This window comes from Tupaia chinensis, unplaced genomic scaffold, assembly GCF_000334495.1.
Source record: "Tupaia chinensis unplaced genomic scaffold, TupChi_1.0 Scaffold141517_1, whole genome shotgun sequence".
Taxonomy (NCBI): Eukaryota; Metazoa; Chordata; class Mammalia; order Scandentia; family Tupaiidae; genus Tupaia; species Tupaia belangeri.
Window position 1 is genome coordinate 951,778 of NW_006201378.1, and position 72,089 is coordinate 1,023,866.

The following is a 72,089-nucleotide window of genomic DNA, read 5'->3' on the forward strand; positions in this document are numbered from 1 at the left end:
ATCCAAATATATTAATGATTTTTTTTTTTACAAAGGGCAAGATATAATAAAACACTAAATACCAATCCCTCCCACTCAACTTCTGGAAGTTGTAGTTTATGTATTCTATTGTAATTTCCTCCAGGCAGCTTGCCTCTTAAGAGAAAATCATCAAAGACAGAATGTCTTTGTAGGATGGAAGGCAAAGAAACTATTATGAGGAAACTCTTTTGGAGAATACTCTGTACTATTGCCTAAAAGTTATGCTCCACCCACATCGGTTAAACATCTGAATATACTTCTTGTGCATTTTCTATTCAGACATATTCCAGCAAATTTTCTTTTTATCATTGCTTCTTCGAGTTCCTTGGAGGCAGCATCCACCTTCAATGTGGCTGGCTTGGATCTTCATTTCTGCAAGATGCCTGCTTCCCTTTTTGACCAGCTTTTGTGAGACTGACGATAACAATGAAGATGACGGTTTGGAATAGATTCTTAGGAGGCTTTTTATACATTCTTGACTTACAATCTCTTTGGGTTAAATTGGATACAGTTATCTTCTACCCTGTCCTGACATTTGTCCCTTTTTTCATGGTGTCTTTTTTATGAAAATATCATTAATTTGAATGTTATTGGATAGTCGTCTCCTTCAGGATACAGTATAGCACACTCATTAATAACTAAACTGAGGGCATCTGCTGCCCGATGTTGAGGGTTCCAGGATAAGATCATGAATTAATGGTGCCTGAGGGAAGCCAGAGTCTGATTCCCATTCAAAGTGCTGGCAGAGGAAGAGTGGACACTCCAGCCGGAGGGTTGGCTGGTGCCCTGCAGGGATTAGAAGATCAGAAAAGAGGCTGTGACTGGACTATCTGGAACCAAGCCTGAAGTCAGAGCAAAATACACGATAGTCAAGCTTCATAGTCACCATAGAAAGGAAAAATATCATCAGCCATACAGAGATAGAGCTACAATTCCCAGTATTACAGCAAATTGTTATTGAGAATTGAGTGTTTAATAAACCTATCCAAGTCTCTACTTGGTTGTTTAGAAAATATGAATGATGAAAAATAAAATCATTGATTTTTGTCAATTCCTAACACATATTAAGAGTCTTCTGAAGATTTGCATAATATACATGGATATAATATTACAAAAGAAGCATGAATTTCAAATATTTTTGCACCAAAATAAATCAGACTTTAATTCTATCTTTGATGAACCTTTAGAAGTCCCTTTCTTGTAAATAGTCCCGTTGTACCTAGAGAGGATGGGAGGGAATGTGCATAAACAAAACGGATGAAAAAATATTAAATATTAAGAAGACAAAGGAATATGAAATGGAAATTGAAATAAAGTGGATGTGCTATTGAAGTATTCCTTCAGGTTAAAAAAAATACTTCCTTGAGCTCTTAAATTACGACATAACATTAATTTATAGCATAAACATTGTGCTAGTGTCATGCAAATAAATTTTCCCAATAGTTCTGTGGGATGTTAACATTTATTTCACTGTGGGGAATCTGAGACATATAGAGACATAGAGATGCCTCAGTATATGAGATCAGGGCCTGATTTTGCTGACTTTAAATTCTGTATGTTGGGGACCAGCAGAAGGAGTAATGGTTAAGTCATTGGATTCCGTAGTTGGCTGTAGTTTGAGTCTCAGACTCAGCAGCTTAAAACTCACGCCAGGTACATGTGCGTGCTTGCCCAAGATCCTGAGAGGAGAATGGGGGAGAAAGGATTACAGGATGGCCATCACCCGTGGGGGGGGGGGATTTCTTGCTTTCTTACTTTTTTCTATGTCTCTGTCTTTCCAGTGAGTGTGCACGACCTATGCCAAAAATGTCTCTAAAAATAATAATGAAATTCTGTGTCTTCTTTTATTTTCCTTAATTTTTATTAGTTTTATTTTTTAGCTAATATATAGTAGATGTACGTATTTATGGGGCATAGTGTGATTTTTCAATTCATGAGCATAATGTGTCATGATCAAATCAGGGCAATAAACATATATATTTTGAACATTTACCATTACTTCATGCTATGAACATTCCAAATCCTCTTTTCCATTTTTTTTTTTTTTTGAGAGGTTTTCGCTATAGGGTGTGTGCGCTCGCCAGACAGACGGAGAGAGACATTAGAGACAGAAAGTGAGAAATCACCGCCCAGGGGGGATGGTCACACCGCAATCCCTTCTCCTCCATTCTCCTCTCGGGATCTTGGGCATGCACGCACACGCGCCCGGCGTGAGTTCTAAGCCACCGGGTCTGGGACGTGAACCGCAGTCGACTACGTGGGAATCCAGCAACATAGCCATTACGCTAACTGCTGGTTCCCTTCCATTTATTTTGAAATATACATTGAATAGTAATTCTACAGTACTCTAGAACTCATTTCTCTTATCTACCTGTGATTTTTAAAATTTTTATTTTAATTTTTTTATACATTGAATCACTATACATCACTTAGCTTATAAATTGAAATTCTATGCCTTCTAATATTAAAAAACAGATAATGAAAAAATCCCACGATGAGACATATTTTCCATTGAAATAGAAAGATTAATCTACATAATATACATGATATAGAAATGACCTAAATGTCCATTGAAGAATATATTTAAACATGTGATGTATACATAAACACATATACACAATAGATATTATTCAGCCTCAATTTAAATCATTTACAACTATATGAAGGAAATTGGAGGACACCATATTAAGTGAAATAAGCCAGAAAGACAAATACTGCACAATATCACTTTTATATGGAATCTAAAATTAAAAAAAAATAAATTAATGGAAAAATGATATAGAAACATCAAATTAGGTCAAGTAAACATGTGAACAGTTAACCACTGAGAGGATGGTAAAGACCTTTGCATATGATTTCCAAAATAGGGAAGTATAAAATATTTAAGCCGAATACAATACACAGTGTGGTTAGAAGAAACCTATTCTTTCTATATCAAACATCTTTTAATGAAGATCCAGTAAAAAGTTCCTACGTCAAGATGTCCCAATTGAAATTATGCCAACGAATACAAGTAAATAAGGAGAACATTGACATTTATGATTATAAATTTAAACAATAGCATGTTTTCCATATAAATATTGAAATCACATAAAAGTAAGTAGCAGGTCTTTTTTCATGTTAGGTAAGGTACTCAGCTAAGATATCAATAATAGCTATTCAGTTCCTTCAAGAGACTTATTTAGAAAATAGATAGTTATTCAGCTAATGACAGACCAAAAGCACTTTTGAAAATAGAAGTTAATTGTTGTAGTCATATTAATATGGCTATGTAAGTATGGATGTGTGTTTGTGTGTTTTCATTTTTTTTCAGATTATTATTTTTTTATTCCTCCTTTTCTTTTCTTTTTTTTTTTTATTAACATTCAATTGCTATACATCATTTGGCTTGTAAAGAGAATTTATCTAACATGAAATACTTTTCTGGTCAATCCAGTTGAGAATACTATACACAATTATCATCGACAGGTAATAAACCATTTCTGTGTCCCACAAATGTCATGCCTATGTTTTGGATGTGTGTTTTAAGCAATAATACTTTATTAGAATTTATTTGACATGTTTCTTATATATGTCTTTTGAAGTACATTTCAAAAGTGAAGTTAAGGCCTTGCCCTCCATGGCACAGTGTGTAACATGTTGGTCTTCGGTGCTGGATATATTACGTGGATATTTCTATAGTGAAACTTCTTTTAATCTCTTACAGGTTGAATGGTGCCCCTGAAGACATCATCTTTGTCTAAAATGGAAACTGTCAATGGGTCTTGCTGATGTAATTAAGAATCCTGAAATAAGGTCATCCCATATTATCTGGAGGGGCCTTAAAGTGACCTCAGAAACATACAGGGGAGGAACAGAGGAGGAAGAGAAGAAGATGACATAAATGAGGAGGCAGAGGTTGCATGATATGGCTGTTAGCTGAAAACTGCAGAAGGACTTCAGAAGACAGGGGAGATAAAAAGGGTCATCCCTTTGAACCTTTGGAGGAAGCATGATCCTTTCAACAGGCACCTTGAGTTTGGACTTCTGATGCCGCTAGCTGTAAAAGAGTAAGTTTCTATTGTTTTAAACCACTCAGCTTGTGGTACTTAGTTACAGCAGTCACAGGAAGCTAATGCAATATCATGTTGTTAAATTGAGCTTTCACTTATATAGGAAAACCATGGTAAATGTTTGATTTCTCTTTATTTGATATTTTTCTAAATAATAGGTCAGATTTTTTTAATATCATCCAAAAGCAATGACTTGGGATTTACCTTTCTTTTCCTTGTTGTGCGAATAAATTTAAACTCATGATTTGATTTAATGTTTTTCAATTGTTTGTTTTAATCCTTCTTGGTTCTCAAATTGCCTTATATTGGCTACTGAGAGTCCCGTGAAGTTTCTTCCAAATCCTTTTGACAAGATCCTGGTATGTTTGGCAGGATATTTATTTTTCAGTAAGAAAAAGCACATCTTAGATATTTCATAGTCCAGGTCAGAAATCAGCTATTTATTCTTTAATAAACCTGGGCATTAAACAAATCATAATAATTTGCCTAAACTTATTCTGACTCTAGTAATAATTTTACTAATATCTACTTAATGAAAATGAAACAAATTTTTAAAATTTAAGTTTACTTTTAAGTTTTTCAGCTTTATTGGGCTATAATTAACAATAAAACACTATATAAAAATTGTATATATGTAAATCATGTTTTTTATAAATAAATTTTATTAGCATGAATTCATGTATACTTAATTTATTCTTGGGGTTTTAGTCTCTTCTTATGTTATTGATCTTATTCTTATAATTCTTCCTAGTTTTTGCCACTGGGACATCTTTTGGGTTGGCCCTGGGTCCATTTGATATGCACCCCCCTCCTTTTGTGTTTTGAGCACTTTATTACTTTCTGGTACAAGATGCTTCATGCTTTTAATTTTCTTGCCCAGCCCATTTCTCAAAGGGGGCCTGGTTTCCATTTGGGGGAAATAGTAGTTAGAAACTAGGATCTGAGAGCTGAGGGTGGTCATCACTACTGGGGTGTCACTATCTCTGGACCCCTTTTTCTTTTGGGGCCAGGTATGTAGTGTTCCTACAGTTAATACATATTCTCATCCACGTATACCCACTCACTCCCATAGCTGTTTCTGCATCGTTCCTCTGTGTGTATGATCTGATAAACTGTATTTCCCATTTCCCTGTTGACTGGCATCTGAAGATAATCTAGTCTCTTCCAAGTAGCTCACCTTCTTCCTTCACTGGGCCCTTCCACATTCAAACCCAAGGAAATATTGAGTCTTTTCCACAACTCAATTCCTTTTTATTTCCTTTTTCTTCCACCAGTGGAAGAAAACACTCCATTTATAAATGGCTCACCTCACTAGAATAGGCACCTGAGTAATCACCACCTCTTAGGGCCAATTGACTCAGGACTTTAGTTGTGTATGCTAAATTCCTTCACATCTGTATTTGGTCTAGTATTTGGATAACTAGAGGACAGCATCCTCGTGTGTGTGTGTGTGTGTGTGTGTGTGTGTGTGTGTGTGTGTATGTGTGTGTGTGTCCAGGGACAGGGTGTGTTTCTACCTCTCTCTATATGTGTATGTATATGAAACAACACTTAACACATTTACACACATACACACACACAAACAAGGTTTCCATGTTTCAAAACTCTAGCATGAAAAGTAAGAGAGAAAGCGTCTCAAAAAATATTTTTAGGTAATTGTAACCTTGATACCAAAATTGGACAAGCAAAGAACAAGTGAAGGTGATTATAGGCAATTTTTGTTATGATTGTATTCTTAAATAGAATACAAGTGACATGAATTGAATAGTGCTATAAGAATATACCATGAACAAGTAGAGAAGGTAGGAATTATTCAACCTCAAAGTACTTGTCAACATAATTCACCACATAATTTATTAAATGATAATAGCCTTATAATCATTTCTCTAAAAGCAAAATAGCATTCAATAATATCTAGCAGACATGCTGATAAGAAAAAAAATTTAGACTATGAATATGAGGGAGTTTTTCCAACATAATCAAGGAAATCAACAAAGTCATTACATTTAAGAAGAAATCAGACAGGTCACTAATACATCTGCTCAGCGTGGTGTGGGTGTTCCTTATTAAAAGGAAGTGCGGAAAAAGACTTAAAGTTGGAAAGGAAAAGACAAAGCTATTATTATTTACAAAAAATATGACAGCATACACAAAAATACAATAAAATGTACATTTCAAAATATTTGAGGGTTGGGATCAGCAGTTAGCGTAATGACTATGTCGCTGGACTCCCATGTAGTTGACCGTGGTTCGAGTCCCAGACCCGGTGGCTTAAACTCACGCCGGGTGCGTGTGCGTGCATGCCCAAGATCCCGAGAGGAGAATGGAGGAGAAGGGATTGCGGTGTGTCCATGCTCCCGGGGAGTGATTTCTCACTTTCTGTCTCTCTGTCTCTGTCTGTCTGTCTGGCGAGCACACGCACCCTATAGAAAAACCTCTCCAAAAAAAAGGAAAGAAAGAAAGAAAGAAAAATATTTGAGTGTTCTTGTTCTATTAGCCTATTGAGCTATTTATGAGTGTAAGCATATATTTCTTTGTAGATATTTATGTTTATAATTTTCTTTTATATAGTACAGATTCATCTCAATTTTTTAATTAAGAAAAAGACATAAGTTTTATTAGGAAAAGGTGAATTCAGGGGACTGTAAGTGTTACTGATAGTTGTGGGAAATGGGAAATAGTACTTAAACTGAAAATGAGTAATAGTTCTAAAAACTAGCACTGTAATCATATGCAGTAGGGGCTTGTTGCATGGTGGTTAAGGTGCTGGACTCCCATATGGCCCACTATGGTTTGAGTCTCAGACCTGGCAGCTTGCTTGCTCACTCCCTCTCTCTCTTGCACATACCTTCAGCAAATTTTAAAAAAAGGTATTAATAATAAATGAAAAGTTAAGTAAATAATTCATATGTAATGGCAATATTAAAAAGACATCCCAAACTATCCAACTAAATATAATCATTTATGAGACTACAAAGTCATTAAAGGGTCCTACAAATTAAACTGAGATGCAGTTAAAAGATTAATAAAACAATTCATTCTGAGGAATGGCGTTTGATGGACATGGGGAATCTTAACAGACCTAGAATTAAGAATTTGGAATTAGGATTTAGAATTAAGATTTAAGATTTGGATTTAAGAAAAGATGGAGTAAGTAGGAGTGTGTATCAATCCCATATAGGAAACAGATTTCTCATAAAGCCATGGTTTCTCAGGTTCTAGCTGGATATGGTAAGACCTCACCAGAGTAGGCACAATGAAAATAACATCTGGTCCCTTTCCAATGATTTTTTGCTGGGAAATATGCTTGGCAATATTTAGGATGACAAGGAAAATTTCCTCCTTTTTTTTCTTTTAAAGAGGTTTTTGCAATAGGGAGTGTGTGCTCCCCAGAAAGACACAGAGAGACAGAAAGTGAGAAATCACCTCCCCCCTCTAGGAGGAGTGCCACACCACACTCCCTTTTCCTCCATTCTCTTCTTGTTATCTTGGGCATGCACACACATACCTGGCTTGAGTTGAACCTCCGGGTCTGGTACTCGAACTGCAGTCAACTATGTGGGAGTCCAGTGATGTAACCATTATGCCATCTACTGGTCCCAGGAAAATGCCCTTCTGAAAAAGTTTACTTCAATGGTGGTAATTTGGGTCTTTGCTTGTATACTCCTTGCCTTTTGATTGATGGACAAAATACCATAAATGGACACATTACATTCCCCAACAGCAACCAAATCACAAATACAATATAAAAAAAAAAAAGTCATTACTATTAGTAACACAATAATGAATGCATAGAAATTTGTTAGAAAAGTAAAAGGATAGTATGGAAAAAATTCTAAAAATATGTTATAGGGAAATGTAGATTAAATATCATTCAACAAGAAGACTCAAAACCCAGAAGACAGAAATTTAAAAGCAATCAGTTTTTAAAATCAACTCAAGTTTACTTTCCAATGAAGGAGTCAATGAATTCTGAAGAGCTTATTTTAAAATAGAAATAGAAATACAAAGAGCCAAGTGTAGCCCAGACAATGTCCTACAACAAGACTGACATGGAAAAAATGGATTTACCATGTGTCAAGTTTCATTATTTAGCTATATTAATTAAAACAAAAAGTGGACAGGGTAATTCAGGTTTCAATGCTCCCTCAGCTACTTACTAGCTACAGGACCTACAGGACCTGGGGAATGTTTTAGCTTCACACTCGTTTCCTCACCAACGTCATGGGAATTACAGCAGTGAGAGTATTGTGAGGGCCGCATGGGCTCATGCAAACACTGGCATAAAGTCAGTCCTTATTACCATTTTTACTACTTGAAAGGTTGGAGGCTATAACTTAATCTCCAGTGACCTCAAATTAAAATTGGAATAATAATACCGTATTTTTTTTTTCTTTTCCTACTTGCTTTTTTTTTTTCTTTTAAATTACAAATAATGCACCAAACACTGCCTCTGGAACTTAAGACATTATCAAAAATTATCTTTCTTTTATAAAATGATATTAAATAATTATCATAGTTATGCTAAATGTGCAGTGAATTCCTATGTAAGATGGATGTATAAGAGAGGTTAAGTTTTAACTGTTTCTATAAAATTTTCCCTAACTTTCTCCTTCTTCTTCTTCTTCTTTATATAGATCCCATATAGGAAACAGATTTCTCATAAAGCCATGGTTTCTCAGGTTCTAGCTGGATATGGTAAGACCTCACCAGAGTAGGCACAATGAAAATAACATCTGGTCCCTTTCCAATGATTTTTTGCTGGGAAATATGCTTGGCAATATTTAGGATGACAAGGAAAATTTCCTCCTTTTTTTTCTTTTAAAGAGGTTTTTGCAATAGGGAGTGTGTGCTCCCCAGAAAGACACAGAGAGACAGAAAGTGAGAAATCACCTCCCCCCTCTAGGAGGAGTGCCACACCACACTCCCTTTTCCTCCATTCTCTTCTTGTTATCTTGGGCATGCACACACATACCTGGCTTGAGTTGAACCTCCGGGTCTGGTACTCGAACTGCAGTCAACTATGTGGGAGTCCAGTGATGTAACCATTATGCCATCTACTGGTCCCAGGAAAATGCCCTTCTGAAAAAGTTTACTTCAATGGTGGTAATTTGGGTCTTTGCTTGTATACTCCTTGCCTTTTGATTGATGGACAAAATACCATAAATGGACACATTACATTCCCCAACAGCAACCAAATCACAAATACAATATAAAAAAAAAAAAGTCATTACTATTAGTAACACAATAATGAATGCATAGAAATTTGTTAGAAAAGTAAAAGGATAGTATGGAAAAAATTCTAAAAATATGTTATAGGGAAATGTAGATTAAATATCATTCAACAAGAAGACTCAAAACCCAGAAGACAGAAATTTAAAAGCAATCAGTTTTTAAAATCAACTCAAGTTTACTTTCCAATGAAGGAGTCAATGAATTCTGAAGAGCTTATTTTAAAATAGAAATAGAAATACAAAGAGCCAAGTGTAGCCCAGACAATGTCCTACAACAAGACTGACATGGAAAAAATGGATTTACCATGTGTCAAGTTTCATTATTTAGCTATATTAATTAAAACAAAAAGTGGACAGGGTAATTCAGGTTTCAATGCTCCCTCAGCTACTTACTAGCTACAGGACCTACAGGACCTGGGGAATGTTTTAGCTTCACACTCGTTTCCTCACCAACGTCATGGGAATTACAGCAGTGAGAGTATTGTGAGGGCCGCATGGGCTCATGCAAACACTGGCATAAAGTCAGTCCTTATTACCATTTTTACTACTTGAAAGGTTGGAGGCTATAACTTAATCTCCAGTGACCTCAAATTAAAATTGGAATAATAATACCGTATTTTTTTTTTCTTTTCCTACTTGCTTTTTTTTTTTCTTTTAAATTACAAATAATGCACCAAACACTGCCTCTGGAACTTAAGACATTATCAAAAATTATCTTTCTTTTATAAAATGATATTAAATAATTATCATAGTTATGCTAAATGTGCAGTGAATTCCTATGTAAGATGGATGTATAAGAGAGGTTAAGTTTTAACTGTTTCTATAAAATTTTCCCTAACTTTCTCCTTCTTCTTCTTCTTCTTTATATAGAGAAAAGCAAAACACCAGCCCCCAGAGAGGGAGGACCATGCCACAATCCTCTCTCCTCCACTCTCCGCTTGGGATTTTGAGTATACACGCACAAGTACCTGGCAGGAATTTTAAGCTGCCAAGTCTGGGATTCAAACCATAGGCAACTGTATGGGAGTCCAACGTCTTAACCACTACACCATCTGCTGGCGCCAAATTTTCCCTAACTTTTGGCCTAATATCATTTTAATCCTCTAGATTTGACATATTCTCCAGTTGCCTTTTTTATAAACTGGTCATTTCACAGGGAAATATCTGTATCTGTTTTCTTGTGTCACATTGCAGCTGAAGAAAAAGAACAGATGTCAAGAATACAATGTTTTCACCTTGTTTAATACTAAATGGGTTAAGAAAGTTTAAGACTCTGATAAAATACAATTACTTTATATAAATTTCTCTAAAACTAGTGCATAGACAAGGCACAAACAGAGGAAAAAATCAAGTTATTTATAATCAAAATAGCATATATATTATGTTGATTAAGAGAACAATATTTTTGGAGTAAATGAATTGCTACAAACTTAGTTGAGTAGGCTTACTTGGTACCTACAAGGTACCATTTACATTTCATCATTTATTATAACAACTTTCTGACAGTTTCACTCGAGTGTTTCAGCAAATTTGGAGGGTGCTCTTTCAATTTCATGCCAAGGCAATGTTTTCTATTTGAACACAAAGACAGAGTGAATAAGTGAATACTTATTTTTCTACTCACACCTCTCTCTTCCTTGCCCTCTGTCCTTCTCCCCATCATCTTACAACTGCAAGTCTTTAAGCAAGTTCTATTGATTGATCTGGATACCTGAGTAAAACTGTCCCTTTTAGAATTGCTTTCTCAGTCATTTAAAATTAGAATCCACAGGGCCAGCAGGTGGTGTGGTGGATTCCTACAAGGTTGACTATGGTTGAGTCCCATACCCGGCAGCTTGAAAATCATGCTGGGTGGGGACCAGCAGCTGGTGTAATGGCTATGTCACTGTACTCCCATGTAGTTGACTGCAGTTCTAGTCCTGGACCCAGTGGCTTAAACTCACGCCGAGTGCGTGTGTGTGTTTGTGTGTGTGTGTGTGTGTGTGTGTGTGTGTGCCCAAGATCCTGAGAGGAGAATAGAGGAGAAGGGATTATGGTGTGGCAATTCCCCCTGGGTGTGATTTCTCACTTTCTATCTCTCTATCTCTCTCTGGCTGTCTGGCATGCACACGTATCCTATAGCAAAACCCTCTCCAGGAAAAAAAAAAAAGAAAAAAGAAAATTATGCTGGGCACATGTGCGTGCGTTGCCCAATATGGAAGGTAAAGGAGAAGGGATCGCAGCATGGTCATCCTGAAGGGAAGGGAAAAGGGTGATTTCTCACTTTCCTTGTTTCTGTCTCTCTGTCTGTGGAAAATGCATGTGTCCTATGGCAAAAATCTCAACAACAACAAAAATTTGAATTTAGAAGTTTAGGTACTTTCTGGTTAAAAATAACTTTAAGAAATGTTGATAGACAAACTTTTTGTTTTCTATATTTATATGATCCAAAGGTGGGCTTCAAATATAAGAAAAAAAATTGAAATTAAAATAGAAATTCAAACAGAGTTGAGTAAGAAAAAGTAACATGGATGGTTTTAGATTGATTTAAATTTCTTCTGATTCCAAGATACAGTTGTGTCAGTTTCTACAACATCATTACAGGTAGATATAGATATAGATAGATATAGATGACACAGACATAAATATACATGTATGTATGCAATCTTAAATTTATTTTATTCACTATATGACAGAGATATCATTGCCAAATGTTTTCATGCTTCCTACTCTCTCTTCCTGTACTGACTCCTCCATTACCCTCATTCAACTTCAAGGTATGGTAGGTCAGTAAGAGGGCCCTGGGCCTTGAAGGAGAAGATAATATTTTGAACAAGATAGAGTAGACTCTGAGAAATTGGGCCAACTCCATATTAAAATGTGTAGGGGCACTCAGCTAGATAGAAATGAGGAAAAATATTGAGACAAGAGATGTGAAAACAGGCACATGCCAAGTTTCAAAAGCAAACACAGAGATCTTCCCAAGAGCTACAAGGAGGAATGCATATTTGCCAAGAAGGAGTGTTATCTCAAGAAGATTTTTGAAGTTTTGTTGCATCCAAGTTTTGTGACAACTTTCTCAGCATCATCAAGCAAACTAAAGGAACCACTTACATTGAACTCCCAAACACGTTCAGAGTTAGAGTTCTATGTGCTTCATTGGGTGAAGAAGTTAGAATGTGGGGAGGTGTTTCTCTCATGAGGAGTCTTTACCACAGTGTAAATTTGAGAAGATGTGGTGACTTCCATGGGTATATAGCCATACCTCAGTCTTCCCACAGCTCTCTGATAGAGAGGTGTTTTTGATGCTTTAAGAGCTTTTGAAATGCAATTTTTTGGGGGACGTTATTCTGGAAATTATCAATGCCCATGCTATAAAACATTTAGTGTTTAATAGATGCTGAGGACCAAGGCAGGCTTGATGCCAGAGCCCTGGGTACTCAGTAGCCACTGACTGCCTGAGATAATCAAAGAGGAGGGAAAATAGCAGGAAATGCTGGTGCAAAGTCTATTCCCTGCATCTTATTGTACCAAACGTTCTCCACAGGCTGCCTCAGCATCCAACTTCAATTAGTCTAAAAAATTCACTTTGATCTGGTTGAGTCTTTTGTTCCAGACCCAAGTCTGACAGACCCAAGTCTGGTTTTCTGTAATCCCATGAAAGTTTAATTCCTCCTAAATTCTGTACTATTGTCTTTGGATTTCTGTACTTGCTTATCATATTGACACTGCAGTGCTTGGTCACTCTCTCTCTCTCTCTTTCTCTCTCTTATTTTGTTGTGTTAAGAACATTTAATGTGAGATTTAGTCTCTTCATACATTTTTAAGTTCATGATACAATATTTTTTATAGATGGACTTAAGAATCTATTTATCTTGGGGCCGGCATGGTAATTAAGACATTGAATTACCACATGGCCAACTGTGGTTCAAGACCTGGGCCTGGCAGCTTGAAAATCATACTATGCCTATGTGTATGTGTGCCCAAAATCCCAGGAAGAGAATGGAGAAGAAGGTATTGTTGCATGACCATCCTCCCTTGGGGGTGATTTCTCACTTCCCCTCTCTGTCTCTCTTTTGCAAGCTCATGTGCCCTATGACGGAAATCTGAAAAAAAAAATTCATCTTGCATAACAAAAACTTTATACCTAATGATTAATAACTACCAATCCCCCTCAACCCTGAAAAACACCATTATACCCTCTAATTCTATGACTTGACTATTTTAAACCCCATATAAGTGGAACTACACAATATTTGTTCTTCTGTGACTACTTACTTCACTTAGGATGATGTCCTTAAGGTTCTTCCATCTTCTCTCATATTACAGAATTTTCTTCCTTTTTTTTTGAGAGGTTTTCACTATAGGGCGCATGCACTCACCAGACAGAGAGAGACATAGAGTCAGAAAGCGAGAAATCACCCCCCAGGGGGGATGGTCACGCTGCAATCCCTTCTCCTCCATTCTCTTCTCAGGATCTTGGGCATGCACGCACACGTGCTGGTGTGAGTTGTAAGCCACCGGGTCCGGGACGCGAACTGTGGTCGACTACGTGGGAATTCAGCGACATAGTCATTACGCTAATTGCTAGTTCCCTCTTCACTTTTTCTTAAAGTTTTTATTTTACTTTTTCTTCCAAGAGTAAGAGACAGGGAAGATAGAAAGAGAAAGACAGAGGGACAGAGAGAGACATTGCTTCAACAAGTTCTTGATAGAATAATTTTTTTGAGAGAGAGAGATTTTTGCTATGGGGTGTGTGCACACGTCAGAGAAATAGAGAGACAGAAAGTGAGAAATCACTCCCTAGGGGGGATGGGCACACCACAATTCCTTCTCCTTCTGTCTCCTGTCAGGATTTTGGGCACACATACACATGCGCCTGATACAAGTTTTAAGCCCCTGGGTCTGGGACTCATGGGACCCAGGGGCTGTCGGCTACATGGGAGTTCACCAATGTAACCATTATGCTTTCTGCTGGTCCCCTTGATAGCACAATGTATCTCAGCCTGTCCCAGATAATGGGCACAGGAGTGTCTGGAGTACTCAGGGAGACCTGCAGATATGATTCTGGAATCTTCCCATGTAGACCAGCCTCTCAAGGTGTTACATTTTATGACTGTGTCATTGTTCACTCCCACAGAATTTTCATCTTTCAAGACTTAAAAATGTTCCATTATATGTATATACAAGATATTCTTTACTCATTCATCCATGACATATAAAACTGTATTCACATCTTAGCTACCATGAATGCTGCTGCTATGAATATTGTATGCAGATAACGCTTTGAGATTCTGATTTCAAATGTGATAATAGATGCTTAGAAGTGAGGTTGCTGAGGGACCAGCAGTTAGTGTAATGGCTATGTCACTGGACTCCCATGTAGCCAACCGCAGTTCGCATCCCGGACCCAGTGGCTTAAACTCACGCCGGGCGCATGTGCGTGCGTGCCCAAGATCCCGAGAGAAGAATGGAGGAGAAGGGATTGTGGCATGGCCATCCCCCCTGGGGGGTGATTTCTCGCTTTCTATCTCTCTGTCTCTCTCTGTCTTTCTGGTGAGCACACGTGCCCTATAGCAAAAAAACTCTCAAAAAAAAGGAAGTGAGGTTGCTGAGTCATACGTTAGTTTTCTTTTTAATTTTTTTGAGGCATCTCCACAATGTTTTCTATAGTGGCTATTTCATTTTATAATCCCGTCAACACTGTGCCAGTGTTTCAATTATTTCACATTCTCTCAACACTTCTCTATTATCTTTTTGATAATAGTCTTCTTCACTGGTGTAAAATGCTATCTCATTGTAGATTTGATTTGCGTTTTTGTGATGACTATTGATAATGAGAACTTTTTATATTCCTGTTGCCCATTTAGGAATTCTTTGGAAAAATACCCAAATCTTTGGCCCATTTCAAAGTAGTGTTTTGCTCTCGAGTTATAGAAATTCCTTATATATTTTAGGGAACCAGCAGTTAGTGTAATGGCTATGTCGCTGGACTCCCAAGTGGTCGACCGCGGTTCGCGTCCTGGACCCGGTGGCTTAAAACTCGTGCCGGGCGCATGTGCGTGCGTGCCCAGGATCCCGAGAGGAGAATGGAGGAGAAAGGATTGTGGCATGACCATCCCCTCTGGGAGGTGATTTCTCGCTTTCTGTCTCTATGTCTCTCTCTGTCTGTCTGGCGAGCTCACGTACCCTATAGCGAAAACCTCTCCAAAAAAACAAAAAAGAAAGAAATTACTTATATATTTTAGAAATTAATCTCTTATCTGACATTTAATTTGCAAATATTTTCTTCCATTCTGTAGGTGGTCAATTTACTCGATTATTTCCTTTGCTGTGCAGAAGCTTTTCAGTATGATGTGGTTTAGTTTTAGTTGCCTATGCTTTTGTTGTCATATCTAAGAAATTGTTACAAAACCATGAAACTTTTCCTTACGTTTCCTTCTAGTGGTTTTAAAAATTTCACTTGTTAATATTTAAGTCTTTAATCCTTGTTGACCTGATGGTATAAAATAAATATCTAATCTTAATCGTCTGTGTGTGAATATCCAGTTTTTTTAGGAACATTTATTGAAGAAACTACCCCTCCCCATCGTAGATTCTTCACACCCTTGCCAAAGATTAGTTAACCATAATGTTTGGACTTAATTTTAGGTTCAAAACAAAAATAACCTTTAACACTTATGTGGCACTTACTGTTCACAAAACATTCTCCTAAATATTTTACAGGTATGAACTTGTTTATTCATAACAGAAACATTTTCAGTTGAGTAATACTGTTAGCCACCTCTTTTGCTCACAGGACACAAAGAGGGAAAGTGAGAAAGCTCGTCCTCTGGTGGATGGTCATTCCAAAATCCCTACTCCTCCACCTCTGCCTTCAGGATTTTAGCATACACATACATACACCCAACATGTTTTTCATGGCACTGGATCTGGTTCTTGCATCCTGCAGTCAATTCTGTGAAATCCAGTTGCTTCAAGCACCATGCCATGGGCTGGCCCATCACATTTTATATTAAAAGAAACTGAGACCCAGAAATGTTAATGAATTTTCTCACAAAACTTGTAGGTTGTAGAGGCAAAGAGATACCGTGAGAATTCTCTCTCTGTCTTTCTGGTGAGCACATGCGCCCTATATCAAAAACCTCTTCAAAAAAAGAAAATAAATCTGGCCTCTGGATACTGTGCTCTGCTTTATACTAGAAGCCATTCAGTACTATCGCTTTCTCGATGAGCTTCAGTAGACACAAAGTGAATGGTAATAGCACTGCTAAACATATTCATTCAGTATTGCTAGGCACCTGGGCATTATCACCTTCTCCCAGTATGGTAGCAGAGAACAAATGTACATTGCATCACCTTCTTCTTGATAGAATTAATGAAAGGCAATGAAAAAAATAATAAGTCTTTATATTTATTTTTCTAAATGCAGTGCATTCCTTTATTTTAACAGATTTAGAAGTCTAAATAGAGAAACATATAGAGTCATGTAAAGCTTAAAATACAAACTATATAGGAAGAAAAATGGAAAATAGGGCCAACCAGTGGCATGGTGGTTAAGGCAGCTGGATCCCACATGGTCAATGAGAGGATCAAGTGCTGGACCCACTGCTTTGTAAAACATACCTTGTGTGTGTACATGCATGTCCAAAATTCTGAGAAGAGAATGGAGGAGTTGGAATTATGGCATGGTCATCCTCCCTCGGAGGTGATTTCTCACTTTTTTCTCTCTACATCTCCAATGACAGCATGTACCATATAGAAAATTTTAAAAAAGAAAAAGAGAGAGAGAGAAAGAAAGAAAAAAAAAAAAGAAAGAAGAAAGAAAGGAAGGAAGAAAGAAAGAAAGAAAAAGAAAGAAAGAAGAGAATTATTTACATAAAGTAAAATCTAACTTGGCAGTCACCACTAGTTAGAGACAATTAATGTATGTGAGCCTCATCTACATATCTACACTGCAGATATTTTGCAATTGTAACTGCATAAAGTTTCAGATTGGAACATAAATCCACAAAAAGTTTCCCAAATAGAAAACTATAACAGAGACTGACATCTCAAAAGATTACATTTCAACTGAAGTAGATTAGGAAAGAAAGTTCTTGCTGACTGGATTGAAATGTGTCAGCTGGCAAGAAGAAGAAAAAGAATTCCATCTTGTAGCATAATGATCAGAGGTCATTTATCATCGGCGAACTAAACTCTCAGCAGCTCAAGAATGAGAGACTGCTTGCAAGAATGACAACAACTTCATTTATTGTGAACATGTGCAATCAAGATATTCCAAACCCACACTTTTCACATTGTGCATTATAACCCATCAATGGGTTCTGAAATTAATGCACTGGTTTACATGATTTTTTTTTGATTGTTCATTTTTCTTGTGACAGAATGGATCACAGTGCAAAGTACTTTAAATAACAAAACCTGCTATTATTTGATCATTTTTCTTTCATACTAGCAAATCCCTTTGTGTTTGTGGGAATGTTTACATAATTATATGCCATAATTTTCATATATACATGTAAGTATTTGGCATCCAATTAACATATATTTCATACTGAGGATCAAGGCTGAAAAAGCAGTCAGTTAAACACTGTGTTCAATTTTTCTTTTCCTTTCGAATACTCTCAAAATATAGTATGTGCAAAATTTGGTACATTTCAGGTAAAATTTGGTAAATTTCAGAAAGAATTCTATGTAAATGGTTAACTGTATTCAGGATTACTTCCCCACAATAAAATAAACATACTGCTGATACCCATTGAAAGAGACAATGTTGAAATTTTAGTATTCCTTCCCTTGCACACATGGAGATTCAGCCAGAGCCCTTTCTCCTTCCGGTTTCTGCCCTCCTTAGGCCTTCCTATTTCTCTTCCAACTCTGATTGGTTTGATCAACCGAAGTGATAAGACACTATGTTTTCTTCCAAATTATTACTTTTAAATATTCATTATTTAAATTATTATATTCTAATTATTACTTTGTAAATATTTGCACTCTCATTACATTTTATTTTGTTTTCCAAGTGCCAGAAAAGAATATAAAAAGAGTCAAATAATGACATAAAAATAGAAATCATCTGCTAGTTACTTGTAATTGGATAGCAGCAAGGATTTATTTGTGTTTTTATGTATTTCGTTTTTTTAAATTATCTATATGTTGTGATGTCCTGTTGCATAAGCCTGCTGTACAATTTAACCTTCTCACCCTAATAGAAGCCTTACTTTTTATTACAGTATAATTAAGTACTTAAATATTTCAGTAAATTACTCAAAGATTACAGTAAAGAGGATCATGCCTGAAGCTTTGGTGCTACTGAGAAATGTTGAGGAAAAATTAAAATGAATAGTCCAAAAAATAGATACATCTCAGACTTAATTTAGACATCTGGCCCAGTTGCTATGTTTCATATGGAGAATCTTCATACTCATTGCTGACAAAGAGTGAGTTCTATGTCCCATTAAGGTGACTGAAACAGAAAACTCTAAGTAGCACTTCTTGTAGTGACCATTTAATTTCATGAACAAACACATATAACCCAAACGACATACTATCTGTGAGGCCCTGATGAAACTATTGCACAAATTGGCTCACTGTCCTTAAACAAACATAAGATGAAGCACTGTCCCTACTCTCATTTTTTGGATGAGATGCAATGAGGTTAAGGTAGTTGGCCAAGGGCACACAATGAGTAATAGCTGAAGCAGGGCTACAGACTCTGTGAAGGAGGCCGTATAAAGCTGTATCATCCTAGGGCCAGCAAGTGGCATAGTAGCTCTGATGCTCGACTCTCACATGGTCGAATGGTTTGAGTCCCGGACATGGTGGCTTGAAACTCACACCAGGCACATGTGCATGCGTGCCCCAAATTCCAAGAGGTTAATGGAGGAGAAGGGATTCCGTGTGGCCATCTCCCCTACGGAGGTAATCTCTCACTTTCTCTCTCTCTGTCTCTTTCTCTATGTCTCCAGCAAACACCACACCCCGTAACAAAAATATCTCTCCAAAAAACATGTGTCATCCCAGCTTCTACCCTTGAAAATACTGCCAATTGTGTTAGGTCAACCAGGCCTTGTCCAAACCATGTGCTACTCTTAAAAAGGATGAGTTATAAGGTGTATGTGTTTTCTTTATTTATTTTTAGTTTATTATTATTAGTAGTAGTATTTTATACATTCGGTCACCATACATTATTTGACTTATAAAGAGAATTTACCTAACATGAAATACACCTCAGACCAGTCCAGTTAAGAATACAATATACATTATCATCAACAGGTAATAAACCATTTCCGTGTCCCACAAATGTCTTACCTCTCTATTTTCCTCTTGAGGTGTGTGTTTTTCTTATTGTGAGGTAGAATGTAATTAAGGGGTATACTTTGAAACTTCCATTCCACACTACCTTGGGACATGCCGACCTGACCCATAATGCATTCCCTGGTCGTCCTTGTTGTTGAAGGCTAGTTTCTGTGAGCCACAGAGCCATGATGCCCTCACACCCACACGGGTCTGGCCGTGACCCAGCCTGCATTACCACTTGTACCCACCTGCAATGTCCATTTGAGAACCATGCAGGAACAATAGGAACTGGCTTTGTTATTTCTCAATTTATCTTAAAAAGATACCAAAAGTAAAACTTGAAGTTATTGTTATTTTTCAACCAAATGTGATTTCCCACAATAAAAAATATATAGCACAATTTCCGAGCACCTTGGTGTTTCTTTCTTGCAATGTATCTCTTTCTCTGTCATTTTATTATTTATGCAAAAATTAAATCACCATTGAAATTATGAATTCACATCGATCTACTTGGCAAAAGAGAAAATGCTATCCACTGAGACAAATTACTACTAAAATTAAATGTGTCTTCTCTTTTAGAATTGTCTATTTCTTTCCTCTTCTAGGATAGAATCTTACAGTACAATGACCTCTCAGCACTGTTTATCAGATTCCTGCACTTAACCATCCCATGAATAATGGAGCACCTCAGTGTCATATTCTCAGATCACTTTCTTTCACTCTGACCTGGATCTGCTCATACATGATAATAATTTTTCAGTATATATATATATATAAGACAGAAAGCGAGAAATCACCCCCTAGGGGGGATGGTCACGCCACAATCCCTTCTCCTCCATTCTCCTCTCGGGATCTTGGGCACGCACGCACACGTGCCTGGCGTGAGTTCTAAGCCACCGGGTCTGGGACGTGAACCGCGGTCGACTACGTGGGAGTCCAGCAACATAGCCATTATGCTAACTGCTGGTTCCCTCTGTTCAGAGTTTTATAACCAAAAGTTGATTGATAATTTCAAAATCATTTTCATATAAAATACCAGATAATAAATAATTTAGGCTTTGTAGTTCTGTCTATTATCTATTTCTCATATACAAATATACCAATTAACAGTGTAAAAACAAAAACAAACAATTTTTTGCTTGAGGTCCATAAGATATCAGCCTATCTAAAGATGATACATGCCCTGTGGGACATAATAAGCTCATCAGTCTAAGTTAACCTTTTAAAATGTATGCGTCATTTCTAAATGGAAGGTACTATGGATAACATTATGGGAATAGATCTCTCAGTTCTCAGTCTTCAGATACATTCTCTAAAAACTGTTCTTCACGAGACCCACCACAGAATGACTTCTTACTACATTTGCCACAGTTCCTAGAAGTTCCTCCTCTTCCCTCAATATTTTGACTGAGTTGTGTTATGGGATCACATTTTTTCCTCTTCTTGGGAACATAGACATTTCAATATGTTCTCACAAGTAAGTAGGCAGCCTCACATGAATAAGTTTTAAGTAAAGGAATATGGACAGAATGGATAGAAGTTCTTTTTTCAATAATTATTTTATTGAACTTTATTTATTTATTTTAACTTGACCAGAGAGGGACAGAGTGAGAGAGAGAAAGTGAGAAAGCAAGCCTCCAGGTCCAGGATATGAACCTTAGTCGGCCATATAGTGGTCCAGAGCCCCCAACCACCTCGCCACCTGCCATCCATGGGTAGAAGTTCTTTCTGGTATTATGAGGCAGCAATTTATAGAAAAGTAAATTTTAAGAAGATTCATTGGATGTCTAGTAAAATATTAACAGAGATATAAAACAGATAAAGATTTTTAGATATTCTGACAGTGAAAGGTAAACAATAGAGTTGAATGAGAGGTAGAATTAAATGAAGTACTGACAAAGAAATTTCCATAAATGAAGATAGTCATGAATCCCATATTTGGAGAAGTGCCTTGAGTTCCAAGCCAGAGAAATAATTGTCAACACATACCTAGACATGTTAAAATGAAATGACAAAAGTCTCAGAAACAATAGAAATTATATTTAGAAAAAAAGATACATTGCCTGTCACAGAAACAGACAAAAGTTTCACACAGAGAGAATACAATGGTAAATAATCATCAATACACCAGTGGAATATAGTTCCCACGTAAATTCAAAATCAAGTGATTCAAAAAGGAAAGATGCCAATATTTTCAGAAAAGACTGAGCACATGTATAATTAATTCACTGAAAAAACAACTCAAGGATGACCTTCAGTGGCTGACTCCATAACACAGGCTAACCACTGAGCATTGGGAGCCATTTACCACATGGCTTCAAATCTGGCCCTGATGGCTTAAAAAGCATGCCTGGCACATGTGTGTGCATGTCCTAAATCTCCCATATGCATGTTCCAAATCTTGATAGAATGGAGGAATGTAGGAAAAGGATTGCAGTGTGACCATGCCCCACTGGGAGATGCTCTTTCTTTCACTCTTTTTTCACTCTCTTTTTGGTAAGCACATGCACCCTCTGATAACCAAAGAAAAAAAATGAACTTCAGTTAGAAAATGTTGACTAGCAAGAAAAAATAATTTCAAAATTAATGATTCATGAATTATCTTTTTTTTTTTTTTTTTGGAGAGATTTTCACTATAGGGCGCGTGCGCTCGCCAGACAGACAGAGAGAGACATAGAGACAGAAAGCGAGAAATCACCCCCCAGAGGGGATGGTCACGCCGCAATCCCTTCTCCTCCATTCTCCTCTCAGGATCTTGGGCACGCACGCACACGCTCCCGGCGTGAGTTTTAAGCCAACGGGTCCAGGACCCGAACCGCGGTTGACTACGTGGGAGTCCAGCAACATAGCCATTACGCTAACTAATTATCTTAACCATCATGAAACATAATTAGATAAATAAGTAATGCAAATAAAATGATAAATATTAATAAAATTATCAATAAAATTTCAACAAAAATTTACATGTATATGCACATACCTGAGACCCATGCATATATTATACCTATATATTAACTGCAATGTTGATTTGTATGATTTTAAATGTTTATACACCTCTTGTAACACAGTCAGAAATGTGGGAGCTTGATCAACAGCTTTAATGTTATAATAATAGAGGTTTCTGCTAAAATTTGCATCTCCGTAAAGAAAATAAAGCTCTCATTTTATTAACATAGTACTTGGCATATGTCTACCCTTACTTCAGGCATAGAGACATGTGTTGTGTGGAATTCAATTATTGCTTCTTAGCACAATATAATGATTTAAGAACCTTTTCTATCAGTAAAGTCACTAAAATCATTAAACATACATTACAAGAGTATATATATATATATATATACACACATATGTATGTGTAGTGTGTGTGTGCACGTGTGTTTATATCACCAGTTCTCCTTACCTGTGGATACATTTTAAGACCCCAGGAGGATGCCTGAAATAACAGGTAGAACTGAACACTATGCATACTATGCTTTTCCTATGCATACATACCTGTGATAATGTTTAATTTATCAATTAGGCATAATAAGAGATTAGCAACAGTAACTAAAAGAGAGCAATTTCAACAATATGCCACAATAAATATTGTGAGAATGTGGTCTCTCTTTCTCCAGATACCTTATTGTACTATCCTCACCTATTTTGAGGCCATGACTGACCATTGGTAATTGAAATATAAATGTTTGCAAATATAAATACTTATCCAAGAATGTCAAATCAGTTTCAGATTCCTTGACTCACGAAGAACTTAATTCCATCCAAGTCATGGGCATGATGCCTCGGAGAAGGGTCAAGATCATTTGATGTTGGTCAATGTACATTTCAGGGTTGATAAGTCCATTGAAGTGAAGCATCTGGCATTTAGTAGACATTATTTAAATGCCATTTTTGTTCTCCTCCACTTCTACTGATCACATACACAGGCTTCCTTCAATAACAACCAGTTACTCCTTTTGTATAAATTCATATTAAAATGGCATATCTATCATTGGAAAAAGTCCTTGGAAATTCAGCTTCCTGCCTAAAGACAAAGAATTGGTAGAGAAATGTATTCATTTATTTATTTATTTTTAAGAGGTTTTGCCTTAGGGCACATGCACTTACCAGAGACAGTGAAAAAGTGGGAAATCGCCCCCTCAGGGAGGATGACCGTGTTGCAATCACTTCTCTATTCTCTCCTAGGATCTCTGGTATGCACACACACACAGACACACACACAGACACACACACCTAGCTGGAGTTTTAAGCCACAGGGTCCAGAACTTGAACTGTGGTTGACACCATGTGGGAGTCCAGGGGTGTAACCATAATGCCATCTACTGATCTCTTAGTATAAGAATTGAAAGCCCATAATGTTCTATGGTAGCCATGACAACAGTGACAAACTCATTCTAATTCCTAAATTGATTATTCAAAACTGCCACATTACAGGACAGCGAAAGAACAAGTGCATCCATTAGAGGTGTAAAAACAAGTCACCCCCGTCTCTACCAGACAACAAGGGAAACCCAGGTTTAAAAAAATAAAAGAAGGGCATGCCAAAAGGAAAGCAAAAGCAGCAAGTCTATAGACAGGGATCACCTAAATCAGACTCAAGTAGAACAGAGATGTTGCAACTATCGGGAAAAAAATGTAACATGACTGCCATTAAACTGTTAAGAGCTCTAATAGAAAAGATAGACAATATGCAGAATGAGATGGGCAGTTCTAGTAGTAAGATGGAAACCATGAAACAATTAGAGGAATTCGAGAATTTAAAAACAAATTTAAAAGCAAGCATGTACTATAATAAAAGAATGTGTTCAAAGCCTCATCATTAGACATGGCTGTGGGTCATTAAATCTCTAGATTTCTCAGTACTTCAGGAAAATGTCCCAGCCCTGAAACTTTGGCATGTAGAAAATAAAAAGACAGAGAGAGATTGGGACCAACAGTTAGCGTAATGGCTATGTTGCTGGACTCCCATGTAGTCGACCGCGGTTCGAGTCATGGACACAGTGACTTAAACTCATGCCGGGCGCATGTGCTTGCGTGCCCAAGATCTCGAGAGGAGAATGGAGGAAAAGGGATTGCGGCGTGGCCATCCTCCCTGGGGGGTGATGTCTCACTTTCTGTCTCTCTGTCTCTCTCTGTCTTTCTGGAGAACACACGCACCCAATAGCAAAATCCTCTCCCCCCCCAAAAAAAGACAGAGGTTGTGACAAAAAGAAACTGTGTCGTGTCCATCAAAAAGCAGAATTAACACAGAATGACTGTGCTTTACTATTACAGTTAGATAATCTATGTCTACATTAGGGATGTTGATAAATACTACTGAATTGAAAATCAGGAATGTGGGAGACACTGAACCCTCATTTTTTAGGGGCACATGGCCTAATTCATAAGCTCAGTGATTTTTAATATCTTTTAGAAATGTGCACCTTACAGTACCAGCACTCGTATCGCAATTTTAATATTTCCTTTGTCTCTATCTCTCTTGTCATAAATGTAATCGAACTAAATTTTATGAAAGAAGTTGGATCCTAGAAATACCCTGCATCCAATATGATGCTATATTTCAAAAACTGTGCCTATAATAAATAAAAATGATAAATACAAAAGGGTCTGCTCACCTCTCTTTCTATTACTCTAGCCTCATAGATCTTCCAAAACACTTAGATTCTGAAATTGTTTTCTAAATGACATTTTTTGTAAAGTTTTACTTTTACTTTTGTGTCTCTCTATGGCTTGCATGTTTTCATGAGGCTAATGTACTTGTTTTTTCATAAAAGGATGTTTATTTCCAGATTAAAGGAAATGTGCAAAGCATACCCGAGGGAGGGAGATATTTACAACTTTTCACTTCTAGATGCATCTGAAAAACCGGTCCATCCTTATTTATTTCAAGTTTCCCCAGTGGCTCTACCTAGATTGAAGAACTCATCAGTCAATATCACTTTGTAGAATGTTACTATCTGTCAGCAAGATTTGCGGATGAGTCACAAAATGCTACGTTCACATAACCTTTTGCATATCAGGTTCCATTATGCTTTTTTAAAATGATAAATGTGTCCCCATATAATTTCCCTTACTTCAGGCACAAATTCAGTTTCTTAGGTGACTCGGAGTGCCCTGGCAAATGCTTAGGAATGCAAGGATGCAACATAATTTCCAATTGTACCCTGGAATGAAAAACATGAACAGTGACACAGCAATTTAAATGCAATTTTATTTTTTTAATCACATTAGTATGGGGCGTATAATTAAAAATAAAGGATTCCCAGGGGAACGCCTTTATCAGCTCAAGTGCTTACCTCAAGTCTAGATACAGTATTCACTAATCAGCAAATTGCATAATGAAAATTCCAGACTCATGTTTATAATCAGACTTCTTCACCATCACGCTTATATGATAACATTGCAACATAGCTTACACATTTTTATTTACTATCTTTACATGACTCATTGTAGTCCCTTTTCTGAAAACATTGCATTCTGATTTATTTTTTGCTGCTTATAAATTCATTGAAATTGTTGCTTAAAACTTTCGAAGCCTATATAGCATTTTTAAAGGCGAAATCATTTTTTTTCAGTTTAATCAATTCCTACCATCAAGTCATTGTACAAAATGAAATGGCTTAGCCAGAAATAAATATAATTTAACCTAAAAAGAGCCCACAATTTTTCTAATTCCTAGTAAGAAAATTCTCAATACCAATAAGACCTCTGTGCTCATGCTGTTTTCATACTCTAATAGAAATAAAATAAGGCATGGAGGATAGCCAGACACAGGATTTACACCTGCTGCAGTCCTGATTTTTCTCATTAACTTTCTATTTCCTCACCTAACACAGTTAAGGATTACCTAGGGAGGAGGGAGGGTTGTATACTCATTCAGACTAGATATTTTTGTCCTTTGGAAAAGAGCAAAAGAATTTGCCAACACAACACCATACAATTAATGGTTCTCAGGAACTATCATTATTGTATAAGTTAATAACCTACCTTTATTCTTAGGATACAGAACTCGGCCCTCAGTCTTACAGTTTTATCCACCTAGGAACTGGGTTATTGCCTCATAAAATAGTGTAAAGATTCTATTATCACTTAATTAGAAAATAAGACATTTATTGCTCCTTTTTACTGTGGTTGTATTTGATGGCTCCTAGGTGCAGCTCCCTTTCGCTTTTAAAAAAAATCCATCTAGGTTTGATCAGGATGCATGTCACACGAGTAAACATATATGCCATCATTTTAGAAACTAAGTTTTAGATACATTCACAAGACAGCTAGGCAAATTAATTTGGAGATACTTGTCGTCTTTCATGTATAGCCCAGCCACCATGGTGCTTCTGTGAAACAAGTGCCCTGCTAGGCTGGAAGCCACACGGCTGACTGCGAGTTTGTGCACCCTGGAAACCCAGATTCCTCAAGAACTGGAGGGCTGAGTAGAGGGATGGTGTTACAACTGGGATGATTGGTGGGTCACTCCTCTAGTAGACTCACATCACCTTGTGGACCATCCCCTTGGGCAGGGAATGAAATGTGGCTTAGCTGTGGCTCTCTCTCTTGCCCAGACCATTGCAGACCTTGAGGAACAATGCAGTCATGTGACTTCACTCTGCCTGCAGACAGCCACAGAGTCCATCCTGTGGGCTTTGTCAAATTTGGACACAGCCTTAATCGTTGTGTTCCCAAAGGTGTCATGAGAGATAGGTTATGCCCTCCAAGTGGCCCTGCCCAAGACCAGCCCTTCTTGAGATTAAGTGCAATTAAATATAGCACCCTGTTTCAAGGTGCTTCCTTCCCTGTTCACAGTTCATGCTTAATTCATATTTAGCGACTAAATAAACAAATAGTGGCCTTTGTATGTACATAAGACACAAACTGGGGTAAGACAAGACACTAAAATTGGCCAGAGAGAAACATCAATTACTTACAAAGGTTATCCCATCAAGTTAACATTGGACCACTCCCAAGAAACAATGCAAGCAAAGAAAGAATGAGAAAACATATTCAATTGTTAAATGAAAACAATTTTAGCCAAGAATACTATGTCCGGCAAGATATTCTTGATAGGGGAAGAAAAGATAAAAACATTCTCTGATAAACAAAACCTGAAAGAATTTACCAATCCTAGACCAACTCTTCAAGAAGTTTTGAAGGGACTGCTATACCAGGAAGACTAAAGATAGACAGAAATAAGAGAAAAAAAAACACAACAAAGACAATGGCCAACTTAATGGTAGGGACGAGTATCAATAATATCCATAATAATAATAATGCTGAATGTTAACTTCCAGGATTTAAATGGTAAGATCAGACCACAGTAACTGCAAATTCAACAAAAGAGAAATTAATTACATGAGACTTAACTGAAGAAAGTTATGACTTTTGAGTAAAACATTACTGATTTTCTTTTATGGTTTGTCTTCCAGACTTAAGAAATTTTGCTTTCTTTTGAATTGTTGCTGATAGATTCAGCAATATGCTGGTGTATATATATACACACACACACACACACACACACACACACCACTATATATATATACACACGCACACACACACACATATATATATTAAACTTGAAACATAAACTTTTCTTGTTTTCTGACCCTTCCGCAATTGAAAAATATTTTAGAGCATCTTTATTTCGTGACAGAATGGTTATTTGTATAAGTTCATACTATCTGCTGTAAATAAAGAGTGTCACTTCCTGACACACCCCCAATACTCTCAACTACTGGTATTTAGGTATTTAAACGTCCAAATAGTGAGTTCCTGACTTGGCTCGGTAGCCTTGGGAGGCTTTTTAAAGAGTCTAATCTGAAGTTCCTTTTAAAAGGTCCCAGCAAAGCCAACTAAATCAATGAATATTCTTATGGGACTTTGTGCAAATAACAGACCACATGGAGAATAAACATATTTTTTTTTTGCAATTAGTTAGTTTATACCTCTCTTTAGTAAAAGGGAGAATAAAAAGAGAAAAAAAAGTTTCAAAAGAAAATTATAGTGCACTTGTAACTAGATATTAGCTTTGTTCATATTTGTTTTGACTTTCTAGTATCTACCTACTATTTGAACAGAATCATAACCCTTTCCCTGGCTTTAAGTCTTCAGCAAATTTTTCTTAAGATTTTTAAATTTTGATTTATTAAAGCTAAAATTGCTTTTATTAAAATTAAAATAAATAAATACATTTAAAAAACCCAGTATATTGATTTAAAGCAGTGCATAATCCTTCCAAATTAACTTTTAAATGTCTGGACATAGGCATCTATTCCAATTTTCAAACTACATAATACTTCACTACTCACAGGTAGGACATATGATGTTAAGGAATGACATGAAAAAACACTTTCTTTTCTTTTCTTTTTTGGATAGGTTTTTGCTATAGGATTCGTGCACTCGCCAGACAGACAGAGAGAGATATAGAGACAGAAAGCAAGAAATCACCCCCCAGTGGGTGTGGTCACACCGCAGTCCCTTCTCCTCCATTCTCCTCTTGGGATCTTGGGCACGCACACACACGCGCCCGGCGTGAGTTTTAAGCCACCGGGTCTGGGACACGAACTGCGGTTGACCACATGGGAGTCCAGCGACATAGCCATTATGCTAACTGCTGGTTCCCAACACTTTTTTTTCTTGACAATACCCTTATGAAAGATTATGAATTATTCAAATTGCTTTGTTCTAGACCCTAGTAGAAAGGAATTCCAACAAAAGTATATGAGTAATGGTGTCATGGGTCAATGAAGAAAGTTTGGATCATAATGTATCTTAAGCAAAAGAGAAGCTAAGACAGAACTCTGAGGGCACTGGTGTCCACAGATGGAAGACGAGGGAATGGAGATCCCAAGAGCTGGTAGTGGACAGTGGACAGTGTTGCTTGATAATATATCTGACCTGCTAGAGCATGCCTGAAGGTATTTGAAATCCAGAGACCTGACACTCATCATTCCTTTTAAAGGTACACCCACTGTCCCTGTCCTAGCAAACCAACAAATTTAAAATTATAAATCATCCAAACACCAGGCAACTAAATAGTTTTCATGCACATAAACACTACAGGGAATTCTTCCCCAATTTGGTTTTATAATTATTACATTGGTTATTATGCAGTAGTTAATAAAAAAAATTTCAAATATGTTTTTGTTTGTCATTTCTTTAAATCACAACTGACAGAGATAAAATCCAAGTAACACTTTATGAAGTGCCTAATTTGTTTTTTTTAAATGCCTAAATATGCATTTATAAAATAAATATGCATAGTAGTATTAGCTATCTGGCTCAAATACATATTATTTAAAAAAAAACTGAGTTTGCCAATTTTTTTTCAGAAAAAATTCTTAGTGGAAGGAAGGGATATATGAATATTTATCAGCTGAAGGGAGTTCAGTACCTGGCCTGCAAGGCTTCTTCTGCTTATTAAAATGAATTCAAAAGAGAACATTGTTTCTATATGTCACAGATATATATTTCCACAGAGTGTTAAATACCCTGATCAGTTATAATATCAATTTTTCAACTGAAGCAGTAAAATAAAATTTCCTTTAGGTAGAAAAAGGGTTCAGAGGGTTTACCTATTTCTACACATCATTCCTTTCAGACAGCTGTTAGTATTAAAAGGTGAATGTAGCCAATACCTATTTTACAAAGAGCTGCATTTCAGGTTATGTTATGGCTTATGAAGCCTTTTATATATTTGACTTGGTATTTTTTTGATTACTGCATTTAACAAAATTCCATTTGTTACATTTATCACAAACAGATGAGGCACAAATAATTTAGCAATTCAAGCAGAGTATTTGTTAAGCACCAAGATGTTAAGCAATGGAAAATTTTTACCTTTTCCCTCTTCCCTTTATTGCTTCTAGTGTGTGTGTAAGTGCATTGTAAAACCAATAGTGCAAAAGTATCTTTACACCTGGCGTGCTAGTCAAATGAAGAATGGAAGAAAAATGATTGTAAAATGTAGAAGTATTTTCTTGTAACGCTATGCTAATCTTCCAACTCAGCTAACAGTACTCTTTTATTCCTAAGTGGACTTGGCAGCTTTCTAATGAATAGATGAGATAATTTGCATTTGTTTATCAGTTTCATCTAAATATATATTTATAGAATGCTTGAGTTTATTTAAAATCTGGATTATGTCTAAATCAAAACATTTCTCCATATAAATCTCAACTGTACTCACATGGCAATAATATTAACTATGTGACAGGGGCAGACAAGGACATAATATAAATAGAAAAACTGGCTTTTTTTTCTGGGCAAATGAGGCTCATCAAGTTTAAATAGAATAAGTCTATTTTTCTCTAAGTGACAGTTTGCCTAGCTCAGCATTTCTTTAAATCGGATATCATGAAGAATCAAAATTTTCTACTCCAGGTACTCATTAGTGATTACTTATAAAACTGCTATTATAATACAAAAGGAAAATAAACAAGTAATAAAAAGAAACTACTCATGGTAAAATTGCAGCATTTCCTTCAGGCATTTTTAAAAATCATTATTTGTTGACATTAGTGACCCTGTCTGTCCTCCAGGCAGCAGAGCTGACAGTGTCTCAGTTCCTCATGGCTAGTTCTCCTAAGTACTAGTCAAAGTACATCCAAAGTTGGAGTAAGGTGGGAAGAAGAAAGGTAACCATGAATCATTGCTTACCACCAGCCCAGAGGCCTGAGCTTTCCTGCAACAAGAGGATACAAATACCTGCAAATTAGACCTGAAGAAATATGCTTCCATAGCCATAGGCTCCAAAGTTGGCTTCCAAAGAGGTTTACAAAACTCTCTCTTGCTGGGGACCAGCAGTTGGTATAATGGCTATGTCGCTGGACTTCCATGTAGCCAACCGCGGTTCAAGGTCAGGACCCAGTGGCTTAAACTCACGCGTGTGCGAGCATGCCCAAGATCCCAATGGGGAGAATGAAGGAGAAGGGATTGCGGCATGGCCATCCCCCCTGGGGGGTAATTTCTCGCTTTCTGTCTCTCTGTCTCTCTCTGTATTTCTGGCGAGCACATGTGCCCTATAGCAAAAATCCTCTCCAAATAAATAAATAAATAAATAAATAAATAAAAATATATTCTTGGCAGGAAGACTACAGGTAACAAAAATCTTATAGGATGTGGTTTCATCTATTGCTGATTACAATTAAGAGATAATTATTACAGTGGTAGTATAATAGGAAAGCATACCAAAATAGAACCAGAGGCTAAGGTAAAAAAATTCACACATCACGGGATCCAAACTCTGTCTCATGCAAGGACGTAGAACATATCAACTTCATGAAAACCTCAAATCTTAGCATTTATGCTGAGATGTGTTTTTATTAAATATGATCAAGTGCAAATCAGAGCCTTCCAAAACAGATCCAAGCATTATGAATGACAATCAAAGACAAAGCAAACTTTACTGCCGAGTAAGTAGAAGATGTAGCTATACGAAAAAGCTTTATTTCCAATAAAATGAGTTCACATGTTTCAATTACAAATGAAATGCAGTCTATTTTTCATCTGCCGATTTATATTTGTAACTTGTTTCTTTGCTTTGATTTCGAGGTCAACAAAATATCTCAATTACAGCTCAAGAAAATGTATTATTCTATGTTAATATATTCAACTGGAGGAAATCAATTTCTGTATATGCAAAATCCAAGCTGGTCTTTCTCATAAAGATGTAAGAATTATAACATCTGTGGTATAGACAATTTTTCCAAATAACATTATTAGGCATGCTACAATTGAAGTTGTCAGCATTTTCTCCTATTGAAGCATACCATAATTAACAACATAACTCTTTTTTGCATCACCTAAATTACTGTTAAATGTTCTTTCTACACTATCTCTCTGGAAAACATTGTGACTTCAATCAGTGTGAATGAAAGTGTTATTACTTAGACTAATGTTACCTGCAAATGAATGCAGGAAATCACTGTTATACTAAATAAAGCCTCTGGGACTATCAGCTATCCCACACGATCTGGAATTATCTATTAACCTCTCACAATTTCTAACTAAATAAAAACCAGAGGTAATGATTAGTTTCTGAGCACTGCCTCCTTGGTTGAAATACATAGCTAGATATAATTTCCCAGAAGTTACGATGGAAAGAAATGTGAGTTTTTGTATAAATTATTTTACACGCAGACTGTCTGCTCCTTCTTGTGTTGTTTTACCAGATCTCTACTACGTGAATTCAATTCATTTCAGCATATGACGCATTGTAGTATTTGTGGAATTTCTCCAAATGTACAAACCATTCCTGATAGTATGCGTGTTCTTGCTTTGTGTACAGCACAGATGCACAATGTCCTTCAGGTCCAAGGTGCCCCAGTCAGAGAAATGAATGTTCTGCATCATGCCTCTTGCTCACTTGACCAGGAGGAACGCTGGGATTCCACATAGAAAAGTAATAAAACAGGTTGTAATGGGGAAATGCAGAAGAAAGGGCAGAGAAAATATTCAGAAATGGATTACTTCACAGGAAGACATTTTATTTGCTATAGCTTGCTACCTAAGTAGTACTAGGGCTGAATCATGTTGGAGAGAAATCTCATATAACACCAAGTAGTATTACCAATGCAAACTGAAATAATTCAGTGCTGATCTTGGGCATTCATAATAATAAATTCTAAAAAATAATGAAATAAAAGAAGAATAGGCCCAGCAGATGGCCTGAAGGTTAATGCAGCTGGATCCTACATGGAAAAACTGTGAAGTTTAAGCCCTGGAACCAGCAGTGTGAAAATTACAACAGGTGTATGTGTGTGCACGCTTCGGATCCCAAGGAGAATGGAGGAGGAAGGATTGTGGCATGGCTATCTTCCCTAGGGATGTTTTGTCACTTATCTCCTCTCTGTTTTTGTCTCTATCTCTGACAAGTGCATGTGCCTTGAAGCAAAAAGAGAAAAAAAGAGATAAGTTTTACCTATATATTTATAATTTTTTTACATTACAATTTCAAGACACCTTAAGTTTATCTTTTGTTGCTACTTTTTAATACATATTTTTATTTGAAAACACTTATAAATTCTTTGGAATCTGAAAAGAAATGAACAAGACAGTTCAGCATCTTGCCTAACTGTAGAACAGGGTCAAAACTCGGAATTTGACACTGGAAAAAGCCCTATAGCTTATTAAGATTTTTTTAGATATACATGCACTCATTTGGTGTGTGTGTGTGTGTGTGTGTGTGTGTCTAAGTTATACAGAAGAGATGAAGTAGGACCTTGTTCTTAGTGATAGAGAGAGTAATTCAGGTTTTCATCATTCAATATGATGTTAGTTGTAGGTGCTTTGTAGCTGGTCTTCATGAAGTGGAAAAAGTCCTTCTTTAACTATTCTGTTTAGAGTTTTTATCATAAATTTGTGTTGACACTTCACTTTTTGACAAAATGTGCTTCAATTGATATGGTCATAAGACTTCTCTTTTCTTAGATGGTCGCTGTGGTGAGTTACATAGATTGACTATCAAATATTAAAATAGCCTAGACACCTAAAATAAATCTCCTTGATTGTGGTTGGTTATTTTTTTATTCATTGTCATATTCAATTTGGTAAATTTGGTTGAAGTTCTTCTACTCACATGAAACTATTGGTGCACAACTTTTTCTGGGTTTGTTGGTTCATTTGTGTGATGGTGGTTGCTTTTGGAATGGGATCCTTGGATTTGGACTTAGAGTAATACTGGTCTCATAAGATGAACTAAGAATTATTTATTCATCCTTCTACTATTTTCAGGATAAATTAACTAAATTATTGTCAATTCTTATTGATAATAGCATTTGATAGTGTTGTCCAATGGAATCATCTTGGCCTGGACATCTCTTTAATGGGAAAATTATCTCAGATGTATTTTTTCTTTAGATAGTTATGATGGTTACAGGATTATTCGGGTTACCTATTTTATCCTGGCTAAGTTTTATTATAGAGTGTGAGGCATTTATGCACATATTCTAAGTTGCTCCGTTATCAGCATGAGTTTTTTGGTAATATTTACTTACAGTCTTTTTAATGGTTTCAAGGTGTGCTGTGGTATCTCCTTTTCGCTCCTTAATCTGGTCGTTGGTTTCTCTTTATTTACCTTCTGAGTGTTGCTGGGGGCTTGTCTGTTTACTTTTTGAAAAAATTAACATTGTTTCATTGATATTATCTATTGCATGCCTGTTTTCAATTTTACTGATTTCTGCTCTAAATTTATATTTTTTTCTAGTTTCTAGGAGGACTTTCTATCGCTTGACTCAAGTTTTTTTGTTTTGTTTTGTTTTGTTTTTTTTGTACTTTAAGTATTTGACCATAAATTTCTCTTTCAATACTGCTTTAGGTGTATCACACAAATTACAGATTTTCTGTTTCGTATTTTAATATAGATTAATAAAATGTCACACACTGCTTCATGATGCGTCAAGATTATTTTGGTCAGTGCAGGGCAACATAAATGACAGTGGTCTCATAGCATCATAATAGGCTACACCATATAGCCTAAATATGTAGATGGTTATGCCATCTACATTTGTGGGAGTACATTCTAGGATGTTCACAAAATGAGGAAAGAGTCTAATGATACATTCCTCAGAACATATCCCTGTCAATAAGTGACATTTAGGTCTGTGTGAATGTTCATATTTCTGGGCACTTAAAAAGAACATATATGCTTTTGTTTAGAGCATACTGTTCTATAAATGTCAGTTAGATACTGGTGATTAATTGGTTTGTTCAGTTTTTATTCTCGGTTATCTATTGTCTAGTAAGTTTATCAGTTGCTGAAAGTAGGGGCTGAATTCCCTATCTATAATGAGGGGGCTTTTATTTTTTGTTTTAACTCTATTGGTTTTGGTTTAATATATTTTGCATCTTTTTGTTTGGTATATGCACATTTCAGCATGCTGAATCTTCTGAATGGATAAATACTTTTTATTGTTTCATGAAATTCTTCTTTTTCCATAGTACTGCACTTTGCTCTCAATTTTGCTTTATCTGGTATTAATCTATAACAAAACCTGATTTTAGTAAATATTTTTATGCATATGATTGTTGATCTTTTTATCTCTGTCTTACATGACTGTTCATTAGATTGCATATAATTACTTTTCATAGTCACTCTGAAATCTGTATCTTTTCATTGATGTTTTATATCATATACATTTATTTATAGTGTTTTAGGACTTGCTATCATCATTTTTATTTTAAATTTTTTATGCCAGATTTATGACTTTTCTCCCTGCATTCAGTTAAGCTTCATTAAGTCCATGATGTACACTAAAAATGCTTCATTATGTACTACGGAGGGGTATTAAAATATGTTCCTTTTGAGGGCTGGGACCACATAAGAAGAGGAACTGGCACAAACAAAGGATAAACTTAGAAGAGATCATTGTCTATAATCATTCTCACACTTGACTGGCCAGGTGCTATGAGTGCCTTAGCGGAGTAGGGGTCTGTGTGATTTATTCTATGCTGCAGAACAGGACATTTTGCCAGTATTTCTTTATTGAAATATCATACCAATAACCTGTTCAGAGACTTTAAAGGACCAGAAATACGTTAATAAAATTTGACCATATAATTCCTACATTGTGAAGGCGAAAGTAATAAAGGCCAACAGAAATACTATAATACTTCTGATGAATTAGTAAATCCTGGATTTCAAGGAATTGAGAACATAACACATACTACATTCTTATCTCAATATCACTTATTGTTTCCTGTTGACATGTCTATATTATGCTAAAGTTGAAACAGACTTTTATTAACAAAATTTAGAATGGATTACATGACTTACTAAATCTTCCAAATTTACAGTTTTTTAATACTTTTATTTGTAAACTCTAGCTTTTATTTAGATATTAAAAACTTGACATTAGGTTTGGTGCTTCCCCCAGTATTATGTACAATACACTAAAACAGTTGGCAAGAGGAGTGAAGGACAAAATGTGAGGACATGAAAATTATTTTCCACTGTCAAAAGAGGTACCCAAAGATAGGTTCTAAAAACTGATGTTTGGGTAACAAGTGTGACCCCAGTATTACATAAGGCCTCCCTGGAGACTGGCTATTCTAGTTTCCAATCATACAGTCTATCCTTACTTCTTTGTTCCAGAAAGAAAACGTAGTTTTACAATTGCAGTATTTCATCCTCTCTCACTATAGCATGATGAAATGCCTCTGGATTGTTGTTGGAGAAAGATAGAAGAAGCTTGTCAGCAGCCCAACCTAATAAAGTGACATTTGGATTAGGTGGATGAACATTTGCTGGGCAAATTTCCTGCACATTACCAAAATACACTGAAGATCAGGGGAGAAAATGAGCTGATGAAATAGTATTGCCGTGAGAAGGGCAAGAACATCATTCATTCAGGAAACACAGTTTTTCAGAAATGTCACCAACTAAAGTGCACACTATGACATGGGACGTCATAGCGGGTTTTGGTGCACTAGTTGTATACATACATGTGTCCACGTGTGCACTTTTTTTCATGGTCACCACTTCTAAGATTCAGTACTTTAAACAAAACCAACTCTTTTTTTTTTTTTTTTTGGAGAGATTTTCACTGTAGGGCGCGTGCGCTCGCCAGACAGACAGAGAGAGACATAGAGACAGAAAGCGAGAAATCACCCCCCAGGGGGGATGGTCACGCCGCAATCCCTTCTCCTCCATTCTCCTCTTGGGATCTTGGGCACGCACGCACACGCGCCTGGCGTGAGTTTTAAGCCACCGGGTCCGGGACACGAACCGCGGTCGACTACGTGGGAGTCCAGCGACATAGCCATTACGCTAACTGCTGGTTCCCAACAAAACCAACTCTTGATTTGCAAATACTGTTCACCATATGACATTGGGGTCAAGATGGGTGGTGGGTCCTGTCACAAAGATCAAAGATAACCTAGAATCTTTGTGTTTTTTCTTAATCATAATATACATTTTTTAAAAAGATGTACTGCTTTAATGACAGTCTTTATGACATGCTCATTTTAAAAAATATGTTGACCTCATGAGGTAAAGCATTCATTTTTTTTTTTTTTTGGAGAGGTTTTTGCTATAGGGCGTGTGCACTTGCCAGACAGACAGAGAGAGACAGAAAGAGAGAAATCATCCCCCCGGGGGGATGGCCACACCGCAATCCCTTCTCCTCCATTCTCCTCTCGGGATCTTGGGCATGCACACACATGTGCCCAGCGTGGGTTTTAAGCCACCGGGTCCGGGACGCAAACCGCGGTTGACCACATGGAAGTCCAGCGACATAGCCATTACACTAACTGCTGGTCCCTAGGTAAAGCATTCTTTAGGAATTTATGAAATGTAAAATCTGTGTAAAAATATCTAGAATACGTGTCTGATTATAGTCAATCCAAAATAATATATTTTTTAGTTAATGCAAAGATAATGCTATACCTGCTATTTAATTAATAAATAAGTTATTAAATACTGTATAGCTAGCTGGCCCTGAAAGAAACATTACTGGGTTGTTTCTAGGCTCCAATTTTTGAGTTTCAACATCATATTAGTAATTTCTATATCTTTCAATTTCCACAGATAAGCTCATAGGAGTTTCATCATTCAAAACTTTTTGTATAAGTAACACAGTCAGGTTTTCCTTTAACCAAATATTGATTTTTTTTTTAAAAAAAATGAAATGTTATTCTCAGTATTACATTTAATTTATTCTGATTTTATCTAAAAAAAAAAAAAAAAGCTGACATCATCAACTTCTGCCTTGACAGTGTGACACTCACACTCTGCCCCTCCGTTTGGACCACCAATTCTAATTTCTCCTGGCACACACAGAAATTACCCTAACACAATGTAACCTAAGTCATGATCTTGCTTCTTGTGGTTTTTCAGAGTTCTACCCAAGAGTCCAAAGAAGGTGAGATAAAAGGGAACAAAAAAACCCATGGCTTCAGATTTTGCATTATTAACTTTCATAATGTTTAATTTTATAAGAAGGGTAATCCCATAACTTTCTCAGAGGGGATCCTAGGGCCTCCTTCAGCTCCAGCCACTTGTGCTTTCCTGACTTTCTCCAAGCACAACAAATGTCCTGAGGGTTCAAGCTTTCTGATTGCTCTCCTCACTGCCCCTGCCCCGACTCTTATTAGGTCATCGGTAAAGTCATGATGCATGTGTCGTGCTGTTTTTCTATGCCAAAATGTGTCATGACTTTCCCGACGACCCACACTTCATCTCATTCATGCCTCTGCCTAAATCTCACATCATCAGAAATATAGTCCCTAGCCAATTTAATAAGGATGATATTTTAGACCATCTCCATGTTTGTTCCTCATATCCATAATTTTCTTTTAATTTACTAGAGCGCATGTGTGCTCAATGGAGAACTGGTGAAAGACAGAGAAACAAAAGGAAAGTAAGAAAGCAATCCCCATGGGGGATGACCACACTGCAGTCCCTCCATTTCTCCTTTTGGGATTCAAGGCACACACACACACACACACACACACACACACACACACACACATGAGCCCAGTGTGTTTCTCAGTCCATCAAATCCAAGACTAGAACCGCTCAATCAGACATGTGGGATCCAGTTGCCTTAACCACAGCACCCCTGGCTAGCCCCCTAGTATCTATAATTAGATATCATTTTGTATAAAAATTCATTTATTTATCTTCCTACTAAGATATAGCTCTTCAGGATGGGAATTTGTCTACTTTGGTTTTTGTTCTATCGCAACTGTTAACAACAGGCAAGAACAGTGCTTGGTACATTGAAAGGACTCAGTAAATATTTCTTTAAAAAAATGAATGAATTGGGATCAGCAGGTGATGTGGCAGATAAGGTGGCTGGATTTCTAAATGGCTGATCACAGTTCAAGTCCCAACATGGTAACTTGAAAATAATGCTAGGTGTATGTGGTCGTGTGCCCAAAATCCCGAGGAGAGAATGGCAGAGAAGGGATTTTAGCATGGTTATCTCCTCTTGGGGTGATTTCTCATATTCCCTCTCTCTGTCTCTGTCTTTCTCCTCTCCAGGATGTGCACATTCTCTATGGCAAAGAAAAAAAGCTAATAAAAAAAATGGAAAGGTCAATATCTGTATGGCCTTAGTGAATAATAGCAACAAAGGCAATTTTATAAATCCACCATGCACAACTAACTGATGGAATGTCTCAGTTCAGTATTTCAAGATTTATTACAATTCATTGAATTTTAAACCTTGGTAGAGGACAAGAATCCAATTTTTTTAGTGAAACTTCAACTCTCTGTTTTACATCCATCCTGTCACTCCTTTCTCATGACTTGTGCTCAAATCTTTTTATTTTACAAATTCTCAGAAAACCACAGACTTTGAAAGTTATTGCCTTTCCAGTCATGTCTCCATCCAAGACACACAAATTACTAAATATCTCTGATGCCCCAGAGAAGAAAGAGTATAAATGTTCCATTTTATGTTTTCCTCTTCACGTCTGTGGGTTTCAACCAGACAGTCACCTTCCTCATTGGGATTAAAGAGGCACCTCTACCCTTCAGTCCTTCAATAAGCTCTGTAATAGATTCCCGTAAAACAGGTTTCAGTTGAATATGTGTTAGTTGTAATGAATGTCACCTTTAAAGCAACTTTATACACATAGATGTAAAGAACCTTTATCATCTTCTTATGCATTCTGTATAAACTCATCGGTTGTTAATGCTTATATCCATGTCCCAAGTATTTGACATGATTCAAATGTGACTTGACCATTTATACACTTTTTAATTTATTCAGATTTTACCTTAATTTCTAAGTTTTCTAATAGTCTGGTTTCAAGATATGATTTTAATTAGATTGAACTTCAAATGTGCAGAATAATATAATTAATTACACTAAATTTCAATGAAAAATTCTTATTCATCCTAGTCTACTGGCAATACACCTGAAGCCAATAATTTCACAGCAGGCTGCTTTGCAGGTGGGTAAGTCCTACATATTTAAACTGACTTGTTTACTTCAGCTAATGAGGATAAAGTAATTTGAGGTGAGGGGGGAATATCATATAGAACCCCCCTTGAATCTGGCAGGAAAATTTTGGCCCATAAATATTATGTTAGATTGGGAATACATTCACCAACTATCATTATGCAATTGGAGAGATAAATGCTCCCTTGCCTATGATCAAGGACTAGTTAATGACAGAAATAAGAACTACTATACCATGATCCCTCACAGACTGAACTTTGTCCTAATACTGTATCACACATCCCAGACAATTATTTACAAGGAGTGGGACAGAAAGCAGAAGGGTGCATCATCATGGAAAGAGATAGGACTACTAGGTGTGCTCACCTTCCCTAGGGGCCCTTGTTGCTGTGGGAGGAAAAATATAAATTAAAAAAAAAATGTAAACAAGCCATTCTCAGATTTTGCCAGCACATACAATTTCAAAAAGATCACAGAATTCATAGGATGCTCTGTATTCAGACCACAAGAAAGGAAGTCCATCTGTCATGCTATTCCTGATTCTAAATGGAAATAAACTCATCTAATATAAATTCTTCTTAAAACCACTCTCTTAGCTCCATTCTAAAAGAAATTGTGATGAGTGAATCTCCCCTGAATAGCAAACTTTTATATACTCAAAAACATCCACACATTATTTCTCATTTTTCCTCTCATCAGAGGAACACAAGTCCTTAATCAGCTAATGATCCAGTGTATCTTTAGATCTAAGGACTGTCTTTACCTCCAATCTTTGACAAGTTGCCAATAATTCCATTACTAAGTGTATGAAGGGAATGCAACAGGATGAATATTTATATATATTTATATATGTATATATATTTATATTCAAATACATATATACACATATGTGTGAATATATACATATATGTGCACACCCAATTTTATATATTTAGTATATATGGGTATACATAGTATATATGTGATCTTATGTAGTATATATGTGTATATGTATATACATACATGTTCATGTGTGTAGCTATGACCCTTGATCCACATGGGTTTATACTGCATTGGTCCATTTCTATGCAAATTATTTCAATACATACTGTCAATGTATTTTCTCTTCTCTACAATTTTCTTAACACAACACTTTATTTTCTGTAGCTAACTTTACTGTAAGAATACAGTATGGGATAACAACAAAATATGTCTTAACTGACTGTTTTCAGGAAGGTTTGTTGTCAGCAGTAGAGTATTGGTAGTTAGGTTTTAGGGGAGTAAAAAATTAAATGTGTTTTTTTGGTATCACCAGTGGTCAGCTCCCCTAACAACTGCATTGTTCAAGGGTCAACTGTATGCATATGTTTGTGTGCATGTGTGTATGTATATATGTGTGTGTGTGTGTGTGTGTGTGTGTGTGTGTGTGTATACTGCCTTTTCTCTAAAAAATACCAAATTTTCTAAAGGCATGTTCACTTAATTTTCACTTTGTCTCTATAGTGAGAGATGTCACATTGTGAAAAGCTTAGTGGTAATTACATTTTCAAATTTTTATTAAAATGTCAGGAAGAAAGGACAAGAATGAATTTTTATAAGGAAAAGAACATGGCCTGATGAATATACATTTAAACTTTGAAATAATCTATGGCTATGTTTATCACTGAAGGAAAAAGTGGCCTTTATTGCAATCGGTACAGATTAGACTGAGTTACAACATTGACAATGCACAGGCAGTAGGGAGTTCCCAAGGAGAGGAACAATGGATGAGGAAAATGGCTTCAAGAGAGAAGGGGCACAAGAGGAAGAAGGAGGTCATTGCAGGGGATCCTTACCAATGTGAGGACTGAAGTGTGTGCTGGAAGGTTCTACTAACATCAGATCCAGTTCACAGACGAACAATGTAATCCACAGAAAAAAGAGAGATTCAGTTTCTGACAGTGTGCTATATACTCTGAAAAACCTCTGACATATGAAAAAAATGCTATATAATACTGATTGATTAATTGATTGGTTTGGAATACATGGGTGAGTCAGATAACCTATACAATGTGAGAAAATATTTACAAATCTCATATCTGACAACATAACATCCAAAATGTATAAAGAATCCCTGCCATTCAACTAAACACATATGTGCACACTCACACACACAATCTAATTTAAAAATGTGTAGAGGCCTTTAAATAGAAATATCTCTATAGAAGAGTTATGAATTTGGGGCCAACAGGTGACATAACAGTTAAGGCCCTGGACTCCCATATAGGTGACTATGGTTTGAGTCCCAGATCTGGTAGCCTGCTTTCTCACTTTCCCTCTTTCTCTGTCTCTCTCTCTGGTGAATTAAAAGTAATATAATAATAATGATAAATAAAATTAAATACTTCTTAAAAAAAGATATACAAATTGCCAGGAAGCATATGAAAGACACTCAATATCACTAATACAATAAGTAGGAAGTGCAACCAAAAGCAAAAGGAGGCACTGCTTCACTCTTCAGGATCACTACTGTCAAAAGAGCAGAAAATAATTGTCCCTGAGGATGTGGAGAAATTGGATTCTTGTGCAGAACTGATGGGAATCCAAAATGATGCAGTCACTCTGAAAAACAGTATGGTAATTCCTTCAAAAAGTGAAAGAAATTATTATATACATATCCCACTCATGTTACTTTATACCTTTTTTGATATACTTTTGTCGAGGTCCTGGTGTGGAATGCTGATGTTCATGTGCTGTGTCATACATGGTACAGCACTGTAGGAGGAAGAGACACAGCTGAAACTTGTCACTTACACAAATAATTTGTACATTTTGATCATTTTATGATGTTTGTGCAATTTCTTAAAAATTATACTATCCTTTTTCTTGGAGTCGCATTCTTCATTAACGAGATTGGTTTGTACTCTTAAAATTATGGTTCCTTTGAGTGGGGTAGCGAGAAAATATCCAAGTAAGAATGTAAAAGATTATTAACAGTTTAAAATGTTCTCGCTCCTGATTTTCTGAAAACTCTACATGTATTCCTGTACCTTTCCATATTAGAACATCAGCATTCCACACCAGGACCTCAACTCCCTGAAAATATTAAATCACATTTACATAACATTACATCTCTCTCTCTCTGTGGCCCTGAACTGAACAAGTTCTGTCTCATTCCTCCAAGATAAAAATAATGCTTTGTACTCCACAACAAGCCCACTCTGACTTTTATAGTCTTGCAAAAGGCATACCATTTACATGAGATTTCCCATCATACTATTCACCTCATCTCCATTCTGAGTAAATCCACTCAGGCATCTGTGGTAACTGCATGTTAAAGACAGTGTACCTTGCGCAAGGGTTTACAGTCACAATATTTGCAGATGGGAGTTGACTAGGTTGCCAAAGCTTTTACTTTGTTTTTTTCCAACTCTTAACAATACATCAATCAACCTTACAATTCTCAAGTCTCTACATTCACATTTTTATTTAAACTGGTTTGTGATTCAGAAATATATTTTGGTAGAGATAAAGATGAGGCATTTTTTCCCTTTGAGTTCTACATTACATGTATGTCTGATTTTTTTTTTTTTATTCTTTTTCTTTTTCTCAAGAGAGATTTTTGCTATAGGGTGTATGAGCACACCAGAGAGAGAGTCAGAAACAAGAAATCATGCCCCAGGGGGAATGGCCATGACACAATCCCTTCTCCATTCTCCACTCAGGACTTTGGGGGGCACACACACACACACACACACACACACACACACGTAATTTGAGTTTAAAGCTGCCGAGTCTTGGACACAAACCATTGTCGACTATGTAGGAGTCTAGCAAGGCAAACATTGTGTCATCTGCTGGTCCCAGTATGTCTGATTTTAACCCACAGACCTAATATAGAAGCTCTACAAAAATAGTGCAGCTACTCTTGTTCCATGGAAATAATGAAGAGTTTAGAATGAAGCTTAAACTCTTCATTCTAGGCTCGGTGGTCTAGTGGCTAATAGAGCTGGATTCCACATGGCCAGTCACAATATTAATATTGGCTGCTATGTCTTAGAAATGTCTGCGGGCACAAGTAATTGTGTGTCCCAAATCTCTGCATGATGGAGAAATGGACAAGAAAATCTTGCATTTTGTCCATGCCCCATTGGGAGCACTTTCCCCCTCTGTTTCTCTCTGGCAAGAACATGTACCTTCTACTAATTAAAAGAATGGAGAATGTTTTCCAATCTGGAAAAGTTTTTCTCTTTAATCATACTTATTGATTTGAGAGAAATACTCTTGGAGAGATGACAGAAAGAAGTGATATTAATTAAATCAGCCAAATGGATCAACTGTTTTGATAAACTCTTGCAGTTTTCACCTGTATTTCTAGTTTCATTAATTATTCATTTATTCATTAATCTAACACTCTCTGAACACAGACCTGTTCGTTGATTGTATTATTTTCCTCCGAGATCCCCAACAACCACATGTAGATTACTAGAAGGGAAGTAGATAAGGACATAGTTTCTGTCTTCAAAACTTCCATGTAAGTCAGGTCTACATCTTCTTATAAAATTCAAGCATATACAAGCTACAGATTTTTTCTAGGATTTGTTTTACAATCCTCAGTCTTTATCTTCTTTGTTGTATTCAAAGTGCTTCACAAGTGTCAATCATATGTCTTCTTTCTTCATATTGTTTCCAGAGATCATATTTTTGATGTTTATCATGTAGAGAGAGTTCTTCAAGGTTTTGCCAACAGATAGAGGCCATGATGGTTACCAGAATTTTTTAGGTGAATGAAATTTGAGAAAATAAGTCAAATGACACTACTAAGATTATATCTTCCCAATAACAGGGAAAAAAATGGAGATTATCAATCATTGATGTTGTGATTGCCTAATGAAGTAGTGTGCATGCATCATGGGTGATCATACATATGTGGTCTTTGGGTGAACTAAATTACTACCCCATTATTTTCAAGTGGTAAATCCAGAAGATAAGAGTGGTTAGTGGTTAAGGAATATATAGAGTTCTTAATGTCAGGTACATTTTACCCACAACTATATTTCAATAGATGTTATTTCTTTTATAGTTCTATTACCTTAATTTTTAAAATTATTTATTTATTTATTTCACGAGAGAATTAGAGAGAGAGAGAGAAGTACACCAGTAGAGTCTCCATGCTGCAATCCACTCTCAGTTTCAGCCAGCCAGGTTCATGGCTCATGCATACCCAATATGCACAGCGAGGTCTCAGGACACAAACCCAGGACTTTCCAGGGTCCCATTGTGTTACTGCTGCGCCACTGCCTGGCCCTAATTTAATTTTATATTTAATATTTAAAAATATGTTTTACTCTGAAAAGCAGTTGATAAACTTCATGAACTGCCACATAAGTCCATGGCATAGCAATCCTTACTTGCCTCCACTAAATTACCTAATCTTTCAATGCTTCAGCTTTCTTATCTTAAAATAATTATAGTAATATTTATCTCATTAAACTTCTTATGAGGATTATGTGAAGTGATACACACATGGAGCTCAGAACAATTTGTGACACACACTGTGAATTTAATGTGTGTTCACTAATTGCTATGACTGTCAGCATTAGACACTCCTGGGCACAGATTGGCATTCTATTATCTGCTGTTGCATGCTCCTAGCTCATCGAAGGTTGTTTCTGAGCTTCAGCACCTAATCTATAGGGAAACCTCAACTGCTATACTCTACGGATGGCTGTTGGGGAGCTCTTTATCAATGCTAAATAATCATATCTTCTATGCCACCTTTCTGGACACCATTTCAAAGTCATTTCAAGAACCTTAGATGTGGGAACCAGCAGTTAGCGTAATGGCTATGTCGCTGGACTCCCACGTAGTCAACCACGGTTCGTGTCCCGGACCTGGTGGCTTAAAACTCACACCGGGCGCGTGGGCGTGCGTGCCCAAGATCCCGAGAGGAGAATGGAGGAGAAGGGATTGCGGCGTGACCATCCCCCCTGGGGGGTGATTTCTCGCTTTCTGTCTCTATGTCTCTCTCTGTCTGACTGGCGAGCGCACACGCCCTACAGTGAAAATCTCTCCAAAAAAAAAAAAAGAGTGAAAAAAAAAAAAAGAACCTTAGATGTGTATTAAATCTGAGGAGCTGAAAACAGTATCTAGTTTCAAACCACCTGTAAAGGAAAAAAGGGATATAGCTTTGGTATTAACTTTGAATTGGCCATTTGCTACTTTTTTAAAATAATGAAAATTTAAGCTAGGGTCACTGTTTCTGCTCAGTGACTGAATTTCTTGTTGTTCACTCCTCATTCTCAGTGTGTTGCCTAAAACTGTTAGGGTAAGTGATTGCAGATCGATGTGTTAGGATTTTATATGAAAGCTCAGTTATAGTTTAAATTGTTAAGAAGTCATATACTTGCTTGTTACCTACAAAGGGAAGCTTATTTCCTTGACTGTTGTTAGTTCTACACGTTCTTTACTGAGAAACAGACAGGCATAGATAGAGGTGCCTGGGCCTATTCCAGTGGAGCCAGTTGCTACTATTCCTCAAGTAGTTGCTCAATGTTTAGATTTAATATTGCAGTTTACGTGTAACTTTTTTTAGGTAGTATTTGAATTACTTTTCTTTGTGACCCCACTGTATACACAAAAATGAGATTTAATTTTAAATATTTTTCTAGTTATTAATAGAAAGGAGCTATTTTATTTCTATATATTTGTCCAGAATACACAAAATGAGATGATTTTTATCCTATTTATTTAATATATGTTGGACTGACTGAAAATTTTGCTTAGAAACCGCTTCCAAATTATAGTGCTTTCTAAACGTTTGTTTGAAAACAATGTCGGACTGGCTAAACCCAAGTCACATGAAAACTGGAGGAAAAAAGAAAAAATGAATTCCAACTTGAGGTCTCAAACAATGGAAGGATGATTCTTAAGATTTCTGATGGGGCTCAGGAATATGAATTTTAAAGATATTTCTAGGGAAATTCTTAGAAACGTTCAAGATTGAAAAAAAATCCTTTATAATTAACGTAAATCACTGCCCTCAAGATTTCAATGTTGACAGACTTAGGTTGGAAAAGGTTAAATCGATGCCATTTCCTCAAATGCGTAAGTGCTTTGTTCTTGATGCCAATCACACCTTCTTTTCACACACACATGCACACACATACACATTCACACACACATATACACAAACACACACATGCCAAAAATCCCCAGAGACGTGCTTTTTTTTCTATGTCTATGTTATTAACCTCTAAAAATTAAACCAGATGACAGACATGTGTATATGGCAGGATTGTTGATAATGTAGTAAGAATGATATTATAATTTGTGACTTTTGTTTGTTTGTTTAGAGAGATTTTTACTGAAGGGCACACATGCTCATCAGAGAGACAGAGAGAGAGAGAGACAGAAAGCAAGTAGTCATCCCCTAGTGGGGATGTCCATGCTGCAATCCCTTCTCCTTTGTTCTCCTCTCATGATTTTGGGCATGCCTGCATACAAGTCCAGTGTGAATTCGAAGCCACTGGATCTGTAACTCAAACTGTGGTGGGTCATGTGGGATTCCAGTGACATAACCATTATGTTATCTGCTGGTCCCATAATTTATAACTTTTTATGAGAAATAGTCAAGGCTCTAGATTTTATTTTTTAACCAAAGAAGATATGATATCCCTTGATATAGAGAAGTACTATAATAATACTTATCCCATATTTCCTAAAGTAATATGTTTATTTCAAAGTGGGCATCTTAATTTTTTTTTTAACATTGTTTCTTCTCATGAACACCTGTTTTGCTTGGTCAATGATGAAGATATACCTATCGGATAGAGGGTGGGTCATGGCGAGCAGGGGTAATGAGACTCCATCTAGGGCAACTCCTTCCTTGTGAGTGTATCCTCAGTTCAATACCACACCAGTCATCGCGTCTGTCACAGCTGCGTGATTGACACACACACACACACACTCGCCCATGCACACAGTGACACCTTTTCACTCCATTAGTATTTTAACTTTAAATTTCAAGATTAAGGGGACCAGCAGATGGCTTAATGGCTACATTATTGAACTCCATTGTAGTCGACCATGGTTTAAGTCCTGGATTCAGTGGCTAAAACTCATGCCAGGAGCGTGTGTGTGCATGCCCAAGATCCCATGAGGAGAATGGAGAAGAAGGGATTGCGGTGTGGCCATCCTCCCCGGGGGGTGATTTCTCACTTTCTGTCTCTCTGTCTCTCTATTACTGGTGAGTGCATGTGCCCTATAGCAAAAACCTCTCCCAAAAAAAAAAAAAAGGTGAAGATTAAGTTGCAGGTCTGTGCTGATGCATAAAAATCTAATGCTGAGGTGACTGCTATGAACAAACTGTTTTCAGTCCTGTGCTTCCCATTACAGGAGAGAGCATTAATCACCCTCCTTCGGCTAAAATGATGAGCGCATTTGTTTAGTACCAAGCATGGATACAGAAGGGGGAAGAAAGTAGTTAACAGCAGTGAAACATCATTATGTGTGATTATAGTTAAAACAACTAGAGGCAGATATTTAAATCCTCCTTTCTAATACTTGGAATGGCTCCAGAAAATAGGTGCTTTTCTCCCTCCTTCTGAGGAGCTCAGAAGTGAGTGGGGGAGACAGGGCTAATCCACACTGCAATAAACACAAATGATAGCAGCATAAACGTGGAAGCAAAGCCATCTGCAGCTGTACAGTCCCAGCATTAAATCCTTAGATCCTTGCACTGGTCAGCTCCCCAAATCACACTTCAATAAATGCAAGTGCCAGGTAGCTTATTTGCTTTGTCCTATGGCAGACAAAATGGAGAGTGAGATTGAATACAATATCCAACCCCTGAAGGACCATTAGACAGTGTTCATTTTTCTCAACAATACTTGACTATATATTTAAGATGTTTTAATTGAAGCAATGCATGTACATTCATGTGTTGCTTAGTGATGGAGATATGCTCTAAGAAATGTATCATCAGGGACCAGCAGATGGTATAATGATTATGTTGGTGGACTCCTATGTAGTTGACTGCTGTTCCAAGTCCTGGATCCAGTGGCTTAAACCTCATGCAGGTTGAGTGCACATGCATGCCCAAAATCCTGAGAGGAGAATGGAGGAGAAGGGATTATGGTGTGTCAATCCCCCCTGCAGGTGATTTCTTGCTTTCGTCTCTCCATGTCTTTCTCTGTTTCTCTGGTGAGCACATTTACCCTATAGCAAGTCTCTCTTTAAAAAAACAAAAAGAAAGAAAGAAATGCATCATTAGGCAATCTTGTGTGACTATCATAGAGTGTCCTTATACAATGTAGAGGGTTCAGCTGCCACATACCCAGCCTATATCATTAGCAAATATGCTACTTGTGGGAACACCAACCTATATGCGGTCTGCCATTGACCAAAATGTCATCTTGTGGAACATGTCTGAACCTGTTTTAAAAAGTCAAATAGTGTTGTGAACTTAAAAGAACATTCTCAGGGCCAGCAGGTGTCATGGTGGTTAAGGTGGCAGACTTGCACATGGGCCTCTGCAGTTTGAATCCTGGACCTAGTGATTTGCTTTCCCACTTTCCCTCTCCCTCTCTCTTTCTCTGACTCTCTCTGGAGAACAAAATGTGTCCTATTGCAAATTAAAATAATAGCAATAATAAATAAAATTAAATAAATAATTCTATGAAGAAAGAAGAACAAACTCTGTGTGCTGCTCACTTTTCCTCATTCTGCAGAAGCAAGTGGTTTCCATCACTTAAACTGTTCTGTATTTACTTTCACCTTCCTGTAATAAGTGAAATGTTTACCCTGGTGTATCTTTACTTTTCAAATTGAAACACGTCACTGAGTTTCCACTACGGAAGGCAGACGTGCACAGCTGTAGTCCACATGCATACAGATGCCCCCATTACCCTGCCTGCTGCCGATGGAGTTGCAGTACTCTTCTACTTAGAGCACAACTCATGCCATCCTGGCGGTGGCGCGACTATTATCCACAGCTGAGCTGCTCAGTGTCTATAGGAAGGTTAACCTTCTTGCACATTCTCTTTTTTTTCCTCAAAGCTAATTACCTCACTTTCACATTTGATCTGTGTCCTATGTGGTTGTCACTCATTTAGGCAGTCAGAAAAAGAACAAAAACAACATAAATCCCTCTCAGTTCAGTTGTAAATGCGCATCAAGAAATCAAATCAACTAGATCTTTTTTTTCCCCCTCAGATGTATTCCTTCTGACTTTCTATGACGATCTGCCCTGGCTGGAATCTTATTCCAGTTCTCAGCTCCTATCATAGCAATCCCCTTTAAAACTGTCCTGGGAATTCTTTCTTCCACATAGGTTAATTGAAACTATTGTTTTCCAGATGGCATACCATCCTTTTTCTGTGTTTACTCCTGCACTGTAAGAGAATATGTCCTATTATGGTCTCCTGAGAATGGGTGCAATGAAAGTATTAAGTTTCAGCACGAAAATATGTGAAAATGTCTCTATTTTATCCTCTTACCAATACAACTGGACAAAGAATTTTAGAGTCTTTTTTTTTTAAAGCGAAGACATTTTTCTCTCTATTTTAGTCTCTCATGTTGCTGTCATGATACCTAAGGGCCATGATGCCATTTGGACTCATAATTTCGTGTGTGTGCAATTTTTTTCTCTCTATGAGTCAGAGGCCAGTCAAAAAGGCTAAAAACATTGTAGACAGGACTATCAGAGGGAATGTCACCCAGAGAATTCTTATGAAAGTGCTGACATAGCAAAGTGAGGGAAAAAGTAAGAACAGGAGCATGGAGGACACACAGGGGAGGGCACCACTTGCAGGCTCCTCTGGAACCCTTGGGCTGCAGCTGTCCCACACTGCTGGCTCTGGAGCCTCTGAAGAACTGCCCCTGTACCTCACTGTTGGAGTCTGGGACAATCTCATCCCTTACCCACTTCAGCCACCAGCTCCTGTCAATGAAGACCGCAGAGTTGGAGCTAGAAAAAGAAAGCTTCTATTTCCTTCCAGGCTTCTGATCTCCCACTGCACCATGTACTGATAGAACTTAGTAAGTTGTCAAACGGGGTTGGCCATGTGGCCCAGTGCGGTGAGCTGGATTCTGCATGTCTGACCATGTGATCAAATTCTGGCCCTGGTATCTTGGCAAACCTACTGGGCACATGTGTGTGGATTCCCAAAACCTTAGCAAGATGGAGAAATGGAGAAGAGATTATGGCATCACCACATCCCATTAAGAGAATCTTTCTTCCTCTTCTTTGTCTCTCTGTCTCTCTCTGGCTAGCGCATGTGCTCTCTAACAAAAGCAAAAACAAATATAAATAAATAAGGTGCCAAATGGCAAGAGAGCCTGCACGTTACAGATTGTCCAGTTCTTAAAACATTTAACAGATCACAGAGATGTTAGCATGTGGCCCAGAACCAATAGGTAAATGGGTAATAGAATCTCCTCCTTTGACTAATCAGGATCCATTCTCCGCTTTCTGCCCATACTTCAATTCCATATAATAACAGAAACATCTGTAACATGTTGCTCCATGTTTCTTCCTGGTTTCTTTCTCTAATTCCCTAGCTGACTATTGAATTATCAGCTGCTTCTTCAGGAATTGCTCATGCATTTACTTTGGAGTCTGGAACTCATGTCCTTGAGTGTATATAGGTCTCTCTCTTTATCCTTCTAGGTTGGTTTGTAACTTAAAAAATGGTGGGAGAGGGTGGGTATTTAATGGAATCTAAGAAGGGAGCCTAAATGAGCATATTTGTTGAATTTTCTATGTTTAACTAAAAACTTAACCACTATTTATGAATATTTTCACTTTTTTATGAAATGGAAAATACCTACAGGCAATAACACCATAGTTCTGAATTGGCAACATATGCCATATTAATTGTATCTTACTAATGCTCACAATTCTGCAAATTCAGCATTATGATTTTTCATATCTTTTTAAATCTCACTCTTGGTAATTTTTTCTTTTCTTCTTTTTGATATTAGTGATCTGAGTTCCTGAGCCATGTTTAGAAATAAATACAAGTTTTATTTTACAAAAATAAGGACTGATTTTTTTTTCTTTTATGTACTCTAAACTTTGTGCTGTGGTAGTCAAAATAGATACCAATCTCCAAGTTCCCTTCTTGATCTCAAAATCAACATTGCTTCTGTTAGTCATTTGTCCCAGCCAAGCCCTTTTAATGTCTCATTTACAAAATGTGAATACACCCACATTATTAAGAACTCTTGGGTATTCTTTCATAAGCCATTATCACCTTTGGCTGAACATGTATACTTCGATGCAAGTCAACACCATTGAAGGAAGATATATGAGTCTCTGTAAGGTTACAAAAATAGCAAAATGCTGTCCCACTGTGGAAATTTCACTTTAGTTATGTGCAGCAATGATAATAATGCAGAATCAAACCTGTGAGAACCATAGAGCAGAAAGAAAAGTGCAATAGCTATGAGAAGGCAGGAGACTCGAGATGGAATCCCAGCTATGCTATTCAATTAAAGGAAGCAAACTGTGAAACAATTTCGGAATGTCTGGCATGTAGCCGATGCTCAAAAAATAGTCGTTTTTATTGCTTTATGTTATAGTTGAACTGCAATTAGAATTAATCTACTATGATAGCCTGTGAAACTAGAATATCCATGGCATAAAAGCATAGAACAGGACATACAATACATTTTCAATAAAATATAACCAGATTGCACAAATATTCAATTTTGGTAAAAGACCAAGTAGTCCTTAAGTCTGTTAAATTTTTTCCATGCTTTTGTTCCTCTATTTCTTATATTGGATATTTCTTATTCATTAATATTTATTAAATAAAAATGATAAGAGGCCATTGTTTTGAGCTATGCTCCCACACTAGGCTCCCACAAATCAGACCTAAATGGAGTCACTCATGTTAAAATACCACATCATCAAACTGAAACTCAGAGGAAGCAGATAGAGCCCAGAATAGTTTTTCTTGAAAATGGAGGATTTCAGTAGCTGGATGGTGGCACAAAGATCATGGAATGCTCTGCAATGCCGAACCACACGGGAGGTCTCAGGGTTATACCCAAGGCTTCCCTGTGCATACCAAGCACATTCACACGAACACATGATCTGTGAACCAGCCTGAATGAGGCTGAGTAGATCACAATGAAGGTCCTTTTGGAAGATGTCTGTCTCTTTAGTTCATACAAGAAATAATTAAATACACACACACATGCACATACGTACACACACACACCCACACACACCCACACAAACACACATAGCAGGAAATCCCAGTCTACCTAAGTCAGAATAATAAGTGCCCTGTGCCTAAACCTTATAAGAAAAATTACTTTAAAATAATCCACAGCCCTCAGAATGGGAAATATTTTTGTAAACTATGTGTCACATAAGGGACTGATAACCATAATACACAAGGAACTCAAGCAGCTGTCCCCTCCAAAAAAGATGATTAACCCTGTTAAAAGATGGGAAAATGAATTGAAAAAAACACTCTCTAAGGAAGACATATGAACAGCCAAAAGGCGTATGAAGAAATACTCAATGTCCCTCATTGTAAGAGAGATGAAGATCAAAACAACAATGAGATAACATCTAACCCCAGTCAGAATGACTAAGATTAAAAAACATAAAAAAATGACAGGACCAGCAGTTAGCGTAATGGCTATGTCGCTGGTCTCCCACGTAGTCAACCGCGGTTCAAGTCCTGGGCCCGGTGGCTTAAAACTCATGCCAGCAGGTGTGCGTGCGTGCCCGAGATCCCGAGAGGAGAATGGAGGAGAAGGGATTGCGGCGTGGCCATCTCCCCTGGGGGGTGATTTTTCACTTTCTGTCTCTATGTCTCTGTCTGTCTGGCGAGTGCACGTGCCCTATAGCAAAAATCTCTCAAAAAAAAAAAAAAGAAAAATGCTGGAGGGGTGTGGTGAAAGGGGAACTTTCCTACACTGCTAGTGGGAATATAAATTGGTCCAGCCACTGGGGAGAATAATTTGGAGATTCCTCAAAGATATACAAATAGATCTACCATATGATCCAGCAATTTGGTAGTTACCCAAAGGAACAAAGAATTCTTAATCAGAAAAGTGTTTGCACTTCAATGTTTATTGTGGCCTTATTCACAATTGCTAAGACATGGAACCAACCCAAATGCCCACAAACAGATGAATGTATTGAAAAAATATGGCACATATACTCTATGGAATACTACTCAGCCATAAAAAGCAACAATACCCTGGCTTTTGACAGAAAGTGGAAGAATATGGAAGATTTACTGCTGAGTGAAGCAAGCCAGGCTATAAATGACAGACATTGTATGTCTCCACTTACTATATAGCAAGTGTCCAGACTCTATGGCCAAAACTGAATGACTAAAGGTTATAGAAACTTACTAAATGGTTGCGAATACCAAATACAGTGCAGGAACAGAGTGCGTGAAGGAGTAGAGTCTGAGGAAGCACATTAAAGAGAAAAATAGCAAGTCAAGGCATTTATGGGACAAAGAAATGATTATTATCTATTGAAGATAACTTTATAGTATTGTCAACTGGACTGGTGAGAAATGCACACATGTTGGAATATTCACTTTGTAAGCTAAGTAAAATGTGATTGAATTTATAAAAGAAATTGAAATAAAAAGAAATAAAAAATAAGCAATCTGCCTTTGTACCTTGTTTATATTTTATTCAGCCCTCCTCAGTCTATAAAATCTCTCTCTTCTCAATTCAACTCTTTGGAATCATTTTTTGTTTGTTTGTTTGCTTGTTTGTTTTTAGTTAGATTCAAAATTGAGCTTCTCTGTTACAATCTCTAAAATCCAAGATAAGAGTCTTGAATCTTGACAGATTCAGTTTGAAATATATTGACATATCAAAGTTCATTAATTCTTTCTTTTGTCCCTTCATTGGTCTATTGAGCCCAATGATTTTTTTCTTTTGTTAAATTTTTCAGTTCTAAAATTTTCATTGAGTTATTTTCTTTTTTAAATATTTAATGTTTTGATTTTTTTAAAAATTTCTTTCAAGTGTGTTTGCCATTGCCTGTTGGAGTATTTTGATAATGGCTGCTTAAAATTGTCAGAGAATTCTAACATCTGTTGTCTCACTGTTAACACCTATTGATTGGCTGTTTTCATTCAGTTTGAGATCTTCCTCTTTGTGTGACCAGTGATTTAGTGTTGAACCTGGACAGTTCTACATTGTGTCAGACTTATTATGTTGGAACTTTAACCCTCTGTTTTTGTTGGATTTCTCTGACACCATCAACTGGAGCATGGGAGGGCACCACTTCATTATTGACTGGAGGTATAGAAGTCTGGGTTCCCTGACTCTGCAGGCAGGTTCCCTGACTCTGAAGGCGTGTCCCCTGACTCTGCAGGCATGTTCAGTGGGGAGGGATTTCATCATCACTGCAGGCGTGTTCCCTGACTCTGCAGGCATGTTCAGTGGGGAGGGATCTCGTCATCACTGCCTGTAGCAGTAACATCTCCTGGCTCAGTCAGCCTCCTTTCATACTTCCGTGGTCAGCAGGGTTTGGGATGCTTCAGCACTGCTGCATAAGTGACTAACAGTGACAACACACAGTTTCAGGGGTACCTCAATAGACCCCGGAGTAGGTGGGAACTTAGGCTTTTCCTTGACCTTAGCTGGAATGGGAGGTTATGGAAATATAGTTTTCTATGGTGTTTAGCTGAGTAGAGAGATTATAGTCCATCCGGCCAGGGTGCTCTTTCCTGTTTCTTAAGCTGGAGAGAGCAGCTTTTTGTTACAGGTGTTTTGTTTTGTTCTCATTAGTATTTCTGTGTTATTTCAAGTGTTTTCTATACCAATACCAAAGTACTGACATTTCCAGTGTTTCCAATTCTGAATTAGATAGGCAAGAAGAAGTCTTAGGGAACTCTGCAGCACCGTTCCTTACGGCTCTGAGGCTCCTGACCAATGTGCCTTTTCTCTTCTCCATCTTTCAGAGTCTCATGATGTTTGCTTCTTCTATACTGCCCGTGGATTTTTGTTGTTGTTGTTTATACTCAAAGAAGAGGGAAAAATATTTGTACTTGATCTTCCTTGAAGCAAAAGTCTTGAGAGATAATTAAAAGATATGAAAAGCTAAATTTAAAGTCAACTTAATGCAGTAACCTTGATATTTGCACCACCTTCTGACAGTTAAAATTGCTGATCAGATCTGCAGAGCTCAAACCAGGATCAATTAAATGTGTGCTTAGAGAATACAAACTAACATTAATATTGTCTTTCATAAAAGGTAATGAGTAAGGCAAATTTAGCTGCAAAATAAGATGAATTCATTTCAAATTTGAAAACCAATGATTTAAGGATTATCAACTCTTTGGGAATAGATGAATAGTCAGAAAAATGAAAGTCATCTGTAATATTCACAATTGTCTGTTTTCTTCCAACCTTTATTAGATTTGGTTAAAGATAGGGAAAATGAAAATAGAGCTAATATTCTGAAAGGTTACTAAAGTTGGAAAACAAATAAAACAAGAAAAATAAGTAAGTATTTGATGTACAGAGTATAAAAAAATCAAATTACAAAGAATAGGATGGTATGGAAGGATGAGTTTGCACAGAACACATCCCAGTAGAGGCAAATTGTCACAGAAAGGATATAAAAATTGCTTTTCTCTCAATCCCAAAATCCTAAGAATTGATTGTGTAACACATTGTGTAAGAACTACTGTGAAAATATGGTGAGATTCAGTAAGAAAGAAACTTCTCAAGGCCAGCATATGGCGTAGCAGTTACTTCATTGGACTCCCAAATGGTCGACCACAGTTCAAGTCCTTGACCTGGAGGCTTGAAACTCATGTTGGGTGTGTGTATGCACACCCAAGAACCCAGGAGGAGAATGGAGGAGAAAGGATTGCTGCAGGCCCATCCTCCCTGGAGGCGATTTCTCACTTCCCCTTTCACTGTCTCTGTTTCTGTCTTTCTCCCTGGCAAGCACACGTGCCTGAAGGCAAAAATTAAAACCTCTAAAAACAAATTAAACACATAAAATGCTCAATTACCTTCTCTTTCATAGAGGCGAAAAAGAGGGGAAACATAATATAGCTTATCTTTAGTCCGTTCCAGCATAAAGAAGCATGGGAAGAGAACGTATACACTATTTGCTGGGAAAAATTAAAAACCTGTCCAAATTTATAATTCCCTGTATTCATTTCACAAATAACTTTACTGTAAAGTAAATTTTTACATGACTTTATTATATTAAGATCTGGATCTTTTTTCCCCCACAAATTATGTAGTTGTAGTATAGAATATTGGGTTGACAGAAAAGACATTTTTGCATAGAGAAAGCATAGAAAAATACATCATGACTTTTCTGACAACCCAGTGGTTTCTAATTTAGGGTCATGAGTAAAAATGATAACTGAAGTTTCTTCAGTTAATTTTTTTTTAATTGCCAGAGGGCACATGTGCTTGCCAGAGAAAGAGACAAGGGGAGATCCCTCCTAACAGGGTAGGTCATCCCACAATCATTTCTCTTTCATTTCTCCATCCTGTCAGAATGTTGGATATGCGTCCAGCAAGTGTTTAAGCCACTGAGATCAGGATTCGAACCACAGTTGACTATGTTATGGGATCTGCCTCTTTTTTTTTTTTTTTTTTGAGAGGTTTTTTGCTATAGGGTGCATGTGCTCACCAGACAGACACAGAGAGACAGAGAGACAGAAAGCGAGAAATCACCCCCCAGGGGGGATGGTCACGCCGCAATCCCTTCTCCTCCATTCTCCTCTCGGGATCTTGGGCACGCACGCACATGTGCCCGGCATGAGTTCTAAGTCACCGGGTCCGGGACGAGAACTGTGGTCGACTACATGGGAGTCCAGCGACATAGCCATTACGCTAACTGCTGGTTCCCAGCGCTTAGCATGAATTTTAAGCCACCGGGTCTGGGACGCGAACTATGGTCATCTACATGGGAGTACAGTGACATAGCCATTACGCTAACTGCTGGTCCCGGGATCTGCCTCCTTTAACCACTAGTTTTAATATGATATTCTGGACATCGAGGTCTTATATTCATGAATTGGTCCATCTTCTTTTAACATCACAGATGGTTTAATTCAAGATTACCTATAGTTGTCCTAACTTAACAGATGCATAACAAATAAAATAAAACTTAGGACTAGAACAATCTCAAAACTATACTTGATGAGTAAATGCAGCCATATACAAGAGCTCTAAATCCATCTCGACTGCAAAAGGTAGAAAGCTTTGAGAAAAAAAGGTTAAGAGTAGAGAGAAAAAGGAAAAGAGGGTGAAGGAAAGGGAAGAGGGGAGAAGGAAGAAGAGGAAGAAAAAGAGGAAAATTAGCAGGAAGAGGAGAATTATTAGTAGTAGAAACGGTAGTAGTAATTAGACTTCATGAGAAACAGAGAGAAGCACTCTAAAGACCAACCAGAAAGATAGGGGGGCGGGCAGAACTGCATTTCAGGTGAGAACGATTTCTAGATGAGATTTAAAGTCTGTAATACAGGATACAATGGCTGCTAAAATCTCAAAGAAATACAGTATTACAGAATTTCACTCCATAAAAACTGAGTAAGTTTTTGCATAATATCCTTTATAGTGTTAAAATAACAGTGCAATGCTTAGATGATATATGAAAACTATGAACATAATTATGAAAAGAAATTTGTTTTAAGGAGACACAATTTCTAAGCTTAATTACAAATTCAGAAGTGTATTACCATAATTATGTCAACTGTATATGAATTATTTATCTGCAGGTGTTTTCTTTTTTAAAAAAGAATTGTTTTTTTTGTTTTTTTTTTTTTTTTGGTGGGGGAGAGGTTTTTGCTATAGGGCGCATGCGCTCTCCAGACAGAGAGAGAAAGACAGACAGAAAGTGAGAAATCACCCCCCAGGGGGGATGACCACGCCGCAATCCCTTCTCCTCCATTCTCCTCTCAGGATCTTGGGCACGCACGCACACGCACCCAGTGTGAGTTTTAAGCCACCGGGTCCGGGACACGAACTACGGTCGACTACATGGGAGTCCAGCAACATAGCCATTATGCTAACTGCTGGTCCCTATTGTATTTATTTTTAATTTGACCAGAGAGGGACAGAGCAGAGAGAGAAAGTGAGACAGCAATTCGCCAAGTCCATGACTCACACCATGGTCAGCCATAGTACAGTGCTCTTAACAATCATGCAACTGCCAGCCCCGCGGGTGTTATTTTATTGACAGTTTAAAGGCCAGATTTTCATGGTAAACTACCAAGCCTTGCATTTTTGACAAGAAAATGCTTAATTAATGTTTAAAATATGATAAATGAAAAATTAAATATTTTGCTAATTGGGAGAAATCTTAGTATACATGTGACAAACGTCCCCATATTACAATATCAGACATGCATTGTTTTAGTGTGATCGACGTTATAAAGCATCATAGAAATGCAACTATTTCCATATGAAATATCAAGTTATTGTTAATAGGATGTGATGTTTGCAGTACATGTTTGTTTTATCAATTTATTCCAAACAGAGACTTTTATTTGTTTTACAATAGAAATGAAATACACACATTTAGCTAATTTTGGAATCACGGCTCTTCAGCAGGCACACCATGTCTAATGAGGTAGAGCTGACTTCCTGTTCATCATCATGTTTCACATCGTAATGCACAAACCTGATCTGTGATTTTAGGTAGCTGTTCATAGTTATAATTCATCGACAGAATAAATGATAAATTAATAAGAAGAAACTAAAATAGTTCTTGTTTTGTCATTTTGCCACCAAAATTAACTAGATGTGAATGAACAAGGACTCTACTCAATATTCCAAACTATTGGTATCATATAACCTAAAATTCTCTATACTAAGCTCTCAAACTACACACACACAAAAGATTATGCCGGATTTTCTTCTATTTGTATATACTTTCTTTACTTCTTTACTTTTTTCTTACTCTGCTTTGGTTATCTAAAAAAATACCATGAGGGACCAGTATGTGGCATAGTGCTTAGGGCGCTGGACTCCCATGTGGCCAACCATGGTTTAAGTCCTGGACCTGGTGACTTGAAACTCATGTTGAGCCATGGGTGTGCATGCCCAAAATCCCAAGAGGAGAAGAGGTCGTGGCATGGTTAACCCCTCTGGGGGTGATTTTTTTGCTTCCTGCCTCTCTGTTTCTTTTTGTCTCTCTAGTGAGTACATGCGCCCTAGAGCAATTTTTTTTTTTTTTTAAATCATGAACTCAGGGCTGGCAGATGACATGGTGGTGAAGGGCACTAGATGCCCACGTGGCCAACTGCAGTTGGAGTCCTGGACCTGGTGGCTTGCTTCCTCACTTTGCGTCTTGATCTCGCTTTTGCTCTGTCCCTCTCTGGTCAAATTAAAATAAATAAATAAATAAAGTTAAAATAAAATAATTCTTTAAGAAAAAAAAAATTATGAAATCATTGATTTAAACAATATAAATATATTTTCCCATAGTTCTGGAGGCTGGAAGTCCAAACCAGATGCCAACATAGCTATTGTCTGGTGAGACCCTCTTCTCAGTCTGAAGACAGCCATAGCCATCCTCTCATTCCACACTGTCACATGGAGGAGAGACAGCATTTTGGTTTCTTGCTCTTCTTACAAGCACATTAACATTATCATAGGGTCCACACCCTATGACTTTTTTTTTTTAATTACCTTCCAAAGGCTTCATCTCCTATCACCATGTCAAGGGTTAGTACTTCAACATATGATTCTGGAGTAGGAGGAAACAAACATTTAGTTCATAGCAGTACAACGTAATAGTAAATGTCATGATGTATGATTTATACATATGAGAAGACTCAAATAACTCTTAGACAAAAATTACTAAACGGGGCAGCCTGTTGCACAGTGGTTAAAGCAGCTCTATCTCACATAGCCAGTCTCCTGGTTGAGTCCTGGACTGGGCAGTTCGAGAAACACTCCAGGCATGTATGCACACCCAAAATTCTGAAAGGAGAGGGAAATGGAAGAGAAGGGATTCTGGATTCTGGCAGAACCATTTCTCCATGGGGGAATGCTTTCTTCCGTTCTCTCTCTCTTTCTCTATTTCTCTCTTTCTGACAAGTGCATGCACCTTCTGGCAAATAAGAGAGAGAGAGAGAGAGAGAGAAAGAGAGAGAAAGTTACTAGAAATTGATTTAAAACAAAAAAGAAAAATATAAAGTGAATTATTCTGAATTGTCTAAATGTATTCAGAATTAGGCAAACTATAAGTTATATAATCTTGCTATTTTAAAAACTAATTTCTAATATATGTTTAACACATGTCTGGTTTTGCTATTGAAGGTGTTCTTCCATTTTGGAATGACTCCTCTTCCCTTTGTATTCTCTAGTATTAAAGTTCCCTGCTATGAACTAATGTCCACCTTAAGAACTGTTCACACAGAGCACGTATACCACCCTACTCCTCTTCTATGTCCATTGCAGAAATTGCTGTCAATCAAAGCATTTCACTTCACTAGCACTAGACAGTGTGATTCTCACCCACCCCCAGTTGCTCCCAGCAACTAGCAACCTGGGAGTAGCATTGTCCTGATCATGAAACCTCACCCCTGCTGAGCTGGACATGTCTGGAATTTAACTCCAAGTCTGTCTACAATGATATCATATTCCAAGTCTCCATGGCTGATGTGTTCCTTTTCCCTATTCATTCACTTCAGATAATGAGCTCAGATTTCCAATGTCTATAAATACATTAACTTGAAATTAACTTTTCAAATAAAAGCTGGAGTTTTTCTTTCAAAATATGCCAAGAAATGACATGGAAGATCAGTGAGATGCTGTTTTGATAGATACCTTAGAAGGCATTTGATAAAAATCTTTTAAGTAATTTATATATCACCATTGAAAAACTTCTGACAAACAGGGACCACTTCAAACAATTATCTATTCATTATGTATATATATGACCCCAATCTCTACCCAAAGATTGCTTTCTCTTTTAATTTTAAATCATCAGTAGTTCTTTGACTCTCTGAAGCAGCATAGAGAAAGGCTTAGAATTATTGAATTTGATAACTAGAAAAGAATTAAATAATTCATTCCAACCTGACATTTTAAAGAGGTTAAAGTCTAAGGACAATGCTGAAAAACTTGCCCTGGTTGGAACAACAGGTGGAGAAGCTAAAACTTGAACTTAGACATTCTTTCTTCCTCTTTCTTTCTTCCTTCCTTTCTTTTTTTAAAAGAGATTTTTGCTGTAAGAAGTGTGTACTTGTGGAGAGACAGAGAGAGACAGAAAGTGAGAAATCATCCCCCAGGGAGGATGGTCATGCCACAATCTGTGCTCCACCATTCTCCTTTGGGATTTTGTATATGCACACACACACGCACAGCATGAGTTTCAAATTGCCAGGTCTGGGACTTGAACTGCATTCAGCCATGTGGGAGTCCAGTGACACAACCACTATGTCATCTACTGGTCCCGGAACCTGGACCTTCTGAGTCCTAGAACTTCTTTCACATCTCCGAGGCAGCATCACCCTTAGGTCCACCAGCCTCTTGTCCTACAGGCGATGTACAGAACCAGAGCTGCTGTGGGTCCTGGGTTCTAAACATGCTGTTTTATTGGCTAAGTATGCAGCTTCAGTCCAGACACATAATTGTTCTAAGTTTTATATAACCACTAATGGACCTGCAATGCTGAATTTCTCTAGCTTTATAAATTCTATAATTAAATATTGTGATATCTGCGCTAAGTTTTTAAGTGCAAATAAATAAAATCTCATATATTCCGATGCTAGGACTTGTCTATTTAATATGATTGTTACAGTTTTCCAAATAATGTGTATCCTAGTGTCACAGTAACCTAAATTAGTCAACCTCATTGGTATTCAATTTTAGTTATTGACTACTCTAATTTTTTGGCAACTCTAAATAAAAAGACTTTTATCTATAATTAGGTTAAGTGCAAAAGTTTTTAGCCCTACTTTGCAACCCAAATACATTGCAGAGATAAGATTGTATAAGCAACATTTTAAAAGCTAAAAAATCTGTGCTAAACTTTGGAATGTTACCATAATAGTAAATTGAGGCAGATAATTATTTATATCCTTTTCCTTCGAATTTTCCTTTAACTCTAATTTGGAAAATGTTATTTGGACCAAATATAAAAATAGGTGTACTGTTCTCTCTTCATGAAAATGAATTTAAACTTTCAATTAGTTTCAAGTATGGTTAGAAGACATTCTACAAGTAGGTGTTTGGTTCAAAAAAGAGACAAAGACAAGACAAGAAAAGTATCTTTTTCTTTAGCTGAATTAAAAACGAAAAAAAAAAACCCAAAAGACAAAAAAATGAGTTACTAGTTTTCCAGTAAGAATAAATATGGTAGAAGTATATGATCAGATATGAGCTTCATATCTATATTTTCCAAGAGTGTAAGTTTTCTATAAAAAATAAACAATAACATTAAAAAAGAGAAAAAAGAATCTGTCCTTTAAGCAGGGTAAAATTCCTAATTTAATTCAATTTCTATTAATAAATGTTATTACTCGATTAAAGGATATGGTGCTATAACTCTATGTAACAAAGACCAAATTCAGAGTATTCCCTTCAGAGCATAATTCTTTAGAATTGGAATATTTTCTATAAGATTTTTTAAATGTAAATTGAAGTTGTGTTCTATTAGGTGAAAGCTGAAATAGCTTGGAATATTTTATATAAAATATAGAAATATAATTTCACATTGTGTACATTATCATTACTTAGTATGCTAGATATGTATATCTGCCACTAGAGAAGATAAAATAAAACAAGACATGTTCAATTAACATTAAAATAATGCAGAAAACAGTAAAAAGAAACAATAAACAACTGAATAGATAAAATAGATTGTAGGTTTCAATGAATTGATATTAATAATTACATTAGATGTAAATGATCTAAACTCATCAGTTTATAGAAAAGAGAGATTATAAGATTGGGTAAGACAGCCAAACCCAACTGTGAGCTATCAAGAAACTAAATTTAAATATAATGACTTATGTAGGTTAAAAATAAAATAATAGAAGAAAATGTACCATATAAATGCAAATTTTTAAAAATCTGGGTAGAAATTTAATATAAACTAAAATAGAGAACAGCCAGGGAAAGGAGAGACATTTCATAAGGATACGGGAGTCAGTTCTCCAAGAAGAGTGAGGATCCTAAATATTAGTCTTTCCAAGAGAATTTCAAAATGCATGAGTCCAAAACTGATGAATCCAAAATAAGAAACTATAAACAATACACAAATTATCTTTAACCTTTCACCCTATAAGACTGAAAGTGTTTAATGTGTGAATTACTTTATTATCTCAACATAAATAACAGGAATAATATTTAGGCTATTTAAAAATAAAATATTTATTAATTATGTAACACACAACTACTTGCATCACAAGTACTAGGCCGAATTTCAGTAGGCTAATTTGAATTTCATTGAGTTTTGTTTTACAAATCTAGATAACTAGCTAGAAAAAAAAAATTGTAGGCAACAGATTCAGGTCACCACCAGGCATGAGTGGGTTTCCAAGGTGTATTTCGCCTATTGGTTGGAAACTCAGTAGATATTTCCTCATAAGAGACTCAAAAAACTACAAGTAAAGGTTAAACTCCCAAGCTTAAAGTACTAAGAGAATAAAAAACTATATTATCAAGTGTATAATATAGTTGATCAGCGGAACTAATAATACTAACAGAATTTTGTTTCCTTGGAGTAGAATAGAATATATTTAAATCCTCTGTGCCTCAAGGGGAATCTCTCAAGTCTTAGAAATAATTTACAGTGTATGTTGTTGTCTTCCTAAATAACTTTCTGTCCTGCTATTGTCTTGAAGGATGAATTACCACAGGCATCTAAATGCCAGTTCCTTTAGGTACTTAGATTGGCCCTATATTCACGAAATGAGCCACAACTTTTGTTAATAATCTATCAAATGAAACTCCAGTATAGGAGAACTCACCTAATTTTTTTTTAATTGTAGTAAAAAAACACCTAAAAAAGTTGGTATTTTGGGGCCAGCAGGTGGCATTGTGGTTAAGGTGTTAGACTTCCATTTGGCTGACCAGAGTTTAAGTCCCAGATCCTGAAAGAAGAATGAAGAAGGAATTGCAACATGGATATCCCCCCTGGGGACATGATTTCTCACTTTCTCTTTCTCTATCTCTCCCTGTCTCTCTCTCACACAAGCATATGTGCCCTATGGCAAAAAATAATATAAATAAGTAAATAAAGTTAACATGCTTAGCAATTTTTAAGTGTATAGTTCATTGAAATTATAATATTTTACACAAAGTTTATAGGGACACTGACCCAAAGAAATCAGCAGTGTACAAATGGATAACTCATTTTAATAAGGAAAGAGGCAATATTGAAACTTTTTTTTCCTTTTATTTATTTTTTTAATTTTGTTTTCTTCCATACATTCAATCACATTGTTATTTGTCTTACAAAATGGATATTTCAACAGGTGAACATTTCTCCCTAGTACTGTTGATAAAACTACGAAATATCTTCAACAGATAATACTACACCTTTTTGTGCCATTAATGCTTTGCCTCCTTATCCCTCCCCCAAATGTCCTTCCTCAGACCCTCCTCTTTCACACACACACTAAATCTGGTATTTACATCTATATGCTGTGTTTCTATATCCTTTAGACAATTAGTTTCAGTCATAGAGTGCAGACACTTGGTATATATTAAGTGGGGACATACAATGCCTCTCCTTCATAGCATGGCTTGTTTCACTTAGCAGTTAGTCTTCCATATTCATCCACTTCCTGTCGAAAGCCAGGGTTTTGTTGTTTTTTATGGATGAATAGTATTCCATTGAGTATATGTGCCACAGTTTTTCTAACCATTCGTCAGTTCGTGAGCATTTGGGTTGTTTCCATGACTTAGCAATTGTGAATAGTGCCGCAATAAACATTGATGTGCAAGCACTTTTCTGATTAAGCATTCTTCTGTCCTTCAGGTAGATACCAATGAGTGGGATTGCTGGATCATATGGTAGTTCTATTTGTAGATTTTTGAGGAATCTCCAAATTGTTCTCCGCAATGGTTGAACCAATTTACACTCCCACAAGCAGTGTAAGAGAGTTCCCTTTTCACCACACCCCACCAGCACTTATCATTTTTTGTTTTTTTAATCTTAGATATTCTGACTGGGGTTAGGTGATATCTCATTGTTGTTTCGATTTGCATTTCTTTTACAATGAGGGATGTTGAGCATTTTTTCATATGCCTTTTAGCTATTCGTATGTCGTCTTTAGAGAGTGTTTTTTTAAACTCATTCTGCCATTTTTTAACAGGATTGATTGTCTTTTTAACTTAACTCATAGTAGCAGATCTTTCATATCCGTTTTTGAGGAAAAACATTAATTTTGTTCAGGCACTAATTGAAGGTGACTAATGATAAACAGTAGAAACAATAGCTAACATTGCAGACATTTCAGTTGGTTCAGCTTACACAATTCTTACAGAAATAGTTCGGCTGAGCAAATTTGTTGCCTAATGGATGCCACAACTGTTGTGCTTGGCTACAAACAAGAACAGAGCTTGTAATGGAAATTTGAAATAAGTCAGATCAGATACTGAAGCATTGCATTGAAATTATGATGCTTTACACAAAGTTTATAGGGACACAGTGTAAATGTGTTTAAGGTAGCAAAGAGGCCTCCCTATGTTATGCCTCCTCACAACCCATTTCTTCTTCAATATTGTTTCCCTCTTTCTTATTTTGTTCCAGCTACTCCAACTAATACAACGGGTGTCCAACACATGGGGGAATCTGTGCAGTGACCACAACTGTATGTTTACCTTTCCTAACTGGATGTCCTCAGGGATGAAGCACTCCGTGGTGTAAGTACTTAAGTTGCTGTGTGCAGGGCAGCAAGGGTTGCCTTTGTTTGCTTTGATAATTTTTGCTGGCTTTTTTAAAATTTTAGTTCACTAAAAGCTAGAGGAGAGGATATCTCCTTGATCTCTCCTTGGGCTGGCCAAACTGAAGAATTCACCCATTTGCACTTTATCACTGGCTAACTGCAGGGGGTATTTAGGCAGCATTCTCTGTAGATGGTAAAAGGGTTGAGAAGGACTTTGCAGCATAAAAAGGCTGAGGCAGTAATATTTTCTTAGGCTATAGAAAACCAAACTGTGGAAAGCTTGACAGCAAGCTGGTTGAATTCTATGTCCCTTCCTTTTTGCAACTGAGCTATTTTTATTTTTCTTACTCTTAAGGTATTGATTTCCTAGTCTCAGGTTACACTAAAACTGATTTAAAACAACATATACAGGCTTTCAAGTTCTACTCCAGATACATCTAATTGCTTGTCTGACTTTCTATTAAAGAGGTCAGATGTTTAATGTTAACTGGCTTCCATTTTAGCTGATTGACTAACATTACTCAGGACTCTAACCAATGGTGGAAAGAGATCATTTCTCCTTCTTTATTTCTAGTCCCCACTTTTTTAAAAAAAATATTATTTAAGCATTTGTTTTTTAAAGAATTATTTTTTAATTTTATTTATCATTATTATTATTTTAAATTTGCTATAAAGATGTGCACTCATCAGACACACACATACACACACACACATACCCACACAGAAAACAAACCTCCAGGTCTGGGACTCAGTCCTCAGTCATCCATCTGCGAGTTCAGTGCCTTAACCACCATGCCACCTGCTAGCCTCAAGCCTTTTTTAATTATATAAACTATATAGTCTTATTGGGTTCTCAGAAAAGTCATAACATATTTTTTTTTATATTTTTCTATGCAAAAATGAGGGGCTAGCAAGCAGCACAGTGGTTAAGGTGTTGGACTCCCACATAGTTGAGCACAGTTTGAGTCAGTTTAAAATTCATGCTGGGAATGTGTGTCTGTGTGCCTATAAATCTGAAAAGAGAATGGAGGAGAAGGGATTGCAGTGTGGCTATCCCTCTGGGGGCTGGTTTCCCAATTTCTCTTCTTCCATCTCTCTCTGTCTCTTCAGTGAACCCACACACTCCAAAAATCTCTCCAAAGGCATAAGAAAAATGCATCACAGCTTTTCCAGCAACCCAATACAAATCTAGTGTTATAATGTAGAAATCTACGGTTATTTTATAGGCCATTCTTCTGATGTGGGATTCTTAGTTTTTGTTTGTTTGTTTATTTTGTTTTGTTTTGTAGGTTTTTGCTTTAAGGTGTTCACTGGAGAGAGACAGCAAAAGACAGAGAGGAAAAGTGAGAAATTATCCCCCTTCCAGAGGGATAGTCATGCTGTAATTCCCCTCCCCTCTATTGTTTCCCTAGGGTTATGGGCATGCAAAGAATATGTGCCCAGGGAGATTTTCAAGCCACTGGGTACAGGACTCAGACTGTCGCCTGGTGGGAGTGCAGCACCTTAATCACCATGCCACCTGCTGGCCAGAAGTTTCATGTTTTCTATAGATGATAATAGACATAGATAGAAAGATAGATAATTGATGTATCTATTATATATATGTGTGTATGTGTGTATATATATATATATATATAATATGTGTATATATACATACACACATATATATACACACACACATACACACATATGTAATTAGAGCTCAAAACTGGCCATTGGTAGATAGCTATCTATAAATAGGTGGATACCTATAGTCTATGCTAGTCTTATCTATTGACAATGCATCTATCTACTGCCATTTTTTGAGTTCCAATTACTAACCATAATATTTATTCATGGTATCATCAACTGATACAGATTCCATTAACTTAGTTATAACCAAGTGTCCATTATATTTTGAACCTATTTTGAGGTAACTTGGTTGATAGAATTAAACGCTATACATTGTTTTTAACTGTATATGGTTATTGAAGTACTTCAGAACTTGTTCAGGATTGTTTCACGTAAGATTAGATATTTCAGGGGGCTGGCAGGTGGCAAGATGATCAGGGTGCTGGACTCTCACATGGCTGACTACAGTTCGAGTCGCAGACCTGGTGGCTTTCTCTCTCTCTCTTTATCTCTCTCTCTTTTCCCTGGTCAAACTGAAGAATAATAATGAATAAAATAAATAATTCTTTTTTAAAAAGATTAGCTGTTTCAAAACTGTAGAGTTCACCTTCAATATTTGTTGGGATAATATTCTCAATGACCAACTCCCATAAGTGGTAGCTCAGAATCTTCAATGCCTCTGTTATTTCTGGAGGTACTGTAATCTTCAGGACATCTGGTTATTTATAAGAAACTCATGAACCTTAGATGTTTTTGAATTTCTTCTGAAAAGTTGAAAAGATAGAATCACCTAATCTTCAGGAATATTTTTTTTTTGTTTTTCAGTTTTGCTATAGGTCACGTGTTCTCACTAGAGAGAGACAGAAAGAGAGAGAGAGAGAGAGAGAGAACGTAAGAAATCACTCCACCCCACCCAGTGGTGATGGCCCTGCTACAATCCATTCTCTGAGAATTTTGGGCATGCTGGTGCAATTAGCACACGTGTCCCGTGTGGTTTTTCAAGACACCAGGTCCAGGGCTCAAACCCCACAGTTGACTATGACCTTAACCTCCATATCACCTGCTGACCCAGAAAGATTTTAGGTGGTATTAAACATGGTTGGCATCACATTTTACTAAGGCTTCTTGAAAAAATATATTCAAAAAGTGATTATTATATTGAAATTTCAATAAGGAAAAACACTGACTTTAAAGATACTGTAAGATTCATTAATTTATACAGAACTGGGTTAATTTCAAGATATGTATATATTTTAAATCCAATGAAAAAAAGTTTCTTCATTGGTGGATTACTTTAAAATCCCTAAAATAATAAATTGTTAGGTATTTTCTTGATTCTAACAATTAGCCAAAAATCATCCAAATTGTTATTTTTGAAAATGAGCCTGGGCCCTGTAATTCCAAATGCATTCGGTAATTGGGGTTTCTCTTCCTTAGATCATTTCAAAATCATTAGCAGATGAAGTAAAGTACTAAATGACCCTTTAAAGAACAGATAGACTTAACCGTTATTTTAAATAATTTAACTTTATATCACATTTTATCGCAAATAGACCAAAGCTCTAATTAAGAAAAGCTTAACTGTCTTTTAAAAAGGTAATCTAATGTTTGATTAAGTGAAAAAAGGTAGTTTGCTTGAATGTTTGTAAATTTCATTATCTTCATGAATTTTCTGTTTCATCTTCTGTCTATAAATATTACTAATTTATTATATAATGATACAGTATAATATACTTGAGTAACATTGTGTGCAGTTAAACATTCCTCTATATATGCAGTTAAAAATTTCTCTTTAAGGCACTTAATTTAAAAAAAAATCAAACATTAATTACCATTGCATGTGTGACATACTATTATACTGTCTCTATTTATTTTTTATTTTATAAATTTTTATATAGTTTTATTTCAACTTGTTCTATACATTTGACCATATATGTTACTTAGCTTGCAAAGTTAATATTCCAATGTGTATACATTTCTCACCAGTCTAGTTGAGAATACTATACATGTTATCTTCAACAGATAATAATCCATTTCTTTGTCCCATAAATACCTTGCCTTGCTATTTTTCTCCTTAATGTCCTCCCTCAGACTCTCCTCCCTCAGTCACCCTCTTCCCACACTGTATCTGGATTTTATAACCATTTTCTTTGTTTCTATATCCTCTAGTCATTCAGTTTCACCTACAGAGTGCAGACACTCGGTACATATTAAGTGGAGACATACAATGTCTCTTCATAGTCTGGCTTGCTTCACTCAGAAGTAAATCTTACATATTCATACACTTTCGGTCAAAAGTCAGGATCGTGTTGGTTTTTTATGGCTCAGTAGTATTCCATAGAGTATATGTGCCACACTTTTTCAATCATTCATCTGTTCATGGGCATTTGGGTTGGTTCCATGTCTTAGCAATTGTGAATTATGCAGCAATAAACATTGATGTGCAAGGACTTTACTGACTAAGGATTCTTCCATCCTTTGGGCTTTTTTGCAATATTCAGAGTTAAGTGACTATGTTATGCTAGCTTCACAGACACACATATAGAAAAGGTATTATTTCTTAAAACAATGTAATACACTGTAAAGTTATATGTAATCCAATGTAATATAAAGATTATGATGATGATAATAAAAAAAGAAAAGGTATTATTTCTTGAATTATCTAGAATAATAGATATTTTAAATTAGAAATCCTACATAGAAGTGCCCATTCAATTATTTATTAAGCATCTTTTAATAAAAGGAATGTCAATTTTAAAACTGAAATTATATTGGTGGAGAAATATTCTCTGGAGCTTTGTCTAAAATCCTTGTATACAGTAGCAATTCCTACTTCTTCATGTGAGGCCCTTAAAGATATTGCCTGCTTATCTGAAAAATACCTCTCAGATAGACTGCAAGAAATTTAGGGATTTAATATAGGCCCTTATTACTCAGATATTCTTGGTTCTAACTTTCTTACTCTATAGCATTAAGTACAATTTCCATTTAGCTTTTCTCATTTGTGAAGTCACTCCTAAAACAATAGCCTGAAAAACTAAATGCCTGTGAAACATTGCAATAATTTAGTGTGGTATATAATTGCTTGATAATAACATTAAAAGTAGCTTTATTTTGTATTGATGAGCTCCAGTGCCAATGAACCATATTACTGGCATTTTG